General features: G+C 37.2%; 1 protein-coding gene across 2 annotated transcripts; it reads right to left on the bottom strand.

Moving 5' to 3' along the window:
• Window positions 1-21,775: 21,775 nt before the first annotated feature.
• On the bottom strand, window positions 21,776-67,523 carry PTTG1IP2 (uncharacterized LOC102899435). Of its 2 annotated transcripts, NM_001387865.1 has the most exon segments (7): window positions 21,776-21,812; window positions 43,352-43,418; window positions 45,274-45,336; window positions 48,810-48,878; window positions 50,157-50,250; window positions 58,633-58,679; window positions 66,678-66,970. In NM_001387865.1, coding segments are annotated over 6 exon segments (435 nt in total). In that variant the 5' UTR covers window positions 66,826-66,970; the 3' UTR covers window positions 21,776-21,812; window positions 43,352-43,404.
• Between the last annotated feature and the right edge of the window lie 4,566 nt (window positions 67,524-72,089).

Raw genomic sequence — 72,089 nt, 5'->3', positions numbered from 1 at the left:
GGATAAAATTTTGAAGCTATTTCAGGTCAGAAAATAAAGATAAACAAAACACATAAGGGGATCACACATTGGTGAAAAGCACTCAAGGAAAAGAATTGAAAATCCATCATTTTCTAAGAAGAATCTACCGTATGTTATAGTTGAATATGTAAGTTAAAATAAGTCTGCAGCTATGTTTAGCAAAATTCAGAAGAGTCATGGCAACAATAGTTTTCCCTGATTAGATAACACTTAAACTGCCATTCATCACCAACATTGAATAACTGACCATTGGTAGAATTAGTAGGATCAGTGGATCAATGGTTATAACAGAGGCAAAATGCAGTTATTTATATTATTTTAAGCTCCTCAAGTTTTCAAAAACCGAGATATCACTTAACTAGAGGGAAATGCATAGATCCTATATGTACAATTCCATCAATTTTGACAAAACTCACACGAGGGATAAAATGTTCTGTCATGGCAGAAAGTTCTCTCAGCCCATCCCCAGTCATTCCCCACCACCTCCACCCCCAAGCAACCACTGATCTGATTTCTGTAACCGCAGATTAGTTTTGCCAGTTTTTGAACTTCATGTAAGTGAAATCATATAGTAGCTACTCTTTTGAGTCTGGTTTCTTTTACTAGAGCATCATGCTGTGAGACTCCTCTTTGTTGTTGTATCAATAGTTAGTCCCATTTTATTGCTGAGTTGTATTCCACTCTATGAATATATCCCAGTTGGTTTACCCATTCTGTTTATGGATACCTGCGATGGTTTGAATCTAGAACTACTAGGAATCAAGAGTCTATGAACATTTGCATATAGGTGTCTGTATAGTCATCCTTTCATTTTCACTGCAGTGTATATGTAGGAGTGGGATCACCGAATGTACGGTAACTATATGCTTAACTTTATAAGAAACTGCCGAACAATTTCCCAGAGTAGTCATATCATCTTATACATGCACTAGCAAACTATAAGAGAGTTTAGGGATTTTATTCTCCTTATTTTTAGCCATTCTAGTGGGTGTGCAGTATCTCGCTGTGGTTTCAAATTACATGAGAAGGGTGTCTGGGTGGCTCAGTCGGTTAAGCGTCTGACTTTTGCTCAGGTCATGATCTCGCAGCTCGTGAGTGTGAGCCCCACATTGGGCTCTGTGCTGACAGCTCAGAGCCTGGAGCCTGCTTTGGATTCTATGTCTCCATCTCTCTCTGCCCCTCCCAGCTTGTGCTCTGTCTCTCTCAAAAATAAACATTAAAAAAATTAAAATAATATAAAAAATAAATAAAATAAAATTATATGAGAACTTGATGTCCAGCATCTTTCCAGCCCTGATTGGCCATTTATGAATATTTTTTATGAAGTGTCTATTCAAATCTTTTTGCCTTTTTAAATATTTTATTTTATTTTATTTTATTTTATTGAGAGAGCATGTGGGTGGGAAGAGGGCCAGAGGGAGAGAGAGAGAATCTTAAACAGGCTCCATGCTCAGCACGGAGCCCAACACAGGGTTTGATTCCACGACCCTAGGATCATGACCTGAGCTGAAATCAGGAGTTGGATGCTCAACCAACTGAGCCACCCAGGCGCCCCTTCACCTATTTTTAAGATTGGGTTTTAAAAATTATTATTAAGTTGTAGCTATTCTTTACACATTTTGAGTGCAAGGGTTTGGTTGGATGTATGTGTTGCAAATATATTCTCCCAGTCTGTGGCTTGTCTATTCATTCTCTTAACAGTGTCTTTTGAAAGTGTTTAACTTTAATGAACACTGATTTACCAATTCTTGTTTGCTTTTGCCAGTTAGTGCTTTCTGTGCTTTCCTCAGTAAATCATTGCCTATGCCAAGATTGCAAAGGTATTTTCCTATGATTTCTTCTAGAAGCTTTACAGTTTTCACTTTTATGTGTAGGTTTATAATCCATCTCGAATTAATTTTTGTATATGGCGTGAGGTGTAAGTTGACCTTCATTTTCTTCCCTACTGAGTATCTATTTGTTACCTCATTGCCTGATGAAATAACTTTGTTCAAGTTTAATTTCACTGAAATTATGTCAAGAAGCAGGAAACTTTTGCAAGATACTGAAAAAAGGAAATGAGGAATAAAAAAGGGCACTTGGTTCATACTTGAGTCATTCTTTGTACTCATAGAGCAAACACGCACAAATGATCACTAATGTTTTTTTTTAATACAGCCATCGCACATATGAATTTCTGACAGTTGGATCTATATCCTGAATGAGTGAACAAAAGTATTTTATGGGGAAAGTGTTCTCTACCTGCAGCACAACTTTAGCTTTTTTTTTTTTTTGAAACCCTGCAGCATCTATTTCACTATGTGCCTCCGAAGGCAAGTAAATTTGTGGGAGGAGGGGAGTGGCGATTAGAGACTTTCAGTGAACCTTTTGCCTATGCAAAGGGAAAGCCAAAATCTCTTCTAGACTGGAGTTTCAACGACTCCAAGGAGCTAGACTCCAAATGAGACCCACAAGGTGGAGTGGGCTTTGCACTGGGACAAGAGAAGAAAACTAGATTTTTCTGTCTTTGTGCTCTGGGTAGGTGGTAATTTGGAAGAGACATAAACATGGCACAGAAGGCAGGGGTCGATGGTGAGGGCAGGTGAAGTGCTTTCAGGAACACATTAAGGAATAGAATCAAAGGTCAGGATATTCCTTGGGAAAGGTGTAGTTATGAATTCCTGAAGCACTTGTGTCTAGTGGCTGGTTTTCTTCAAGTGTTTCCATTCCATAGATCCCCAAGTCTTTGCCAAAGTTATAGTTAATTCTTGCTTTGGGAAATTAAGACAGGGGTTATATTTCAGCTTGGAGTGAAATTGAAAAGTGTAGGGAGAAGCAATCTCAAAAAGGCAGACTGTGAAAAGCCTAATAAATCAACTGAAAAACTTTGCAAGCAGAATACAAACCACAGACAGAACACCACGTGTTTGGTTCACATGTAACATACCAATTCATGTGAAGCACTGTGTCTTTATTGTTAGGATTTCTATGTTTTCAAGAAGGAAATTTACATCTAGGAGAGGGTTAATTATTGAGGCAAAAAGTAGGGCCACAAACATGATTTGACCTTTTTTTAAACTGGTTTGAAAGGTGAAAGCTATGTAAAGTTATGACAGTAATTCTACAGCACAACAGCTGTATTCAATGGGGTGAACCTTAAATTGTCTTACACAAGACCATCTAAATGAGTGCTTTCATGCTTCTTGACCTTTAATGTTCATCCCCAAACTAATATAATGTTATATGTCAGTTATACCTCAATAAAAAAAGCTTTAATGTTCATATAAATAATCTGAGAATTTTATAAAAATGTAGATTCTGATTTGGTAGTACTAGGATGGGACCTAAGAGTCTGTATTTTCAACAAGACCAAAGTAGTGGTTCTCAAAGTATGGTCCCAAGATCAGCAGCATCAGTACCATTTGGGATGTGGTTCGAATGCAGACTCTCAGGTCCCACTTCAGAATTACTGTATTGGAAGCTCCAGAGATGGGATCCAACAATCTGTGACTTAACAGGCCCTCCATGTGATTCTGATGCACATTCAAGTTGGAGAGCCACTGCTCCAGAGTTGCACTGTTGATATCCACTAGTCACAAGTATAAATTTGAAATGTATACAATTAAATAAAAGTTCAATTCTTCAGAAGCACTAGCCACATTTAAAATACTCACTAGCCACATGGGACTAATGGCTACCCTATTGAACAAAGAAGACAGACAAAGGGGACATTTCCATCATTGCAACAAGAAGTTCTATTGGACAGTGCAGAGTACTATTTGCAATCCTGGCTTCACACTGGAATCACACAGTGAGATTTTTTTTTAAGTATCATCGCCTGGACTCACACCAGAACAATTGAGTCAGAATCTCTGGGGGTGGGATCTTAATCCTGAAGTAAGTAATTATAAATACTGCAAAGAAGGAAGAGGTATGATATGAAGTGTGTTGTGTGTTTTAGGAACTGACACACAGTTCCTAAAAGGAACTAGGATTCCTAGAGGAATCTAGGGGGCAGGAAAAATCTCCCTGGACAAAGGACATTTAAGTAGAGAATGATGAATAGGAGTTTTTTTTTTTAGAACAGGAAGGATGAGAAGTTTCCCAAACAGAACGATATGTCCAAAAGCTCATAAGCAAAAGAGATTATATTGAGTTCCAGGAACTGAATGAAGCTCAGAATGGTTAGAGTGTGTGGTAGCACAGGAGATAGGTTTCAGAGGTTGCTGGAGATGAGATCTCGCTAGGCTTTATAAAGTAAACTTATATCCCATTTTCCCAGATAGTCTCAGTTTACATACCTGTTCCTTCATAATTATTAATATTACTCCCTTTCACTCTCCAAAGTGCCCCACTTGGATGATAAATTAAGTGGTCACATTACCTATATGTTGTGACATTAAAATCTGACTTTATCCTAAGGGCAATAGGAAGACATTGAGGAATTTAAAGCAGGGAATTGACTCTTTTAAAGTGTTTTGAAACAATGCCTTAGACCGCAGAGAGAACAATGAATTGGAAAGCAGTTGAAAGGCTGCCATAATTATCCAGGCAAGAGATAATGGTGTCCTGGCCATGGCTGTGGTGTTGCAAATGTAAAGAAGTGGACAAAATTGTAAACTATTAAGAAAAGAGAAAGGTAACAAATGAGTATATGGACAGATGGAAGTCAAGTTGACTACTTTTCTAGTTTGGATAAAAATGGTCAAATGGTAATATCACTTGATTTGGTAGAAGGAAAAAAAAGGAAGAATGGGGGTGATACTTAATGACAAGTTTAGTTCTGTATTTGCTGAGAGGAGCTGTTGGATATATGTGTTTGGAGCAAAGGAAGTACCTGGGGATATCAATTTGGGATTCATTAGGAAATAAGATTGCCAAGTGGAGTGTATAGAGTGAGAAGGGCAGACAGCCTGGGGCTGAGCCCTGAGAAGCACAAGCTTTTAGGACAGAGTAAAAGAGCCTACAAAAGAGGCTGAAATGGAATGTTTGAAAAGACAGGAGGAAAACCAGAGAGTTTTGTATAATTGTTAGGAAAGAAGGCAGATATTTTTCTGAGAATGAGGTGTACTGAATGTCAAGCAAAAAAAAGGTATGAAAATTACATGGGAGACATAGGGGAGAGAAGTTTCTGTGGAATTTGTGGGGCTGAAGACTACATTGCAGTGGAATGAATAGGGGGTAAAAGGAGTGGAAAGAAAATGAAAGGAAGGGAAATTCAGCACATGCAGATAAGTCAAGAAATTTGGCTCTAGGGGCACCTGGGTGGCTCAGTTGGTTAAGTGTCTGACTTTGGCTCAAGTCATGTAAGTGTCACAGTTTGTAAGTTAGAGCCCTGCATCAGGCTCTGTGCTGACAGCTCAAAGCCTGGAGCCTGCTTCAGATTTTGTGTCTTCCTCTCTCTCTCTCTCTGCTCCTCCCCTGCTCATGCTATGTCTCTCTCTTTCTCAAAAAAAATAAATAAAAACATTTTTAGAAAAGAGAAATTTTGGCTCTAAAAAGTATGAAGAAATACAGCTGTAGCTATAAGGGAAATTGGAATTGAAAATTTTCTTTAAAAAAAAACATTTTTGGGGCGCCTGGGTGGCGCAGTCGGTTGAGCGTCCGACTTCAGCCAGGTCACGATCTCGCGGTCCGTGAGTTCGAGCCCCACGTCAGGCTCTGGGCTGATGGCTCGGAGCCTGGAGCCTGTTTCCGATTCTGTGCCTCCCTATCTCTCTGCCCCTCCCCCGTTCATGCTCTGTCTCTCTCTGTCCCAAAAATAAATAAAAAACGTTAAAAAAAAAAAAAACATTTTTCTCTGTACATGTAATTGCTATTTAGAAGGAGGGGATAGAGAGAGAAGGTTTGAAGATGTGGACAAGAGAAGCAGGTGAGAAGGATTCAGAGCATAGATGAAAGCTGTATGGTTATCTATTGCTACATAATAAATTACTCTCAAATTTAGCAGTGTAAAACAGCAAATACTTACTATCTCACAGTTCCTGTATGTCAGAAACCAGGGTAATGTTTAACTTGGAGAACGGCTCAAGGTCTCTCATGGAGTTGCTGTGAGGATATTTACTTGTACTGTGGTCTCATCTGATGACTCAACAGTGGAGAAAGGGAGAGATCTGTTTCTAAACTTGCTTATGTGGTTTTTGTGAGCATTCACTTCCTCCACAGACTCTTGGACTAAGAGTCTCTGTTCCTTGCAGGCTGTCAGCCAGAGACCTCCCTAGGCACATGAACCTCTCCATAAGGCAGCTCACAACATAGCAGCTGGCTTCCTTCAGGGTCAATAAGTGAGAGAGCAAGAGAGAACTAGTGAATACCCCAAACAGAAGTCAGAACATTTTTAACAATAAGTGACATTCTGTTACTTTCACTGTATTCTATTTGTTGGAGTAAGTCACTTATGTCTTTGGAGGGATACCACAAGGGCATGAATATCAATAAGTGGAGATCCTTGGGAGCCACCTCCAGACCACCTGCCACAGAATGATTACCTTTAAGCAGAAGAGGGAGATTTCTTCTATGGTAATAGAAAGAAAGGGGAAAGAAATGGATCTAGATTCATTTTGTATAACTACAGTGAGAATGGAGAGAGTGCTTTACAGATGGCTTGTATTTTCCATGCCAAGTAAGCTATACAGTCTTTTCCTGAGAGTAAATAAAGACTTGGAGTTTTGGTAGTAGAGAAGGTTAAAAAAGTCATTGTTGAAAATAAGAGAAAGAAGTGAATTCGGAAACAGAAGATTGACAGGGAATGCTGTCAGCCCAGCTGAAGTGGGTACCTACAAATTTACAGTGAAATCAATCTGCCTAATAGGGTGATTTTTCTCCAGCAGCACCTAGTAATAGGCAAAGGGAAGTGCTCCATTGCTACTTTCTGATGATTGCCTGCTTTCTCTTAGGGGGACGTGGAAGGCATAAAAAAATTGCTGAGGCTGATACCAAAATTTATATAACCATAAAATGGACAAAATAGCTGCCAGTTTCAGAGTCTAAAAAAGGAACAAGTCACACAGAATTTCATTTGCCACAAAATTCAGAGACAGGTTAGCACAGAATAGGCCAGGCTGGAAAGTTATGTGCCATAAAAGTCTGTTTATCTGCCTTCAGTGGAATTCATGCTTGCTGAAGATAGTTAAACTCATCAGCCACAGAAGAGTGTTAGAAGTTTGTCATTGATTATTTTGGAAAAGATTGACTTATGAAAATCCCCCAAAATGAATTTTTGAGGTAATAGGTCCACCTGTTTACCTTCTAGATGAAATCTAATTAAAGCTCTATTCTAATGCTTTCGTTTCTCGTATATAAAACTCAGCTCTATCCCAAGAATGAAACACTTCCCCAGATGAAAAGCTTGGTTTCAGGGAGTGTGTATTACCCTTTTGCTGTTAGTTCTCAGGCAAGTGACTGAATCATATGTCAGCTGCCTGGATGTGCTTGGCCACTGAAGTGGATGGAAAGCTCTGAGAAAAACCAACATACAGAGTACTGTCTCCCACCCTTGTGTGTATGTGTTGTTGGATTGAGAAAGTGAAAATGTTTGGGCTCCATAGTCTGACATCACTCAGCCTTGCCTCACCTCTTCTGTTATATTTAAGTACCTAGTGAACAAGGGACACCCAAAGACTAGAACATAAAAAGGCAATCTAAAGCAAAAGGAGATAAAATTTTGTTCCTCTGGAGAAAGCTTAAAGTGAAGACACTAATGTGGAGAAGATAAGCAGTTGGATTTCTCTATAGTTGAGATTTTCTCAGTCTGAAGGACAGGGAAACAAAGTAGTTTAGCATTAGAGAATGGTTGACACCTTGGTCATGATAGGGTAGGACACAAAGGCAGGAGTGACGGAGAGTCATGGAAGAGAATAGAATTGTGGCTGGATGGATGGTGTTGATAAAGCAAATGAGAGGTGTTAAAAGTCACTGAACAATGGGCTAGAAGGGGAAGCAGTTGTAGCCCTAAAACTGGCTTTGAATTCATAATCTCTGGGAGTTCTAGACTGTTATCCTGGTAAAATGGGCTGTGTCTACTTAACTGCTATGCATGACATGGATTATATGAGAGAAGACTTTACAAATTCCTGTGCTTTTGCTGACAATTAATTCACATTTTTTTCCCTGTAGAATGGGGACTCCTAACTACCTTTTAAGAGGAATACAACAGCCAAAATAGTCCTGGATGATCACTAGACTTGCCAATTGAGAGAGCTTAAATTATATAACAGGTGAAATCCTTCCTGACACAAGATTGCCCTTCAAACAATATATTCCTTCCAAATACCTTCTCCTTACAATGAAAGGAATATCAATAAGTGGAGAAAACTCAGAAAATTCATTTATCCATTCATTCAGTGAAAACATAGTGAGCTTTGATGGCTTTGTTGGGGTCACAGGCATACAACAATGAATATGACAGATAATGTGTCTGTTTTTGTGGGCCCTGCTTTCTAGTGAGGGAGACTGTTAAGTAAAAAGCATCAAAATTTGAGTTAAGGAAAAAATGAGCAAGGCAATGAGATGGAGAATGACTGCTGGGGCTGGGGGTGGGGAATGGAGCATTCCATTCCTCATGAGTAGATAAGGTGCTCAGAGAAGGGCCTCTTAGAGGAGGTAACATTTGAGCTGAGATCTGAATACTGAGAAGGGGTCAGTCAGGAGCTGGGAGAAGGGCATGTTAAGCAAAAGTAATAACTGCCAAGCCCTTAAGGTGGAAGAATGTTAGCCTATGCTAGGAATTGTCCAAAGCCCAGTGGGACTGGAGTTGAATGAGCCAAGCAAAGAGCCATCAGAGATCAAGTCATAACAGATGACAAAGGCAGGACCATGAAGGACCTTGCAGACTGTGGGAAGGGTTGGGATTTTGTTCCAGGTGCAACGGAATACCATATTGAGATTTTAAGCAAGGGAGACACATGGTTTGGTTCACATTCTTAAAAGATGACTTTGGGGGCGCCTGGGTGGCGCAGTCGGTTAAGCGTCCGACTTCAGCCAGGTCACGATCTCGCGGTCCGTGAGTTCGAGCCCCGCGTCAGGCTCTGGGCTGATGGCTCAGAGCCTGGAGCCTGTTTCCGATTCTGTGTCTCCCTCTCTCTCTGCCCCTCCCCCGTTCATGCTCTGTCTCTCTCTGTCCCAAAAATAAATAAACGTTGAAAAAAAAAATTTTTTTTTTAAATAAAAAAAAAAGATGACTTTGGTTGTTCAGTGAGCAATGAATAAGGAGGAGTATGAGGAAATATAAAAAGAAAGTCAAATCAAATATGCTTCCAAAATTGTAATTCTAATGTAGATACAATTTTGGGTCTACTTCTTTCATCCTATATCATAAGGACACAACCGTGTCATTAAAAGTCATTTGAAATAATTTTTTAAATGAATGCATGAAAGTCTTGTCTGTGCCTTACCTTAGTCTATTTCCCCTATTATTGGAAATTAACTTATTCCTAGTTTTATCTGTTTTAACTATGACAACCATAATTACTATATTCTTATTTAATCTTTGGCTACATTTTCCACTTCATTAGGATCCATTCCTAAATGTGGAATGAGACTACAGAATCAAAAGACATGAGTGCTGGGTTGTTCTATTGTCCACTTGGTTACGCTGGGAACTATATCACCCAGAATTCCTTACCCTGCACACTTAGAGGCAGAATTGACCAAACGAAGAACTTGTGAAGTTTGGGCAACAGAAGTGAGGCAGCAGCTTGGCTTACTCTCTGTAAGCCATTTATCCATTTATCCATTCATTGTTGTCAGAAACTTAGATGCTTGGCAGGTTCCAGATTGTCCCCAATCTTCTCCTGGCACCTTGGCACCCAGCCCTTCTTCCTGTCCCTTGGCCTTGTAGATGGACAGTGGCCTGAGATCAGCCACCCTATAGCTGGGGATCCTCATAGGTAATGGCCTCCCAGAGATATCCCCACAAATCCCCTTTGGCATGTCTACATCAGTTTCTCTGATTTGCTCTGCCTTGCCCACCCACCCCAGTGCTTAAGTATTGGTTAGTGACTCCTTTTTTGATTCTCAAACACCCATCTGGGCTGTCCCCACAACTTACAGCTCTATTCACATAATGAATCCCATTTTCTGTAACCCTCATCATAGTTCTACCTGCCTACTGGTTCTACTAGTACAATTTATGAGTATTTTGATGGTTCTTGTTGCATATTGTCACCTTGCTTTCCTGAAAACTCATAAGCAGTTTTAGGCCCACCAGAAGTTTGTGAAAATGCTATCTCATCACTCTTTCAACAGTATTGATGCTTCAAGTCACTTTCAATTTTATGAGGAAAGGTTGGTATCTAGTATCTAGTTTTAATTTGTTTCTCTTCGATTACTGATGAAGTTGAACTATTTTTTTCTGTGATACATTAATACTTCCTGCCCCACCTTTTTTTTAATTGGGGACCATTACCACGTTTGTAAAGATTTTTGAAAACTTTGAGAAAACTTTGTAGCAATTATATTCACACTTCTTTCTTTCTGTCCATCTTTTCATTTGTTGGTACTTCCTGCCTAAATTCTTTCATAGGTCGTAAGGTTGTCACTGGGTATGGTGGTGATGGTGGTGGTGGTGGTGGTGTGTGTGTGTATTTAGTTTTTGGGTTTTTTTTTTTGTTCTGAGAAAGAGATAGAGTGAGTGTGAGAATAGGGGAGAGGGGAAGAGGGAGAGAGAATCTTAAGCAGGTTCCACACTCAGTGCAACGCCTGACACAGGGCTTCATCCCACAGTCGTGGGATCGTGACCTGAGCTGAAATCAAGAGCTAGATGCTCAACTGACTGAGCCACCCAGGTGCCCTATGTGTTTAGTTTTGATATCATAGCTCAATGTGGTCAATTTATAAATCAGTAGACAGGTGAATCAGAGCTTTCAGATAGAAAACAACACAAATCAAATCTTCTGAACTCAAGGACAATGGAATTAATTATATGAAAACTCATAGAATTTATATAAATCTTTGGAGGTCTGGGCCTAGGTTCAATGAGAAGAATGCCAGTGCAGAAACAGGTAAATCCTATGGATGCTGGTTTCATTTGCACTCTGTTCAAGATTTAAATTCCCAGGAATTAGCTTTACATTGACCTAGCTTACATCAAGTACTGGCCCCCAGCTCCATCTGGTTGTAGAATAAAAGACTCTGGTGAAAAGAGCTTCCAAAAGTCCCCTTTCTCATCCATACTGGCAGAGAAGTGACCTTAATGTACAATTTACCAGGAGTATTTCCAAAGCAGAAGAAGTAATTTCCCAAAGGAAACTGGGTGCTGTTAAGAAGGGGGAATAGTTGCTGGGTAGCCAAAGCCCAAGTACCCATAAGCAAAATCTAGCTGTCTCAAGGACTTTTTCACTGATATTGATTGCAGAGTAAACAAATTTTGGAATCTCAGATTTCTTTTTACACAGAAGTATTTTATGAACTATCATTTAGAAACCTATCTAGGAAATAAAGTAAATGGATTTCCCTTTTAATTTATCATCTGAACTTTGTGGCTTTCAATGACCATTGGTAGATCAAAACTTTTGATTGAAATATTTTGCATGGTTCATTAATTTGAGCCCGACATTGGGCTCTATGCTGATGTTGCAGAACCTGCTTAGGATTCTGTCTCTCTTTCTCTCTGCCCCTCTCCTGCCTGTGCATGCACATTCTCTCTCTCCCCCCAAAATAATCTTTAAAAAATATTTTTAAAACTTTATGAAATATTTTGCATGCATTTATCATACCATATAGGAAAACCTCGTTGCTAAAAAAAAAAAAAAAAAACTATACAATCCTATGGTAACAATTTCTAATATGTGTGACACTTTTTCTAAAAGGACTATTTCTTTAAAAGGACATTTTACTAAAAAATAGAAGAGTTTAATAGGGTTAGCAAGCCCTGCCAATAACCTTCAGTGTCTTTTATACATTTCTCCTTAAAACAAAACAAAACAAAACAAAACAACAACACATACCTTCTTTTATGGTTACATAGTTAAAATATCAATGTATATCATCAGACAACTGTGAAGCTGGCCCTTTTCCAACTTGTAATTATGGCAATTACTTTCCAGTTGGAATGAGCAATAAAACCCAGTTTTCTCAATTGCTGGTTGAAAGCAAGTACTTGTTTGGCAGGTAAGTGGGCACTGTAAATAGGAAAGTCACTTTGAAAAGAAGCTAAAACCTGAATTTATAATTAATTTGGAATTTAAAAATAAAAGACTAAGAGGGTACTTCTATAACATGAAGAACTAGAATAAGGACTTAAAAAGCTCTGGAAACCCAGGCAGTTTCTTTCTCATTTGCTCCCTCTCTCTGGGCTTTGGTCTCTGGCTTCTACCTTTCTGTGCATCTCCATCTTTTTCCATCTCTTTCTTTACGCCAGCCTTGTCTGCTTCTGTGCATAGTGCCCCTTTCTCACTTACTACATTACATATAAAGTTATTGCCGATTTATGGCCTTTGTCCCCATTAATTGTCCCCTAATATCCTTCTGCTCTTTTATCACAGGGAATCGTGTTCTGGTGATGCCCACAGCTACTTCGATATGGACATTATTTTTTCAGCCTTCCTTGAAGCCCCTGGTGGATTTATGAATTTCTTTTGAGTAGAAATATTAAGTGTAACTTCCAGGTTGTGCCCTTAAAAGGAGTGTGCATTTCCCTTTCCTCCTTCCTACAGGTTGTGATGTGGTGATGTGGAGAAGATGGTGAGAACCAGAGGATCCCCACCCTGGGCCCAGAGAGGAAGCCAGTGGACAGCACAGTCGTCCACTAGGCCTGTTCTGTTCACGTCAGAACTCTAACATGGGAGAGAAATCTCCACCCTTTCTACTGGGAGGTTTCTTTGTCACAGAGGCTTAAACAGCGTTCTGAATGAAAGATGTCCTTCAAGAGTTGAACCTTTATGAGGGTAAAGCTGTTCCCAACCTTTTAAATAACTCCTATTAGGCACTCAAAAAAGTATTGGCTAAGTGTTCTTATGGGCTGCAGTGTCCTCCCACCCCTACCCCAAATTAGTATGTTGAAGTCCTAACCCTCCAGTAGTCCAGAATGGGACTTTATTTAGAAATAGGATATTAAAGAGATGATTAAGGCTGAGTGATGTCATTAGGATGGCCCTAATCCAATAGGGCTGGTGTCCTTATAAGAAGGGAAATATGGACACAAGCACAGAGGAAAGGCCATGCGAAGACACAGGGTAAAACACAGCCATCTATAAGCCAACGAGAGAGGCCTCTGAAGAAACCAGCCCCGCCAACACCCTGATTTAGGACTTCTGGCCTCCAGAGCTAGGCAACAATACATTTCTTATGTTTAAGCCCCCCAGTCTGTGCCACTTTGTAACAGCAGCTGTAGCAAACGGATGTTTAAATGATAAGGAGGCTTTTATGGAAGTTTGTTTTTGTTTTCTATTTTATTTTTAAAAATTTTTTAATGTTTATTTACTTTGAGAGAGACAGACAGAGAGTGAGCAGGGGAGGGGCAGAGAGAGAGGGAGACACAGAATCTGAAGGAGGCTCCAGGCTCCAACTGTCAGCACTGAGACTGACGTGGGGTTTGAACTCCTGAGCCGCGAGATCATGAACTGAGTCGAAGTCGGACGCTAAACCGACTGAGCCACTCAGGCACCCCTATTTTTTCTTTTAAATAAAAGAAGGTATGCGGGGGTGAATCAAAGTTAGAAAAAAAGGGCAGATTGAAAATATTTATTTTCTTGTTCTTATTCAAGGACAACTTCAATGTACGTGAGAATCACTGAAATAGAATGCATACAGACCATACAGACCATTAAAACCAAGAAGTAAAGTTCAATATTTTCAAGTTGCCTGATTGTTTGAGCCACTGTAGACTTTAGCAATTGACTAGAAATCTAATTATTGCTGAGAAATTCAGGGGAAAGATCTTTATTTTAAAATCCTATGAACATTGCAAATTACACCACAGCAAAAATGACTGCTTTAAATAGGACATTCTTGTACTTTCTTATTCAAGAGCAAATTCTTGTGTAAGTGACAATAATTGCAGAATTTCAGGATATACTCAGACCAAAACAAGTCACTCTTAATTTCTTTAGAGTTTAATGAGCTGAAAATCCATGACTACACACAAATTAGAAGACAAACTTTTATAAATCATACGTTTGTTAAGAATTTCCGTTTGAAATAGAAAAAAACTATTGGAGCTAGCCTAAAGAGGAAAAAAACCTATATTTTATTGGAGGTCTACAGGGAATTTCTCTGAGCTAATAGGCAAGAACTGGGGGGGGGGGCCTCAGGTGAGAGTAGAACTAGCAACTGAGAGCTGTGAAGAGTCTTGGCCATCACTCTTGCTTTGTGTGTGCAAGTCTCTCTTTGCTCTTTCATCTTGATCTCTCATCTATGCTCCTTTGCTCATCAATTTTATTCCTTCTCCTGGTCCCTTCCCTTACATGGCCAATGGTGAATGGGGTGGTGGTAAGGCATGTGTACAAATAGAGCAGACACATCCTCCATCTATGGGAACAGGGGACATTGTCTCTTAGATAGCTAGGGATTAGTTGTAGTTGTGCTAAAATCCTGAAAAGTTTATGTTATTATAACCACTTTTAAAAATCTACATTCATGACCCTATGCTCAACATTTTCTTGGTTAAAAAAATTCATACATTTCATTGGGGCATAGTTTCATAGGGAAAATAGGGATGCATCAACTGAAACTATAAAGTACTGTATTTTATTTCCTTCCTTCCTTCTTTCCTTCCATGTATTATCATGTAGTGTACCATATGACCTCAAGAAGTTCATTTCTAGGGTTTAGAGTCTCTGCTAGGGGGCCAGAATTCTGGGCTGACCATTTATTAACTGGTACTAACATCAGATAGGTCATTGGACATGGGAACTAGGAAACAAAATTGTTTGTACACAAATATACATCTTCTTAAATTGTGAATTAAACCTGTCAATAAACAGAAGAACAAGTTTTCAGAGAAGGAGTACTTATTTCCTTTCTACCTTTCTACCTGTAGGTATGAGGCAGACTGGTACCTAGGCATGGAACCCCTGCCCCACCAGGGTATAGTGTTGGGGGTAGGGGAACTCTCTTATTTGCAGAGATTGGTTAGATCAAGGTTAATCCCACAGTCTTAGGAAGCAGAGCAACTCAGACATGAGTCATTGACACAAGACCATCAAGAAATCTATCAGACATGATTCTTTCAGTTGGCAAGTAACAGAAACCTCATCCCAAATTGGTTTCAGCAAAAACCAAATGAATCAGCTCAGAAAATGGACACTGCCAGGAAAGGGTTGGCTTTAGGTGTGGTTTATATGGAGTCTCATATGATATAACCATAACCTTGTTATCTCCATCTCTTGGTTTGGCTTGTTATTCTTTGTCATGTTGTTTTTATTCTAAGACAGGTCCTACCCTCATGGTTGTAAGATGGTTTCCTGCATATAAGTGCTACCCTTAGATCCAGACAATAGGATCCCCTCCCCTGGACCTTGCACTATAGACAGCTCTTCTCTGACTCTCCTCCAGCCATGCTCCTCCCATGGTGCAAAGAGCCTTTGGAGCCAAAGGCATGTACTTCTGTAGAATCTTCTCATATCCCTTGAGGCCACAAGAATTCTCTGCCAAAAATCTCCCAGCTAATTCTCAGCCCTATGTGGGCCTCTGCCTAGAGTCTATCCACCTAAGGGTGAACTAAATGTGCCAATTTGCACACCTTTATGTCCAAGAGTTAGTTGTTTCCAGAGGATGTGTATAGGATTCAGATGAACAGGCTGAAGTGTTCATATATGGCTTCTTAGTCCTCTTGTGGTACAGAAATGAGGTAGGAGTGAGATAAGGAGATAAGCCAAAGTATGTGTGATCTTTTCATGTTCCAAATTAGAAATCTAGGTCTAAAAATCTGAACCTGAACTTACAGGTCATTTTGAAAATAATTCATTCAGACAGGATAAAAGAATAATTTGTATTTAACATTGTGCTTGATTTTATAATCTTTACATTATTTAGGCACATAGTTCTATGTTTAGAACACAGATCTCTATTTGTTCTATTGTTCTGTGACCTGCAAATATTAAGATCAAACTTGCTTCACTTACAACCTTTCAGGTTTAAATTTAACCAAAGGAGAAAAATAGCAACTATCCTACGACTTCCAGAGGAAATCCTACCAGTTTTTCTGCTTGGGTCATTTGAGGTCACATTCCTACCCCTGAACCGATCAGCTATCTAGGGTCTCAAACTCCAACCCCACAGGGCTTAGAACAGAGGCCCACCCTGTCTATTTGACTAAAATAGGTGAAGGGTGAATCTCAAACTAAATTTAGGACTGCTTCTTAAAGGAGGAAGATGTTTAAGCCAGGAGACCAGCCATAATACTGGAAAACACTGTCTGGTGATCAGTTCTAGGATATTGAGGACTGGTTTTATAGGATGGCCTGGCAAGACCTGTTTGATCCTAGGAAGAGAGGCATTACTAATAGGTTAGGAAGGTGAGAAAGCAAACAGGACAAGTGAGGCAGAAGCTGCTGTATCCATGGACAAGCCAGTCAGGGGAAAGAGGAAAGGAGAAAGAATGTCCTAGCTCAGGAAAGGCCAAGCATCCAAAGCACAGCAGAGACTCCAGGCTTGTCAAAAAGAGATGTTTGAGGGAACAGCTCAGGAGTTCAGGTCTGGTATGATGAGCTAACTCTGCAAAGCTTGCAGACAGTCTGCAGAATTTATGATTAGACAGAATTATGGGTGGAATTATGCCTGTGAATCGAAGGAATCCTTTGAAAAGACAAAGGAGAGGAAATGAGGCAGGGGGATGGAAATGGTCTGGCTTCCCCTATCATTACTTTCAATGAGAAGACTCTGGTCAGAGAAAAGCTGGTGGTTCAACAGTGATATTTGCAATGTTAGAACCATTATGACCAACACAGAGTTTGAACATTTTTTAAAAAGCATCATGTGAGAGTATTATCAGTTTTAAGATTCCCAAATCATGTTTACATTTGCTCTGCAATAATTCATAATATTCTAAGCCAGGTAGCTTTTATTAATAGGCAAAAGCATTCAATGTACAGTACTATCATTATATAGATGGGGAACTAAGGTACAATTTAAGCCACCAATTGCAGGATTTACTACCAACCCCTTCCTACCACTATCTCTATCCCTTGCTTCTATGGGTTTCTATGATGATGTCTACATTTCAATTGGCTTAATTGTCTGCTATAACACTTTAACTCTTGTATAAAATAAAAGCATAGTACCTTGTATATTACAGGGACTCATTAAATATTTGATTTCTATGGAAGAAAGTAAACTAGCCTTTGCTAATTTCCTATTTCATATCATTATTCATAGAAATTTGAGCCTGGAAAAATATTTCAAGAGTACTCTTATCCATCTTTTCCATCTTTTCTAGACAGAGGAGAATCCCATCTCAGAGGTTAACTGCCTTATGCAGGCCTTTCAACCACAGGTGTTGGACTAATGGGAACATCCCAAGACATGAAAATCACCACTTCTTTGCCTACACATATGGCATGCTTCGGAGGGATTAATACTTAAAAACTTTATTTTCAATCATAACTTGCAAACATTGATAGTTGTTTTTGAAAACAGAAAAAAAAAATTCCATTGGGGAAAATGTTTATTTTTCAGGAATTCTCATAGTGGGTTAGGCTTTGCATTTCATTTAGCTTAAAACCCTATTTGATGCAAAATCCTTTTTTCTTTTGCCTTGAAAATAATAGTAAGTTATTGAAAGGTCAGGCAATTCTGAAATGTGAACAAACTCAGACCAAGAGAAAATGGCTTTGAAACACTAGATACAAGTTAACAGGTAGTAGCAACAACACTGCAGAAAGCAAAAGAGGTAGAATGGTCCCTGTGACCTCCTGGTGCAAAAGACAAATCCATTTCATCTCATTTATGTGGAAATTCAAAATCGTAAAGTCAGGGTAGCATGAAAATCACCAAGTTACATAAGACTAATATGAAGGTATAATGAATGGCCCAAAGAAAAGTGAGTGAGGTGAGACGGCCTGGCTTGGCCCATCTCTTTTTTTATATTGTGATCAATATAATAACAGGAAAGTTGGGAATGCCTGCCTAAGCTCTGCTATTCAGCACTTACTTGAGTTTCTTACCAATTATTTCTTCGATCATGTCAATACTGAGCACATATCAGCTTTTGATATTTGGAATGTTTGGAAATCTTTTAATAGCTTGGCCCTAGGCAACTTCTAAAACTCATGTTTCTAGAAATACGTTGAAAAAAAAAGTCAGAGTTCACTGAGGTTTGCATTCTCTGGGTTATATATTTTCACCAGCAAGAAGTGTTGAGTAACTTTAGTGAAATGGTTTATAGATTGTGAGAACCATGGGATGATAATAGAGCTGAAGGTCCCAGAAGGATCAAGTCAAAAATTCATCTTCCTCATTTTATAGTTGAGAAAACTGAGGCCCGCATCCATCTTCAAGATCATTTGGCTGGTTAGTAGCAACCCCAGGCTGGACCATTTAGTGGCTCAATGACATCATCAAGGACCTAGGTTCTTTCCAATGTTCAGGTTTGCTCTTCTCTAAGTATCAACTTTTTCCAGACTTGTTTGCCTCATGATACGAAAGTAGTGGAAGCAGCTCTGGGAATCACATCTAGATATAATATTGCCCAGCTGAAAAAGAGGAAGCTGTCTTTTTTGTGTCCTATGTAAGAGTAAGAAACCCTTTCCTAGAAACTTCCAGTAGATTTCTCATTTCTAATTGGTCAGAACTGGGTCATGTGTCCTTTCTAAAGCAATTATTGGCAATGAAGGTAAGAATGCCCTAGACCAGTTAGGATTTACTCTCTAGGGCTGGGCATTGGAGCAGCCTCTCTTGAGCAAATGGCCACATAAAGGACAGCTATTCGAACAAAATCGGTTATTTTAACATATATTTATAGGGAAATAGATACTGAATAGGCAACCAGTAGAATCATCTACACTCTGCAAGTAGCTCAGAGCCTCAAGTAACAGCTGAAGATAATTGAAAATGATTTATTTTAGAAACCTACAGAGAATTTCTTTGCTATTTCTTGCTCTACTATGCCTATTTTTTTTTCTTCTTTCCTATCTGCCTTACTACTTTCTCCCTCCTTCTGCTTCTCCTGAACTGGCTATGAATCAAAATTAGTCTACACCACTTTGATGGCCTACTGTGTGTAAAGCATCATATTAATGTAACAATCTTTGAGGAGTGTTTATTAAAATGCTATAAGCCATATTACTTAAAAGCCAGTTTATTATTTTTTATTAATCAGTTTCTAACTAAATTGCTACTTAATATCAAAGATTTGTTTGTTTCTTTCTTTTTATCCTGGTAATAAAAAAATCTTCCACAGAGAAAAGATTTCCACTGAGTTGCTGGCACCAAAATACATAAAAATCCCCTTCAATGCATGGATTTTTTTTCATTGTATCTCAATATATTACTATCTTCTACTGGTCATTTCATTCCATAATCAAAATTACATTCTCCACTAGAAGGTCTTTTGTTTCCTTAAAATCCACTATAGCTTCTTGTCCCAAAGACCATATTGGTACCACTGAACTAACTGAAAAGGATCAGTTGCTTTGTGTCCCAAAACTTGCTGGAATATTGAAATGAGTATTATTCTTTAGCTCTGAAGGAGTCTAATGTGAATAATCATGAATTTATGACATAAATTTATGAGATGATCATAAACAAGATGATTATTTTTTAACATAATAATCCTTCATTAAAGATAGGCCAGTTCTTTCACATACATTTTTCAGGAAAGAAAAAACTAGCTAAGTCTCCATAGAAATATTTACCATTTTTATGCCTTTTTGTAGATTGTTTCTAAATCTTAGTTTTCTTTTTGTTAGAATTAAAAAAATAAAAATACAAAGGATAGGGTCATCCTATAATTTACTGCCCAACTGGAGTATTTCTTGCATGTTTTTCTTCAGGGAATCTTTCAGGCTTTCTTGGGGGGAAGATTTGTTTTTTTTTTTAATTTTTTAAATGTTTGTTTTTAAGAGAGAGAGAGAGACAGAGTGCAAGCAGGGGAGGGGCAGAGAGAGAGGGAGACACAAAATCCAAAACAGGCTCCAGGCTCTGAGCTGTCAGCACAGAGCCCAGTGTGGAGCTCAAATTCATGAACCATGAGATCATGACCTGAGCTGAAGTCAGACGCTTAACTGACTGAGCCACCCAGGTGCCCCAAGGGGGGAGAAGATGTTTTGATTGAAGTATAACATATATGAAGAAAAGTACACATAATTGTAAGTGAATTGTCACAAACTGAATAAATCTATGAAACCAATATCCAAGTTAAAAATCTATGAAATCAGCATCCAGATTAAGAAAGAATATTACCAACATTCAAGCTGAAATACCTTTGAGAGTGAAAGGTGGCATTTTTTTAAATGTGTAATTGACGTATAATTGATACATAATAAACTTCACCTATTGTACAGTTTGGTAAGTTTTGACATATACTTGTGAAATTATTGCCACAGTCAAGATAATAAACATCTTCAAAAGTCCTTGTGCCACTTTGTAATCTCTCCTTTCATCTCCCTTTTCTAACCCCAGGCAACCACTGATCTCATTTTGATCACAAGTTTGCTTTTTTAAACTTTTATATAAACAGAATCATATACTATGTCCTTTTTTGTTTGACTTCTTTTACAAAGAGATTCTTACATGTTTTGTGAATCAATAGTTTCTTCCTATTTGTTTCTGAGTAGTGTTCCACCGTATGGCTATACTATAATTTGTCTATTCTCTTATTGATGAACATTTGGGTTTCCAGTTTGGAGTTATTACAAATAAAACTCCTATGAACATTCATGCAGAAGTATTGGTATCGGCATATGTATTCATTTTTCATATGTAAACATCTAGGCATAAAATGGCTGGGTGATATGGTAGGTGTGTTTAAGTTTTTAAGAAACTATCAGATAATTTTCCAAAGTAGTCACACCATTTTATATTCTTTACAGCAATGTATTAAAAGTATAGTTTCTCTACATCTTCATATTCAGCAACAATTGGTATGATCAGTGTTTATAATTTGAGCCATTCTAGTGAGTGTGTCATGGCATCTCATTTTGGCTTTAATTTGCATTCTCCTAATGACTAACGATGGTGAACATGTTTTCATGTGCTTATTGAGGGAGTTCTACTCTTATTTACCCCAAGACAGCAGGTATAAAGTAGAACAGTCCTGGGAAAATTGGGATATATGGTGACCTAAACAAACAGAAATGAAAGATTTATTTGCAGATATTGCAATTATCTTACATTTTTGGACTAAATACCACTTGATCCTAACATACATGATATACCACATTAACAAAATGAAGGGTAAAAATCATATGATCATTTCAATAGATGCAGAAAAGCACTTGACAAAATTCAATATCCACTCATGATTAAAAAAAAAAACTCTTTCAGAAAACCAGATATAGAAGGAATGTACCTCAACATAATAAAGGCTGTATATAATAAACCCACAGCTAACATCATGTTCAACAATGATAAGTCAAAAGATTTTCCTCTAAGATCAGGAACAACACAAGGATATCTCCTTTTGCCACTTAAAAATTTTTTTTTCATGTTTATTTATTTTTGAGACAGGGAGAGACAGAGCATGAACAGGGCAGGGTCAGAGAGAGGGAGACACAGAATCTGAAACAGGCTCCACGCTCTGAGCTGTCAGCACAGAGCCCGACGCGGGGCTGGAACTCACGGACCGCAAAATCATGACCCGAGCCGAAGACTGCCGCTTAACCGACTGAGCCACCCAGGCGCCCCCGCCACTTTTAATCAACATGGTACTGGAAGGCCTAGACAGAGAAATCAGGCAAAAAGGAGAAAAAAAAAGTAAAAATAAAGAAAGAAAAGGCATCCAAATTGGAAAGGAATCTATTTATTGATGACATCAGATTATATATATAGAAAACCCTAAAGACTCTACCAAAAACTGTTAGAACTAATAAATGAATTCAGTAAAGTTGCAGGATACAAAAACAATACTTAAAAATCAGTTGCATTTCTACATACTAATAAACTATCAGAAAGGAAAATTAAGAACAATGCATTGACAATCGTACCATAAAGAATAAAATACTTATGATTTAACCAAGGAGGTGAAAGGCTTACAGACTAAAAACTATAAAAAACTGATGAAAGAAACTGAAAACACAAATAAATTGAAAACTACTGCAAGCTCATGTTTTGGAAGAATTAATATGGTTAAAATGCTTGTACTACCCAGGCTTAGTTGTTAAGCATCTGACTTCAGCTCAGGTCTTGATATCACAGTTTGTGAGCTCGAGCCCCGCTTCAGGTGAGCTCAAGCCCTGCTTTGGGTAAAACATGAGCCCCACCTCGTGTGATCCTGCTTCTCTCTGTCTCTCCTCTCACTCTCTCTTTATTTCTGCCCTTTCCTCACTTGCACCCTCTCTCTCTCTCTCTCAAAAAAAAAAAAAAAATGCTTGTACCAACCAATGTACAGATTCAGTGCAATTCCTATCAAAATCCTAATGACATTTTTCACCAAATAGAACAAACAATCCTAAAATTTGTATGAAACCATAAAAGACTGAATAGCCAAAGCAATCTTGAGAAAGAACAAAGCTGGAGGCATCATACTTCCTGATTTCAACATATATTACAAGCTTTAGTCATCAAAACAGTATGGCACTGCCATTAAAATAGACATATAGATCAATGGAACAGAATAGAGAGCCCAGAAATAAATCCACACATATATGGCCAATTAATTCATGACAAAGTAGCCATGAATATAGAGTGGGGGAAGGATAGTTTCTTCAACAAATGGTGTTGGGAAAACTGGACAGCCACATGCAAAAGAACGAAAGTGGACCCTTATCTTACACCATTCACAACAATCAATTCAAAATGGCTTAAAGATGTGAATGTAAGACCTGAAACCATAAAACTCCTAGAAGACATAGGTGGTAAACTCCTTGAGTTTTCTCTTGGTGATGATTTTTTTTTTAATTTGACACCAAAAGCAAAGGCAACAAAAGCAAAATTTAAAAAGTGGAACCACATTAAACTAAAAAGCTTCCATACAACAAAAGAAATCATTAACAAAAAGAAAATGCAACTTGCAGAATGGGATAAAATAATTGCAAATAATATATCCAATAAGGAGTTAATATCTAAAACACATAAAGAATTCACACAATTCAATAGCAAAAAATGAACAATCCAATAATAAATGAGCAGAAGAACTCAATATACATTTTCCCAAAGAAGACAAATGGCCAACTGGTAAATGAAAAGGTGCTTGGCATTATAAATTATCAGGGATATACAAATCAAAACCACAGTGAAATATCACCTTGCACCTGTTAAAATGACTATTATCAAAAAGACAGGAGATAATAAGGATGACCCTTTATGCACTGTTACTAGGAATGTTAATGTGCAGCCATTATGGAAAACAGTATGAAGCTTCCTCAAAAAACTAAAATACAGAACGACCATATGATCCAGCAATTCCACTTCTGGGTATTTGAAGAAAATGAAATCACTACATCAAAAGACATCTGCACTCCCATGTTCACTGAAGCATTATTTACAATAGCCAAGACATGGGAGCAACTTAAGTGTTCACAGACAGATGAATAGATAAATAAAATGTAGTGTACATATATAGTACAACACTATCCAACCATAAAAAAGAAGGAAATCCTGCCACTTGCAACAACATGGATGGACCTTAAGGGCATTATGTTAAGTGAAGTCAGACTGAGAAAGACAAATTCTGTATGATCTTACTTACATGAGGAATCTAAAAAACTGAACTCACAAGCACAGAGGGCAGATTGGTAGTTCCCAGAATCGGGAAGTGGAAAGGGGGCAAAACAGGTGGAGGTACTCAAAAGGTAGAAACTTCCAGTTATAAAATAAATAAGTTCTGGGTATCTAATTTACAGCATGGTGACTATAGTTGACAATACTATACTCCACATTTGAAAGTTGCTAAGAAAGTAGACCTTAAAAGTTTTCATCACAAGAAAAATAAATTGTAACTATATAAGGTGACAGATGTTAATTACATTTATTGTGGCAATTGTTTTACAATACATACATATATCAAATCATTATGTTGTATATGAAATGTAATACAAGGTCATAAGTCAATTATATCTCAATAAAACTGAAGGGAAAAAAAAGAAAAGTGAAAGAGGTAATGGGAGAGGAATATGGGGAAAGAAGAAAAAAGTCTCTTGGGTTATAAGATTGTGACAATGCTTTGTTATCATAAAGTTACACACAATTTTATCTTTGTTATTACATAAGTTAATAATAATAATTAAATTGTTTAATTTTCTCCCAAAGGAGAAGAATGGCAAAAATTATATTCTTGATTAAGGGATCTGAATGTCACTATTTTTATAAAAGTTAGCAAAATGCTATGTTTAAATTTGTTTAACGTTTTTTTTTTATTTATTTTTGAGACAGAGAGAGACAGAGCATGAACAGGGGAGGGTCAGAGAGAGGGAGACACAGAATCTGAAACAGGCTCCACGCTCTGAGCTGTCAGCACAGAGCCCGACGCGGGGCTCGAACTCATGGACCACGAGATCATGACCTGAGCTGAAGTCGGCCGCTTAACTGACTGAGCCACCCAGGCGCCCCCAAAATGCTATGTTTAAAATGTATATTTTAAAATCCAGGATATTAGGTAATATTTTTATATGCAGAGCTGTTATTGAAATTATTCTGAACAACCTATAATACTTTGTACATAGTAGGGTCTCAAATGTTTGTTAGGAACAAACACTAGGATTAAACATTAGCCTTCCTAATGGCTTTGGTATTTGATTTCCAGATGATTTCCAGATGACACATATTATTATATACATTTACATATAAATATATATCAACTGGCATATACAGTAACACTTCAAAAAGTACATACTAAATAGTATAATATAGTAACCATCTCATAACATTGTACTTAATGTGGCTCAGTTTCACAGACCAGTGTCAATCGTTCTTTATCCTAAAGCAATTCTAGCCTTTCTTTTTTCTTTAGTGCAACAAAGCAAATGTGTAAGATTATAGAATGCTGAGGCCTCTTTTGGAGAAACTTTGCCAGGCATCTTTGAGGAGACAATTGGAGAGAATGAGAGACATTTGATTAAGCATTTTGAACTATAGGTGTTTTGTTCTTCTGCACTTCTTGTAATAGAGAGAGAGAGAGAGAGAGAGAGCGAACAAGCCATACTGGCAATTGCAGATGTTTATAAATACTCAGATTTTTTTTGGTTACAATTATCTTTTCAAGTGAAATAACCGCTACCTATAGGGTAGAGCAGTAAGTTTATGCAGGAGAACATGAAAATATCCTATTAAATTAGTTAGAATCTATATCTACAGGGCATGATATTTGGGCAGTATGTGATATTTTTATATGCAGTGTTGTTATTGAAATGATTCTGAATAACCCAGAATGCTTTGTACATAGTAGTATCAAATGTTGTTAGGATTAAATACTAAGATTAAAAACATTAGCCTTCCTAATGGCTTTAGTATTTGATTTCCAGATGACTAGAAGACTGCCTTTAATGTAATCATATGTGCTTTGAGATTTTCACAGTGATGAACAAAGAAAACATTTGAGCTGAAAGTCACTGGAAGTGGTTTGAACCATAAAAAATGGTAATAAAAAGTAAACCTATCCTTAACTTGACAACCAAGCATGAATTTTTCTGGTTTTCTGTTGTATAGTTGAGAAAGCATCTCCTCCAGAATTGCTCAGTTTCAATGACAGAAAGTTTTTTCTAACACAAAAACCTCTTTCTTATATGACTTTAAAAAAATTTAAATAAAATTTTTTAGCTATAATGTCAGAGAGAAGCAGCTTTCTATGAGACAAAAGTTGTGTCCTTCCAAGCTTAGCTCCACTTATTAAAACCAGATGATTTGGGGCAATTCATTCGGCTGTGGTGAGCTTGCTTTTCAAAAGCTGGTTTTTATCTATACAGTCCGGGCACTAGTACCTGTTTATCTCAAAGGATTCATTTAGAAAATGAGAAAACCACCCCTTCCTTGAAGAAATCTGTCAGAATCACAAATAATTTAGGGTCAGGGCTGAATTAAGACTAGGTCTCCAAGTCTAAAACTGGGTCTCCTCTTCCAAACATAACACTAAATCTCATGAGGTAAGACAAAGAAGTTTGGATAATTAGTATGAAATTTCAGTTCACAGCTGGTTAAATTGATCTTTCTTGATCCCTCTCCAGATTGTAGCTTCCTAAGCTGAAAACCACACAAAGTTCCAGATTGATGACTCTCTCTCTCTCTCTGAATCTAGGCACCTTTTCTAAATTCACTTCTCTCACTTTGTCCAAAGCCAATATTTCTTGGAGTCCTCTTGACTCATCATTACCTATGCAAATCAAGAGTTTTCTGAAATTCGACTAAGCTAAGAAGATGCCTCTCCAGTAAGAATCAAACAGGACGTTACAAAGGGGAGAGTAAGGTTTTTGGCCAGAATAATGCCAGATGGGGGGAAGACCCTTAGGAAGAATTAATCAGATTCAATGTCAATTTATATGCTGTTCACTTTAAACCCCACTATGGATATAGTTAGGTCAGAATTATAAATGAAAATCATTGAAACCCTCAGTGCTTCCTGGGCCGCTGGTACTTCCAAATCACTGCATTCTTTCAAAATAATCACCATGGAAAACTCAAAGCTTTTTTCAATTGCTGACACCATTTTGGATTTTTCTTTACAAACTGCTATCGTAAGTTAGTTTGGGTCCCCTCTTTTTCTCCTTGGTTTTTCATTTTTCCTCTCCTGTGCACACAAGTTATTTACAGTGTAAACCTGACTTTGACCAAAAATGGGTTATCTGCAACAATCAGTTACCTGTTCATCACATATGGCTCTGAATGCCTTTCTGCCTTTTCAAAAACAAATTCTTGGTTCCCATTTCTCAGCTATCTTCCAAGAGTGATGGCCTGCCACTACTGAAGATATACTTTAAATGTTTTACAGACTTTTAAGGATATTTCAAAGGAAGAGGTCCAAAGACATTTTAAGTAATATCAGTAGCACTGAAATAAGTGAGTAATTTCCAAGAGTGAATACTCTCAATGGAGAAAATTAATTTCGGTACTTAACTTTAATGTTTGTTAAAAGAGGAGTCAAGGGGCACCTGGGTGGCTCAGTCAGTTGAGCTTCCAACTTCAGCTCAGGTCATGATCTCACAGTCTGTGAGTTCGAGCCCTGCGTCAGGCTCTGTGCTGACAGCTCAGAGCCTGGAGTCTGCTTCAGATTCTGTGTCTCCCTCTCTCTCTGTCCCTCTCCTGTTCATGTTCTGTCTCTCTCTGTCTCAAAAATAAATAAACATTAAAAAAATAAAAGAGGAGTCAAAAAAATCAGTCAAATTAAATTTTTGTTATACTTTATATATGGATACACACTATGCATGCACATGTATGTATATAATCCTAGAACCTCTTGCATACATTTATTTATCAATTTATTTTTATTTTATTTTATTTTATTTTATTTTATTTTATTTTATTTTATTTCTAGAGAGAGAGATCACACAAGTGGGGTGGAGGAGCAGAGGGAGAAAGAGAGAGAGAGAGAGAGAGAGAGAGAGAGAGAGAGAGAGAGAGAGAAAATCTTAAGCAGGCTCCATGCTCAGTGCAGAGCTCGAACCAGGGCTTAATCCCAGGACCCTGGGATCATGACCTGAGCCAAAATCAAGAGTCTGATGCTCAACCAACTGAGTTACCCAAGCGCCCCATGACCTCTTCCATACTTTTAAAGGAAAAGTTAAAATTGAAAAACAGCAGAAGAAAAGCCAGCATGTAAAATGCCATGGGAGGGAATACCCGCTGAGAAAATATAAATAGAAAAGAGATCTGACAGACTTCCTTCATAATTTTACCCAGTAAATCAGTGATGGAAATAAAAAGGTTGTAAAAAAGCAATAGCATTTCAATATTTTTTAACATATTTAAAGGCTCCGACTCAATAGTAAACCTGTTAGGAATATGAAAACCTAGAAAAACCCTTTGTTTTTTCAACAATCAACTTCAATATGCATTTTATTCCATTACTTTACTTGTTGGTTTTAATTAGCAAAGTGTTAGGAGTAAGTTTTAACTTTATCAACTTTAAATTTTATGTCTTATTGATATACTTGGAAAGACTGCATTTATGTTTCATCTAGGTGTTTCATTTGTTACATGCCACTGAAAATTCAGTAATCATAAACGCAAAACCTTTTACTCCTAAAGCACATACACAGGGTCTTTTTAATAATTCAGAGAGTTTTCTATAATGATGAAGTCATACTGATGAGCTCAATAGAAAAATTCTAATACTATTAAATATAACTTAAATAATTCACTGTAGAAGCCAGGCATAATGGAGCAAGAAAAATAAATTCCAAGTGCTCAAAATATTTTGCTTTTTCTCATGCCAAGGCATATTTCTTAAATCATAGTGACAATTTTTCCTGTCTTTTGTTGGAGTACATGACAGCTATTCATATACTGGAGCAGGTGCCAAAGATAAATGCTTCCCTATTAAAGTCAAGAATGTCAGCATTCTGTGTGCAATGATGGGCAGCCCTCTATCGTTTTTGCATAAGATATCTCCTGGGAAACCTACCACCAGACCTTATTACTACACTATCAACTTACTCTCAGCTCAAACTGTTATTCTTCAAAGACAGTCAGCTGAGTTGCACTTTACTTTTTTAGATTCCCTGATAGATGATGAAAGAAAAAAGTCAAACAGAGCACAAGAGAACAAGGTTATTTATAATTCTATTTACCACCAAAGAAATAAAAAATCACTAGTCCTTTACATACAGTATTTTATGATATATCAATAATCATTCAATGTGATTATATAAAGTGAGAAAAAAATGAAAAAAGTCGGTAAATAATTTTTGTAAATATAGAATTATGGTAGATTCAGAATTAATTAATTAGAGCCAGTAAGGAAGAAATTAATTGAAAATTCTATTGTGATTACAATAAATAAATAAAACATGGCTTAATATTTTTTTATTTCTTTTGGTGTCTATTTATAAAAGTCCTTTTTCAGGTGGTTATAAATCAAGAGCCATACTCAGGTTGTGTAATTAAAGAATAATTTTGTTTTTCACTATTGGAGGTGACATGACATTCTACAGAAAATAACAGTACACACTGAACTGTTTTGAACTAAGAAGTGAAACTGAAGTTATGGTGAAAGGAGAAAAAGATGAAACTCCCCCAAAGACATTGATTAATGAGATTTTGAAAGGTTTGTGAAAATGGCCATATGTAGAGTAACACAAAATGGATAGTTTTAACATTCTGAAAATCAGCATGCTTTGCAGATATGAATCTTTTTAATAAAAAAGATATAGTTAAACCTGGCAATTTATAAACAGTAAAACAAGTACACCTTCTGGTTATTCTTCCAAATTTTTCTATATATAAACATATCACCTTTACTTAGAATTAGAAGAATAAAGCTTCAGTCTGTAACAAGTTTAATAAAACTTGAATTTCCTGGGCCCCATTTGTCTGTTCACCTGAGTACCAGTACTGCATTTACAACTAAAGAATGAGACTGAGGGGCGACTGGGTGGCTCAGTCGGTTGAGCGTCCGACTTTGGCTCAGGTCATGATCTCGCAGTTCGTGACTTTGAGCCCCACGTGGGGCTCTGTGCTGACAGCTCAGAGCCTGGAGCCTGCTTCAGATTCTGTGTCCCCTTCTCTCTCCGCCCCACCCCTGCTTGTGTTCTGTCTCTCTCTGCCTTTCAAAAATGAATATACATAAAAAATTTAAAAACAAAAAGAATGAGCCTGAATGGGTTCACATTACATGATAAACCCTGAGAAAGCCTAAAAACATATCACTAAAAACATATCACTAAAAAAATTCATAAAGGGAAATTGAGAGTTCTACAGGAGTATATTCCTTTCACAGTGAGGTTCAATATCCACCCTAGGGTGTGTGTGTATTTGTGTGTATTATAGTAATTAATATATGTTAATATATAATATTATATATATTTGTGTGTGTGTGTATATATATATGTGTGTGTATATATATATATGACTATATTCCTTTCACAGTGAGGTTTAATATCCACCCTAGGTGTGTGTGTGTGTATTATATTAGTTAATATACATTAATATAATATATAATATTATATATTTGTGTGTGTGTGTGTATATATATATATACATATATATATATGTATATACATATATATATATATGTATATATATATATATGAAATCTTGCTATTGCAACAACATGGGTAAACCTGGAGGTTACTATGCTAAGGGAATAAGTCTGCCAGAGAAAGACAAATACTATATTATCTCATTTATAAATGGGGTCTGAAAAAAAAAGCCAAACTCACAGAAACAGAGAGTAAAACGGTGGTTACCAGGCTAGTTAGTGGGTGAGTGGGGAGAAAGAAGATGGTCATAGGGTACAATCCTTCAATCATAATATGAATAAATTCTGGAGATGCAATGTATAGCATGGTGAATATAGTAAATAATACTGTATTTAATATTTCACACTTGAACTTTGTTATAAGAGTAGTCTTAAACATTCTCATCACACACATATACAAAGGTAACTGTGAGGTTGATGGATGTATTAAGTAACCTGATTGTGGTAATCACTTAACAGCGTATACCTATATCAAATCGTCACTTTGAGTATATTCAATTTTACTAGTCACTTGTTCCTCAATAAAGTAGAGGACAATAAAAGAAGGATAAACTCCAGGAGATGAACTGAAGTGGAAATGTACGGGACATTCTATCTCCTGAGACAGACAGGAGAGAGCCTCAATTGACTAGATGGACTATTACCTCATAGGGAAAAAACAGAGGAAGTTCTTGGATTTTGGTGGAACAAGACAGATTTCTTATTTCTGTATTGCTATTTCAGATTTTTTAAATGTTTATTTATTTATCTTGAGAGAGAGTGCAAGTGGGGGAAGGACAGAGAAAGAGAGAGAGAGAGAGAGACAGAGAGAGAGAGAGAATCCCAAGCAGGCTCCACAACGTCAGCGCAGAGCCCAATGGGGATTGAACTCATGAAGCGTGAGATCATGACCTGAGCCAAAGTCAAAAGTCGGACACTTAACCAACTGAGTCACTCAGGTACCCCAACTATTTCAGTTCTTTAATCAAAGTCAAAATTTCTGCCTAGCATAGAAATAAATCTTTGATCCAGTGCAAGATCTATCTTGCAGGATGTTACAGTCACCTCAACTTAGACAAATTTTGACTTCCCCTAGCTCAAGTAATGCCAGACTTGATATCTTGGGAGGAAATGGCTAAATATATAATCAAGCTTTATTCACCCCCATTATGACAATAGATCATTTTCTTCATAATTTTTGGTATCAGATGATCCTCCCTCCCCTGTCAAATTTAACTTAAGTCATATTAGTTTTATATCAAAGAAATGCAAATATCAACAATATTTTAGCAACAATATCAAATATAAGTTTATGCTTTATTTTCCAAATTTTGCCTAATAGGTAGAAGTTTAAAAAAAAAGTTGCTGAAGCACATTTATTAATTAATGTATGAAAAAACTACTGAATTTTAATGAAGAAACTACCTGGTATTGAAAAAAGCCTGGCATAATTTTATTTAAAAATCCTCTAGTATTTTCCTTAAGTTGTTAAGAGTCTTCATCTCTTTTATTTTAAAGTATCTATAGCATTAAAAATATATTGTCATTAATCCACTCAAAATTTCATCACCACAGATTCTAACAATACAATCATTACTTCAGATTTGCTATTATAGGGAATATTTCAAATAGTGGAACAGTTATAGTAATAAATATAAACAAAATTAGAATTAGAGTGTTTATTGTCTGGTAACACTGATTAGAAAATAGTAATGTCATACATAATCCTAGAGTATAGCCTCCAATCCTTATGCCATTTATAATTTTATGTTGTGTGCTTGAACAGCCTATATTTTACCACTTTATGTTCAAAGGAAAGAACAGTAAGATTGTAAAACTACCTAGGAAGGAGATTATTTAAAAGTTTTAAAAAAAGTTATAAATTAACCATAAAATCTTATCTCAAGAGATTTTTCAACTCTTATGATCTCAAATTACTGAACAAGTCATAATGTAAAAGTAATGAAATACTCTACAAAAATGTTCAATAGAATTTAAAATTCTAACTTAAGGGAATTCGAAAGTTCATTTTCAAAGAGGCTGTAGGGATGATTAAAATCCTGAAGGAAGCCTGAAAGAAAAAGGACACGGTCATTATTGAAAATGTAATACAATGTTAACTCTCAAGTTTCATGTTTAGACTAGAAAGCTTAAGTTCAAGGCCTTTACACCAATTTTTATAAAACTGTAATGTTTTCCAACTCATGGTCCATCTATTGAAAAGCTGTACATGGCTAACAATGATTATCAGCTCAAGTTAGTCACACACACAGGGCTAAATTGGAAATGAAAGGCTTCTTCAATTACCAAAACTAACATAAATGACTTATTTCCTTCTGCTGACATGAAAGGAAAAGACTTAAATGTTTGTGAAGGATAGCATTTATGCACCCTGCACTAAGGTCAGAGAGCTCACTCGGCACAAATATTCCCTGAAAAGGTTCAGCTCGGCAGAAAAGAAACCATCTATTCCAAAAGGTCACCACGTCAGCTTGACTTTTTGTCTGCTATGAGAAAATACTGTCAAAGTTGGTTACCGTATGGCAGCAGCTGTTCTATTGGACGACACCTTCCAAAAGAGAACAGTTTCTTATATGCACCAGTGCAACTCCACGACTTCAGACTATTCCTGGTCTTCTCTGACACCATTCTTAGTCACAATCCCATGGCTTTACTCTTCCATCTCAAATACCTACTCCCCTACATTAATGTAGGCTTAAACCCAGCTGAAAGTCACACGCTGTCAGTCAGGTCCTTCTAACTGCCCATGATCCCAGCCTCCGTCTCCAGCTCAATCCCTTGCTCACTCCAGCCATGCTGAACTTTCTCCAACAGCCCAAGCTCCGTCTCATCCGAGGCTCCACCTGGTAACGTTGCTTCCCCTTACTTTGTTCCTACCTGACTCCCTGTCATATTTTGGTCTTTGCTTAAATTCCACTCCCATAAAGAGGCCCTTCCTATTTGTCTTAGGCCAGGTTCCTCACTTTTTCTTCCCCCAATTTCAGTCCCATCTTTTCTACTCAGCAGTATCACAGTGTTTAATTATATTCCTTTGCTCCTCACTTTGTTTTGTATCTAGGCTGGGATCGTTGTCTTTCTTTCCCCCACTCCCCAGCTTTCCTGAGATATAATTGGCATATAACACTATGTAAATTTAAGGGGTGCATTGTGTTGATTTGATACTTACATATTGCAAAATGATTACCACCATAGTCTTAGCTAACCCCTCCATCACCTCACATAATTACCATTTCTTTTTTGTGTCAGTTCTACTCTCTTATCAACTCTCAAGTATATAATACAGTATTATTAGCTACAATCACCATGCCATACATTGGATCCTCAGAACTTCATCATTCTTTTAACTGAAAGTTTGTACACTTTGACCAACATCTCCCCTTTCCCTCCCAATATTGTCCATTTTATATACAACGTATCTCCAATCCCTGGCACACAGCAAAATGCAATAAATGCTTATTCAATCCTACCTTGCCCTGTTTTCTAACTCTTTGGTTCTTATCAGAATCAGCTAAGCGAAATGAGCTTATCATTCACTCAATTGTATTTCTATTATTTGAGTTAACATGTATACCTACTATATGGCAGAAACTGTAAGGTGCTACTGTACAGCTATTATTTACTTAGTGTTTATTTATGCCAGGCACTGCTATACATACTTTATATAGATGTTATCTCATTGTATCACAATCATATAAACAAGCAACTATTTTATCCCTATTTTAAAGATAAGGAAATTGAGACATAGAGAGGTTTTAATGTGCCCAAAACATCCTAAGCAGAAAGTGATAGAGCTGAGATTTCCACCATTCGATATGTAACAGAAGAAAGGGAAAAGGAAAGTGAGATGGAAATTCAAGGGGAAAAGGTAACATCTGCTTAAGAGAGACCAGGAAAATTTGAATGAAGGTGGCATTAAGGTGAGATTTGAAAAAAAAATTAGAGTTTCCATAAATAAATACCAGGAATTCATGCAAGAGGCCCTTATCAGAAAGAAAATAGTGAGAACAAAGATATAGGGAAAAGAGATATCAAGTTTGTACAAGAAATAGATACAGTGAAGTTTTTACATGCCACCCCATCTCTTGAGCCCAAATAGAGAGGAGTCCTTCCCTTATCACTGAGAATTTATCTGTGGTCAAAAAGAAATAAAAATATAATCAAGATTTTAAAATAATACTTTGGACCTATTCTCTAAGTTTTTGGTAATCTTCCCCAGTTCAGTATCTATATCTGGTGGCTATTTTTTCAGCAACTGGATTTTAAGTTTTTTGATAGTAGGCACCACGTCTTACATTTTTTCAGAAGGGTTATGAAAGCTGACTCTTGAAAATATCAGTGGACAAGAGGAAAAGTCAGAGAAGACTAGAGAGAGTATAGGCACTGCACATAAGTGATATCAATGGTATAGTGATAAAACATCATCCTTGTGTTCAAGGGGTTTATATTCTGACACAAAGATGAAATGATTGGTGTAAAGTCTACAAAGGGCTAGAGTACTAGAATTCTGCAAAGCAAAATCATTTTAAAATTAATTCTAGTAGGTATTTAAATTATAATGGTATTTTCCAAGAGTGATAATACACACAGCATTTTCAAGACTGAGAACAGCACATTTCAGGAATAAAAGGTACAGCATAATAGAGTCAATGGTACTGTAACAGCATTGTATGATGATAGATGGAGGCTACACTTGCGTTGAGCATAGCACAATGTACAGAGTTGTCAAATCACTACATTGTACACCTGAAACCATTGCAACATTGTATGTCAACTATACTTCAATAAAAACGTTTTAATTAAGAAAGAAATAAAATAAATTAATCTATTCTGTATTTGGGTTATTAAAAAATAAAGTTAACCTAATGAGTCATAAAAAAAAAACAGTAAATTTCTTTGATAAGGAGTACTTGTAAATGTTTCTCTGCATCAATTAGTCACATGAGCAGTGGAGAGTCTCATCTAAAACTTTATTAATGTGGTTACCATAAATTCCCCTCAGTGAATAATTCAACTCAGCATTTGCTTTTTATGTTCCCTGCCTGTGGCCTTCTATAATCAAAGTTCTTGACTGGAGAAATTTAAATAACTTTTTTCCTCTTACAGTAAAAAGCAATTACTTTCAATTCCCTTTACATATTCCCACCATATTCCCATTAGAACATTTATCTAAAGTCCCAAACAACCGAATACACACAGACACACACAGGCACACACCCATACTTAACACTTGTATTAGGGAGGAAAGGGCTGAGTTGAAGATGTGTGATCATTCTCCCTTATATATCCTGTTGAATGCACAAAAATGTTTTTGCATTTCATTCGTTCACTCTAGTGAGCCCAACATCCAACTTCATTTTACAAGTCTTGACACTGGAAAACTGTACTACAAAACCATGTGGAGTCATTTGCCTTTTTTTTTTTTAAGTTACGATAAACAGGGTTCTGATAACCATGGAAATCTAGAGTTTTCATGATACCTTAGAAAGCATCTGATCAAGGGAAGACCAACTTAGACACAGTATTCCCTATCCTTTCCAAAGTGTAGATATTGCTACTAGATCCCAGCGTTCTTTCCCACTGGGTCTGGGCATTGCTCAGATTCCTCCTCCACATGATGCTCCAGACAACCTCTATCCTGTAAGATAAACCATTTATTGTGCATGACCGTTCTCAAAGGATAGACAATGTGTCCTGCAATTTAAGGCATTTTAGAAAGCTATAATCTATTTTCAGCTACCATAGTGCCTAATATTTAGCAAAGTGCTCCTTAGTATCCTGAAACATCTTAATAGTATAAACGCATCATTGCAGTTTACAAAACAGACTATGTGTATGGGCAACTTTTGCCTGTGCCATGCATATGGCACACTCCTGAGGGCCTTGATCCTACACCTCAGCATTACTGTATCCTGGCTCACTCACTCTGTGGGTTGCTCCTCCATCTTCTTGCCACACCCTAGATCAAGGCCATCCTGGAGGATCCATCCTTTCCCTTCTTTTCTCACACTCCACAGTGACTCTCACCCAAACCCATGGCTTCATCCTCATTTAGTTCTCTAGCTCAAATTTCCCACACTCAGACCCATGCTCCAAACTCTTTTTTTTTTTTTTTAGTTTTATTTACTTAAGTAATCTCTACACCCAATGTGGAGCTTGAACTCATGACCCCGAGATCACACCCAATGTGGAGCTTGAACTCATGACCCTGAGATCAAGAGTCTCATGGTCCTCTGACTGAGCCAGCCAGGCATGCTCCACCCACCCCCCTCGCCCCAAGCTCCCAACTCTTGATTGGAGTTCCTACATGCGTGTCTTGTGACTACCACAAATTCCACATGAAAACTTCATCCTTCTCACCAAAACTTGTTTGTCCTTCCTCCTGTTTCCCCTCTTTATATTAATAGCATCATTATCTTCCAATCATCCAAGCTGGAAACCTTGGAGTCTCCTTCAAATCCTCTTTCTCACTCTCCACTTCCAAATAATGACTAGGACTTATGAATTCTAATCTGAAATGCCATTCAAATCTGTCCCCTCCTCCAAATTTCCACCATCCTTGTTTAAGCTTTCATCTGTGCCCACTTTTATGCCTGGCACTTTTCTGATATCTGGTCGTCTTGCCTGAATCTCTTCTCTCTAAGCCATCCATCCATCCCATCTCCCCATTCCTCCACTAATACCATCAAGGTATGTTTCCTTACAAATTTGATTATTATTCCCCACCTCCACTACAAAGTGCCTCTACATTCTTTCAAAGTAAAGTCAATGTCTCCTACTACCTTTAAAATAAAGCGCAAATTCCTACGTGTGGATTCCAGGGTTCTCCACAAATAAAGATGAGGTGCCTTTCTCAACGAAGTGTTGTGATTTAAAGTTCAGACTCTGGGGCCAGATTGCCCAGCTTTGTGATATTATGCAGGACTACTGCACACACCAGTGCAGGCTGAAGATCCCAGGGGAGGCATCTGGCTGAGGGATGAAGGGTGAACAGGAATAGAATACACTGCTCACCAAGCTGTGTCTCAGCCCAGGACCACTACAGTTGCAGAGGAAGTGTATCATTCTCTATTTCCCATAAAGGCAACATAGGGTTCCATTTCCTTATCTTTTATAGATAAGGTGGTGCTAATACTAAGATATCTTATGGGCTTGCTGTGAAGATTCAATGAATTAACACATGTAAATCTCTTAGAACAATGCCAGGTACATGGTAAGTGCCCAATAAGGGTCAGCTATTAATCCTACACCTTCCCTGTTCCTTATACTTTAAATAAATTGCAGGATTTACTATTTTACTCACATATAATCTGTGCTTTTTCACCTTCATGGGTTTCATTGCTCATTTTGCTTTCTCCTCCAAAAATTCTCTCCCCTAACAACTCCGATCTCTGCCTGTAGATATGCTGTCCATCCCCAAACTCAGCTGAGCTGCCACAATGGCCACCGTTTAGTACTACTTGATGCTGCAAACACAGGTTCTCTAGACTTTAACTCAACTTTCAGGCACCTATGGGATGGAGCCTAATATATTCTATACTATGGATATATAATAGGAGCCTATATATAATAGGAGCCTATATATAATAGGAGCCTAATATATTCTATACTATGGAAATTTATACTCATCTCAAGGTCTTATATTCCTTGAAAATTTTTAAAGTGTCTTAAGTTACCTGTAAGGTTCCTTTATATATTTCCAAGTGCCTAAGGAACTATACCGACATAATAGGTCCGTTACATGCAATAATAGAACCATTTATTGAGTACCTACTATGTGCCAGGTACTATTAAAAGGTGCTTTACATACAGTATTTAAGTTACTTCTCATACAACTTTTAAAGTGTTATCATTTCCCTTTTATATAGGAAGACTTAGTATTTAACTAATTTGCTAAGTATTAAATAGCTAACAAGTGATGGGCAGAGAGTAGAACCCAGAAACTTGCTGGTTTAGGGACTGTACTCTTTCTACTTCATGGTGGTATTTTGTTTGGCTCCTTCTCTTGATCTGGAGCTACCATTTATTGATTATATATTATATTTCAGGAGCTTTTCCTATGTTATGGTTATTATGTACCTTCATACATGGTTATTATTATTCCTATATGCATAAGGAAATCAAAACTCAGAGATGTTAAGCTATTTACCTTAGATCTCACAGTTAACGAATTCGATACAACTATTTTTTTTAATTTATTTTTAATGTTTATTTTTGGGAGAGAGAGAGACAGAGCACAAGCAGGGGAGGGGCAGAGAGAGAGAAAGAGGGAGACATATAATCCCAAGCAGGCTCCAGGCTCTGAGCTGTCAGCACAGAACCCGACATAAGACTGCAACCCATGAACCGTGAGATCATGACCTGAGCCAAAGTCGGATGCTTGACCAACTGAGCCACCCAGGTACCCCCAGATGCAACTTTTAAAAATGGTTCCATGACTCCCCTGTCCACCCCCTCAAAAAAAAAAGGCACTTGTCATATTTTAGGAGGAGTCCCTTGAGAAAAAAATACTATTGCCTTTATTATTATTGTTATTACTATCATATTTTACTTGTCACAAGGTTTAATTTATATGGTTCTACTTCATTGAGACATCCTTTTGATAGAACCATCACTGTATACACTTATAGACAAAAAATATTCCTGACTTATATTTTGTCAATTTTTGTCTTTATGTATTGACTACATAATCCTACTTATTATAAATAACTTGGCAAAAAAAATGCTGTACCTCCAAGGATTTGATGGAGTTTTACATTGAAATGATCGCGATATAAGATAAAAGTTATTGATATAAAATGACTGTTTATATAAATAACACGAGGTCAGGAATATATTGAAGGATCTATATTTAGTATGTGTCATTATTAGTTTCACCAGATCATTACGTTTTGCCTGGTACTTTTGTTGTTTTCCAGCTACTTCGAAGGTCAAGATAAAATACTACATCTAAAGAAACAAGTAGCTACAAATACCAAAATGAATCTGAAATAAATGCACAGAGAGAAGAGAAAGCAAAGGAAAAGTACAGGATTAGAATTAGCCATTAGATGGGCGCCTGGGTGGCTCAGTAGGTTAAGTGTCCAACTTCCAGTTTCAGCTCAGGTCATGATCTCACAGTTTCATGGGTTCAAGCCCCACATCAGTCTCTGTGCTGACACTGCAGAGCTTGGTTGGGATTCTCTCTGTCCCTGTCTCTCTGCCCCTCCCCCACTCATGCCGTCTCTGTCTCTTTCAAAATAAATAAATAAACTTAAAAAAAAAGAATTAGCCATTAGATTTTAAAGGAATACAGAAATATAATTTTGAAAAAACAAATTAAGGGATGGAGATTTTACTAGAAATTGCCTGACTTATTTTTGAGAAAATAATAATACCAAATTAACGTGTATGCAGTAACTACTAACATAATTAAAAGATACTTAAAATATAGATATTATTTAATGTTACATGACTTGAATATCATTATTCAATTTTGCCAGTGCTCACTATTTGGGAAAATCCTATCCGTTTTGAGGAGAAAAAAAGTGCAAGTGAACGTTGAAAATTAATAAAAACAAAGTCTTCCTTAGCAAAGAAATAACTCCAGAAGAATATCCCTCCATTATAAAAGTACTAGTTTCTAGAGCTCCTGGAGGATTCTGAGTAAAACTAGACACACTTGCAATGCATTATAAATGTGTAATTACCATTTAAATGGAGGGAGAAAAACTGGTGAGTGAAAGGAGAAAAAGGCATTTTCTTACAGCCAACCAGACGCTGGCATTTCAGGCAATGATCATCTGATCTACAGAGTCAGGTTAACAAAGCTATTGTCATTCTGCCACTCACCCTCAGCCTTTTAACTGTCGCTCTCCCCCACCAGAAGGAAACACAGGTTACATCTTTCTCCTTGATTATCAGTCACAATTTGCTCACTGGGCCCTGGTATGCCTAATAAAAAGACAGCTAAGAGACCTAAAGACTTCTCTTGATTCTCCCTTTGTAATTACTTGGGCACCCAAATTACAAGAGTGAATGAAATTCTGAAGCAAATCCCTACTGGCCGTACAATCAGAACAATTGTTAGGATCCTCTCCTCTCACCTACAGTCCAACAAAGGCTTTTCTTACTAACGTCCTTGTTTGCAGAATTGGCCAGGCAGCAACTTAGATGTGAAAAAACACTGCCTTATTCCAAAAAGGGATTGAACATGTAGATATCAAAACTCTGGAAAACTGTCAAATGTGTTTTTACTGGATAGCTGCAAAATAAAGTATAAGAGGGTAAAAGATTTGTCAAAAGTCACACAAATTAAGTGGAAAGACCCCATTCCCTGTCACATGAATATTCCAGAAGTTGAATCCCTTCCTTTGGGTTGCTGCCACATTTCTTACCATGAGATTAGCTACTTCTTATGATGTGTTTGTCAAAACCCATTCGGATTTATCAGGGTGGCACATGTTGGTTGGATTAATCATTGCTTCTATTTAAAAAAACTGATTATTTCTGAAGTAAGCATATAAATGTGAAGCATGAAAAACCTAGTAAATCATGAAGTGAAAGGCTGTGCATACATGATCAACCACGTGACAAAAGTGATAGGATTAATGTTACATATGGCTACTTTATTCTAGCTTTCTCTTTGTATATTCTTTTGCCTATTTGGTATCTTTAAAAAAATTATCACAAAGCAGTGTAACAACTTAGGCAAACACTGGTTAGCCCTTCAGTGGTCTTTTTTTGCCATCTAAATCAGAGTTCCACAAACTATGGCTCAGACCAAATCTGGCCCTCTGCATGTTTTTGTAAATAAGATATTATTGAAACACAGTTAAGTACATTCACTTATGTATTGTCTATGGCTGATTTTTCACAATGACCACAAAGCTGAGTAGACGATAAGGCCTCGAAAGCCTAAAGCATTTACTATCTGGCCCTTTATAGAAAATGTTCGCCATTCTGTGATCTGAACTGTTCCTTCTCTTAGTGTTCTAGAAGAAAATTTTACTCTCTGGCCACAGTCTAGTCCATCACTCTCTGTCCCTTTAGATATGCTTACTTCTACTTCCCCAAGATATCCCGTTTTTCAATTACCTTCTTTTTCTAATAAACCTACTATTATCAATTTATATATCTTTCCATTTCACTGTCACAACATAATTTCATTCCAAAATTTATTTAACCTGAAAATACAGTTGGTCACATTGACTCAGTCTGTGCACTGGGTCAAATCATCATCATCATCATCATCACCATCACCATCAATTCAATAACAATGGAAAGATAGAATTTAAAGAAATTTAAGTACTTACTTAAATTATAAAGAAAGTACTAAAGTGATGAAGGAGGATTTTAAGGAGCAGCTGAACATTTCACAGTTCTATCTTCCCAGCGTCACTATTCTTAGTACTCTCCCAAATCAATGACAGCTACTGTGGTAGATGCTAGGGTGCACTGCCTGACTTCCCTTTCGGGATCAAGGCACTCATTCTTCCAGCTGCCAGGCACGTTTGTTCTCTCTCTCTCTCAAAATTAATAAATAAACTTTTTTAAAAAGCCTGTTTTTGGAGAGCATCCCACATCTAATGATGGTTGATATAGCGGTTTGGGCTCCTTTGCCTCAATTAGGGAGGCCATCCAGGTTCCAGAGCTCAACTATTCTCCCTGCCCAAGTCGGCTTCTCTCCATCTTACAAGTGTTGTTCCCACAAGCATTCCCCCAATAAATCTCTGCAGGCCAATCTTTGCCTCAAAGCCTATTCAGCAGGGAACCCATTTAAGACAGCTGCTTTCTTCAAAGGCTTTCTCACCCACTTCTCATCACCCAGACGAAAGCTCCCCCAGTCCCAGTCTTTCTTGCTCTTTATGTCTCTCTCCTCATAGTTCTGTGTCCTACCAAGGCTGGTCAATTCCTTTTCCCTCAATAGAGCTCACCATCTTTTCTTTAAATTTGCTAACAAGATATGAAAAAGAATCTGTAAATAGTTCTATAATTTGTGCTAGTCTGTTTTAATGTCTAACATAATGTCTAATGCTGCCATATAGAAGGCAGTTTTGGACTGGAATATCAGTCCTAAGTGTTTGAATGTTTCACTGTTTTATTTTTAACAGAATATCTAACCAAAAAGCATTAAAAATTGTGTCTTTTACATTACACATTTAAAAGTCTTTATATAATAATTAAAGCGACAACTGTATAATGAAAGCTCTTCTGCAATAATTTTGCCCCTGCACTGGCATTTTGATTCAAAATGAAATGCTCTGGTACAAAAGTTGGACAACAGGGCAGCATAAGAAGACACAAAATATTTTTAAACAATCCTAATATCATCAAGTTCCTCTTTGGTGAGTCTGCTTCTGGAAGGAAGGAAGGAAGGAAGGAAGGAAGGAAGGAAGGAAGGAAGGAAGGAAGGAAGGAAGGAAGGAAGTGGGGAGGGAAGGAAGGAAAGAAGGAAGAAAAAGAGAAAAAAAGAAAGAAGGAAGAAAGATGGGGGGCGGGGAGTGAGAGGAAGGGAAAACCAAACTGAAAGAAAATCAAGAGGAAATCATTTGTAAATTCATGAATTACTTTGCAAGCAGTACACACACACACAAAGCCAAATTAGTAACTCCTTTCATCTAAATGCAAGTCCCTAGCTGTTCATCATCCAGCAAGATAGAGATGTTGATAAGAGGGTCCTAGCACTGGATGAGGGTTTGGGCATAATGACCTTTGTATGCTGAGATGTAAGGGCTATGATTCTGTGACTATGCTAGTAACATTGGTAGTAACAGCATTGAGGAAAATTCTAAAAATTTTATGTGTAAAATCTCATTTTGTCCTCAGAGCTACCCAATGATTTGTCACTACGATTAAATAATATTAACAAATGAGTAAACTAAAGCACAGACAGATTAAGTTAGTTGTCCAATATGACATACTTAGTAAACAAAACCCAGATTTCAACTAAGTCGGCCTGAATGAGGAGCTATCATATCTCCTTTATCTGCTGCCTTATATTACATGTTTTCAGGCACTGGAAATCATTTACATTTTACAGATTTGGTTTCTACCTACTTTCTTAATAACTCTGATTACATTTCTTAAAAGTTGCTTAATAGGAGGAAGGAAAGGCCATGCAGACAATGCATACAATATAATTTGGAACCTTACCATTGAAGAAACTCCCTCTTTCTCTCTCTGGAAGATCTGTCTTTTTCAGTTATCTATTCATCATATTCTATGAAAAAAGAAAATCAATTTACCTTTTCAAAGTCTTTCTAAAAAGTCAGGGATGACTTACCTAACTTATAAAATGCTAAACACAAAATATTTATAAATAACAATATGATTCCTACTATAAGATCTTAATATTACTGTGATTTTAACATTTAGGGCTCACAGAGTCTTAAGGCATTTACCAACTTCGGTATGAATTTAACAGAGGAAAAGTTCCAATATTAGGTGATGACCACAAGACTAGTTGTCTCCAGTGACAGAAAACCTGTGGATGTTTAATGAATCCATAACCTCAGCAAATCATCTTCTGAATTCACTTTCTAGAGAAGTATAGAAACAAGGACCAAGAGGGGTGATATTACCACCACTCCTGGAAAATAACTGTGGTTGAGGAGCATCATGGTCAAATAACAGAGAGTGTATAATTTTTTTTTTTTTTACAGATTCCTTACTTTCCTACTCCACAAATCAGAAGTCTGTTTATTCTATGTCTCAAATAAATGCTCCTAAGACTACCACATGCAAATAGATTGGTTACCAGTAACCTCCCAATTTGTAAATCCAAAAGACAACCATGAATTTCTCTCCCTCCATATTCAGACCCTCCTTTTTTGATCTCTATAACATCACTGTCTCCCATTTTTCCATCTTCAATTCCTTTTGATGAATCCTGTCTCCTTTACTCAATCCCTTTAATGCAGGCATTCCCCCTGGGTTTGCAGATTATTCACTTGGGTGAAAAATAATCCTGTCTTGTGAATTTGATTACATTGTATTTCCTACAATGAATCTAGTGTAACTAATTGTTCTCAATCTGTGAATAGATAACTGTTTCTACCAAAACAAATAAATTCCCAACCTTGTGCTCTTTTCAGAGCATTTCTCCTAGCCCAGTTTGCTGTGAAGTTTTAAATGGAGGGAGAAAAAAAATGAAACACAGAACTATTCTCTGCAGTCCTCTGGTTTGATTTCAATCCCAGGAAGCAGCAATCACTCTGCACTCCAGCTCCCCAACTCAAATGGCTTTTTGGAACAGCTTACAATCCTGTTACCACCAACACAATTTCAACATAAGAAGCTCCAGAAATTGGCAATGGAGTATGAATGTGCTTGACATTTCCTCCTTACCCTTACAAGGTTTACCTTGCTTCTGGTTCAGATTTAGTATTAAGTCCTGGAGGGCCAAAACAGCACACTAACCTGGATGCCTCTCACCCAAGTTATTTGTAATGGTAATTATAAAGCACTTTGTAGGACTGTTTCTTCAGTCATATTCTGATCTAAAAATTTTTATAGTCCTACTACCCAGGTGAAAAGGGGTGCGAAGTGTACAGTTCTGATTTCAGTTGGGGTTCTAGGACCCAGGCCTGGGTAGCAGGAGAGTAGGAGGACCTGCCAAGGAGCTGTGCATGATGAGTTGATGGCGGTCAAGACTGGAGTTCTGTTAAGTAAGGGAAAGTTTAAAGAATCAAGCTGAGAAGAGTGGATAGAGGGTCAGTCAACTAGGTGAGATGAAGTAAATTAATGTGGGGAGTGCTTCCAAGGATTCCTCAAGGCAAAAGTCATCTGCTGTTGAGCTGCTTTTGTGGAGTGGGAGACGGGGTAATTGAGAAAGCTATAAATACCCAATATGGGTTGGAAATTTTTACCTCTCTCTAGCAACATTGTGGTTTTAGCCATCTTAGATGAACTGTTGAGGTTATAAAAATGTGTCTTAGAAATTAGAACAAAGAAATCTGCTGCCATGTTTCGCACTCATACTTTAATTTTGATGCCTGGAATAAGTAAGAGCAAGACTCCTAATTTTGGGTTACTGAGAGTCTGGGACATCCCATCAGATAAATGAAAACACTTGCCAGCAGCTATAGTCCCACGGTGAATATAAACTGTGTGTGATCTTCCAGCAATGCAGACCGGAGCTCTGTTCAAAACGATTAACTTAGAATTAATTAGGTTTATGCTCAGAATAGTTAAGGTTATAATTGAAATTGCAGTGGACCTTTGAACAACGTGCAGGTTTGGGATGCTAACCGCATGATTGAAAATTCATGTATAACTTTTGACTCCCCCAAAACTTAACTACTAATAGATGACTATTGATAAGAATCCATACTGATAACATAAACAGTGGATTAACACAAATTTTTTATGTTATATGTATTATACACTGGATTCTAACAATAAAGTCAGCTAAAAAAATGTAATTGAGAAAATCATAAGGAAGAGAAGATACACTTATAGTACTACACTGTACTGATTGAAAAAAATCTTCACATAAGTGGACTCACATAGTTCAAACCTGTGTTGTTTAAGGGTCGACTGTATTTCATTTCATTAGACTGCACTCAATGCAATTTTTTATTACCATTGCTTTATTAACTTAAATGTTCCCTTTATTTATCCACCAGGAGAATTTTAGTGTTTGATTAAGGACAACACAATTAAAATACGTGAAATATCAATGAAAATATCAATAAGTTAGCAGCAGAATTAACAATTGCTTGCTTACTTGTCTGTGTCCCCTTAGTAGGATATAAGCTCCACGAAAGTGAGGGTTTAATCTTTCCTAGTGACAACAACACTGCCTAGAGCATAATAGATACTTAATAAATATTTGCTGAAATAAATGAGAGTCAAGGAGGCACTGAGTACATTAGTAGTTAAATGTTTATATTCTCCAACATTTGGAACTTTTAAAAGTGCTTCAACTTTTAAATCATATCTGCTGAATAACAAGAATATTAGATCAAATAGAGTAATCAATATTTTAATGCTCCATTAGTCATTCAAAGGTATTTTTTAAATGAAAGATGGATGTTTCTGGAATGCAACCAGGATCTTTGGATTATGAAGTGCAATAAGTCCTTAATAAGACAAATTCCTCTAACAGAATACAGTGTTCATTGAATTAACAAGGTCTAGGAGATCTCTAAAAGACACTGAAAAAGAAGCGATGGTGAGTGAATAGCAGAGCTAACCAGAACTGACTATAATTGTTGAACCATATTTGCAGAGAGGCTTCTAAGTTTTCTTTTTAAACTGTATACAAAAGAAGCCTCAGTGATATATATTGGCTCAGGTCCCTACTCTCTGGTGGGAATAATTTGCCACTTTACTCAGCGCTATACAAAAAAAGTGATAACACTTTTAAGACCCCAGGATCCTGGGGAGAAAATATAAAAAGGAAAAGAACAATATATTTGCCACAGACTCTTAAGCACACATGTAATATACCCTATTGGTTATTCCTTCTGGATATGTTTTTGTCCCAGGGGTAAAAAAATAAGAAATCATCTTCCATCTTTTGTTAAGTTTATTTAATTTTTTGAGAGAGAGAGGAGAGAGAGGGATAAAGCACTGGGGTGGGGGGGGGGGGTGGGGGCACACAGACACACAGACGGAGAGAGAGAATCTCAAGCAGGCTCCACACTGCCAGCGCAGAGCCCAACGTGGGGCTCAAACTCATGAACTGTGAGATTATGACCTCAGTGGAAACCAAGAGTTGGATGCTTAACCACTGAGCCACCCACACGCCCCATCTTCCATCTTATCTTTTATTCCTGTTTCTTAATAAGGAAAAGACATAAAGCCTCAAAGTCAAAATATATGAAGCCCTAGACAAAGTAGAGGCCTCAGGTAAGCAAACAAAACATTTGGCTAACCCTTATCTTTTTATGAGCATGTTTTCCTTACAGATGAACCTATTACTCTGCACCTACCTTGTTTATGGGCCTTTCTATCTTGTCTATGGGTCCTTCTTGGAAAAGGTGTACACTACAAGGAAAGAAAATAATAGCATGCCAGGCTAATGGAGAATGAACAAAAAAATTTTGGCATGTATGGACTATGGAAACACTTTCTATACCTTCTGTATACCTTTCTATACCTCCTTTTGAAAAAGTTGCTTGAGGATATACTCCAGTAAAAGGGAAAAAAAGAATCTTAAAAAGAGGAAGATACAGGATCTAAAAAATTCTTTTAACTCAGTAGAGCAGTAAAAAGAAACTAATGTTTATAATTAGAACAAGAACTCAGAAGACTTTTAGAAGCGTGTCTATAAATTAAAAAGGAGGGGCACCTGAGTAGCTCAGTCAGTAGAGCATCTGACTTCAGCTTAGGTCATGAAATTGTGGTTCATGAGTTCGAGCTCTGCGTCAGTCTCTGTGCTGACAGCTCAGAGCCTGAAGCCTGCTTTGGATTCTGTGTCTCCCTCTCCCTCTGTTCCTCCCTTTGCTCACACTTGGTCTCTGTGTCTCTCAAAAATAAATAAAGATTTAAAAAAAATTTTTAAGATAAAAAAGGAGAATAATTTTCCAAATACTAAGATGAATGATCACAATGATGGGAATAAATATGCATGTCTGTCCTTGACAGGAAATAATGAAGGTAATTAAAAATCCTAGAAAATGCAGAAGCTATATAAGAAAGTCACATTGTAAACATGAAACAATATGAAATATAGCATGGTTTTTTAGAAATGGAGAGTAAGGAAGATAATCTATTTGATCTAGACACTAGATAATTCTCTTTCAAGTAATACAGGTTAGTGACATAGAATCACATTTCCTATTTCCACTTTGGTCTTTACTAAACAATATTCATACAATCCTGATATGTTTTATTATTTGTATTAGTCTTAAATTTTTATATTCAAACTATAGAATATACATTTCAAAATATAAAGATAAATTACAGAAGTAAATATTATATACTTGATAAGGTCAAATGAGTGAGAAAGCTTATAGAGTTTAGGAGATGGAGGAGAAGATACATAGAAGTACAGCGTTCCACATTTTCTTATTTAAATAACAGAGGAAGAATTGATGGATATAGAAATAGAGCACTAACTAGAACTCAAAGTAATGAAGTCAATCAAGTTGAAATGATAACCAACAGAAGAAATGCTAGCAATCTTAACAGCTAATAATGAAAAACTGTAGTTAAAATTCAAAAATAACAAAATGATAATACCCTCTAAGAACAAAATAACATCAGAAAAATAGGATAGTGCAAGATAAATTTTCAGCTTTCATGCTGGGGAGTCCATAGATTAACAGCTGAAGTTAATAAAAGGAGTCATAACCACATTGTTCAAATACAGGAAGTAATCAAAAGAACTACATTAGAATCATACTAGAAGGATTGCTTCTGTGCGGGAGGTGTCAGAGGCAGACAAGGGATGGGAAAGATGAACTTTCCTTTTCATTTCATAATTTTCTGTTACCTCCTGAGTGTTTTTTTTCTTATCATATATATGTTATTTTTTATTACATAAAAAAGGTTAAACATTTCCTGATAACTAGCTTAGCATTCTCTTCAGTGATATTATCCCCGAGTGCATTCTTACTAAAAATAAAATGAACATATTCCTGCAGGTAATAGTGATAGGTGCAATAATACCAAATGAGCCCTGTAATTAATATTATGACAAATAGAAGCATCAGGAATCCAAATATGTCAACTGAAATGTATGAAATGAAATATATTTTAAGTTAACAGAAGAGCAATAATTTCTTATATTTTTATCTTTTCTAGTATCATACAGTTTGATTCTTAGATACAAATTAACAAGTTATTGAAAATGATATACATCACATACTCCAATAAAACTACTTTAACACCACAATCACCAACATTAGAAAATTATCTGAGCTGCTAAAGGAGCTAGCATTCAAAGTCTTTCATCTCCGAATTAGTGAACTATTAGGACACTGACATTTTTTTCTGTATTTTGTCTCTAAACTCATTTCAGGCAGCATCTCAACAGAAAATAGCAGATGCCTTAGGCTGCTGTTTTGGTAAAGATGCATGTAGATAGCAGGGGAAGTTTTGTTGTTTGAGTTCAGGAGTTCCTTATCAAAGAGACAACAAATGTTTGCTGAGAAAGCAGACTTCTAGCATTTATAAATTCCACCTCTCCCCGCCCCCCCCCCCACATGATCATAGTGTATACTTGTAAAATGCAACTATAAGGGCAGAACATGAAATAGAAACGAGACTTCCCATTGATACTAAATATATGAACTATAACTTGTTTATAAGCTCTTTGCTACAATCAGTTATGATTTAAATATACCTGATAGCACCTGAAGAAAAATAAATAGGGACTTGAGGGCAAAATTCATGTTTTTTTCACTTCAGTTAAGAAACAAACATAAATTCTATTTTGGGTTTTCTCACATAGTTAGGGTTTACCTGGAAAGCTTTCCATTTGGCCTTTTCTGAAAAGCCCTTAAAAGGTTCTAGTGCATTTCCCTGCTTCGGTAAGTACCATATAACAAACACAAAACACAACATTACAGATATAAAGATGATTAAAATTTGTTAAGTCCTAGGGAGTCACTGTTCTGAATGGCAATTCTCAGTATAGAATATATTAGTTGAAGAAATGTAAGTTATAGTAATGGTACTGGGCCCAATATGTCCTCACCCCAAGACCATATAAGAAACTCCTGGAGTTTCTAAAACAACATAAGAATACAAACTTCCCTTCACTGGGTAATGATTGTCATACCTTAAAGTATGTTAGAGCTGAAATTTAAAGTTTCTAATAATTGGTATGGTAAGGTACCCACCAATCAGAATGAATGGTGTATCCAGGGAAGCACCAATAAAAAGATTTGCTATATTTTTAATAAGGCAAATGTAATAATTTATAATCCTCTAAATGTAGTTAAATACAGTATTTGCAAGTTAACTGAAAAAAAAGTACATAAAAATTCAAACATGGATAACTCACTTCTATAGTTTAACCAATACACAGAAATGAATCGACACCCAAAATATGGAAAACACATTTTTTTGCAAGCCCTTTCTTCACTGCACCAAAAACACTGTATTTGGAAAGAAAACAAAATAAAAGCAACATCCAAGTGTAATAACTACAATTCCAATAAGTTTTTAGTACTAGTTCCATTAGTATTCCATAAATAACAGCTATCATAATTACCATCACCATCATTATTCTTTTAATTATTATTATTATCATTATTGGAAATAGATGCTGTTGATGATCTCCCCTTTACCAGGCCCATGCATTCACACCGACGATGCAATGAATTTTGGATGCTAATGGCTCAAAATGCTCTTCTCCTTGAATTGTACTTGGTGGATGGGGACCTTGTTGCCTGTGAGGTTACATCCACCTCTGCCAAGAACTGACAGATACATGGGGTTCCAATCAGTGGGCGTCCTTGTCTCAAGGCAGAGACAACTCTGTTATGTGATTTTTTGCCCCAGGGTTGTCCATGATGCAGGCCAAGTATAGACTTTAGCAGAGACCACATCTTCTCTTGGCTCTTGTTCCTTACTTGCCCTGAGTCCCTTACTCCATAGAATTTTGCTAAAGAGGAGCCATTCAAGAAATCACATGTATCTGAATCCCTTTCTCAGGCTCTATATTTAGAGAACTAAACCTGAGACATTATTTCACAAAGTAGTAATAACGACTTCAGTAGATAGGGTTTGTTTGGTTCCTCTCTTCCCTCTCTCTCTCTCTCTCTCCTCCCTCCAATACTTGCTCCCATTCCCCTAAGTTTCTATAGCACTTACTCTGGGGATTACATGTGGGCTTTGTGGGGCTGTCAACCAGCCATGCTTCATGACCGTCTCCCTTCTGCTCATTATCCCTTCTGCTCATTATCTGCTTATGTTCAGATAATCACATGGAAAATAGGAAAAGTGAATTCTAAGTCCCTTGTTGAAGTAAGCAAAAGGAAGGTACAAAGGCGGAAACCATTGTGGGAGATAAGACTAGATAGACTCTTGAAGAGTAAAAAAATGAAGACAGGGCGGTAAAAATGGCTGTCATGTAAATAGGGCCTACTATGTGACAGGCACCAATCTAAGCTCTTTATATATATTAACTCATTTCATCCTTATGATAACCCTGTAAGTTAGGAAAAATTATGCCCACTTTATAAATGAGGACAGTAAGGCACAGAACAATCAAACGACTTACATAAGGTCACACACCTAGTAAACAGGGGGAGCTTGGATTCTAGCCTAATCAGTCTGGTTCTGTGCTGGTAACCAATCCTGAAAGACTGATCCCAGGCCCCTCCCAATCACTTCTTGTTGAGCATCCTGAGAACAGCAGCCATAATGACTCACTCCAACATAACGAACCACCCCTCAGACACTACCTGAGAACAGGAGGTATATATCAAAGGCCAGCTATTCTTTCATGTTAACCAACACCAAAGGTCAAATGGAGCCAGTTAGGTTGAATGGGTTCTGTCCTCTTGGACTGTTGCTTAAAGACTAGAACTGCAAAGTTAAAGCCTAGATTCAAGGGTTGTAGCCCACAGACTTCAAAGTCAAAGCCTAGATTCATGGGTTGTAGCCCACAGACTTCTAACCTTGGTTAACAGTTCTAAGAGTCTCTAGTAATCAAATCCATGCCATTTTACAGTAGGTCTTTATGGGAGATAAATTGCCAGAAAAACCTGACCCTATCAGACAGGACCTTGTGGTTACTCAGTACTAAGCTGATTCCCAGGCCCCAGGAACTAAGTCCACATCAGGTGAGCTCCTAAAGCAGTACAGTCTCCAGAAGAGACACTCTTTCCTGTGCCTCTCTCTGATGGAGGCTCAGAGAACAATGGAAAAGGGAACTCGTCCACAGGTCAAGCCTAGGGCAGCCAGATTGGTGACCAATAACTCACTGCTTGGCCAGGGAAACTCAGTAGAACATTTGCACATCATGTACACAGCTCTGAGATTCCAGAAGATCTGGAGGGTAATAACTGACAATGACTTTCGGTAAGTAAAATTTTAGTTTGGGGTTATTTGCATTATTTTGCCAGGAGCATTTTTTAAAATGTGGATATGGGTCTTAAAAAGTAAAAAGGTGAAGTATAGTAGACTAAAGTAGTTTTTGGGTGGTTTGGTGGTTTTTTTTTGTTTTTGTTTTTGTTTTTGTTTTACTGTTTTGATCAGCTCGTGTCACCATCCTTGTCCTCCTGGCAACTAGATCTTCTCTCTTTTGTAGCCATCTTTCCTCAGGTCTATGTGGGTCTGCAGATGTCAATCAGCATCTATACTACCACTTCTATACTACTGGAGTAATCTGACCCAGGCAGTGGTATTCAGGGTAGCTTATCTCACTGGCCCAGTAACTAGTGCTGGAGTGGACATTAGATCCAAATAAAGCATCTATACTACCACTTCTATACTACTGGAGTCATCTGACCCAGGCAGTGGTATTCAGGGTAGCTTATCTCACTGGCCCAGTAACTAGTGCTGGAGTGGACATTAGATCCAAATAAAGCCAATTAGAATCTCCTGTGACGTTGTATACAGACATTGGAAGGGATCTGCTAGGAACCAGGCTCTTTCCGAGCTATATGGAAAATGTCCACTTTTGCCATAGGACAAAATGAAGCCAAAACTTTGAGGGAAGCAGAGCTAAAAGATGAGAAGAGAGGAAATGGGAATAAAATCCCTGGAGATTTAGCTGTGCGTGATGCCAAGGCTACTCCTGGACTTCCCAATTTTATGAGTCAGTAAAGTCAGTTTGAATTGGGTTTCTGTTTATTAAATTAGTTAGAGTTGGGCCTCTATAACTTACCACAAAAAGATTTAACAAATACCTTAACTAAAACTAAAAAATCTTCAAAGAGTCTTCACACGATCCAGAGGAAGAACATAATATATTCAACATCCTTAAATTGGTAATGCATAAGTTAGGATAAATTACATGGATTTTTTTATAGCCATGAAAATGACCCACATAAATACAAAGCCATGCCAACCAGACTCTCAAGAGAGTGACAACTGAGAAGTCAGCTAAAAGACTTTAAAATGATGGTGAAGAGTGCTCCATTGGAAAACTAGAGTATTCTTTTTAGAGTAGAATTCTATTCTAATAAGCTTATATGGACATGAAAATTGACATTTTTATAAGAAAATATCATTAAAATAAAAACAAATGCAGAAAGGAGAGGATACATAACGTTTAGTGGTTTGTTAACATTGTGTAAACCAAACAATTTAATATTATACTTACAAAAATTATTAAATGAGCTTAATGTGCAAAGGGAGATTTTAAAGTAGTGGACATTGGGGGTGCCTAGGTGGCTCTGTCGGTTAAGTGTCTGACTTCGGCTCAAGCCATGATCTCATGATTTGTGGGTTCGAGCCCTGCGTCGGGATCTGTGCTGACAGCTCAGAGCCTGGAGCTTGCTTGGGATTCTATGTCTCCCTCTCTCTCTCTCTGCCTCTCCCCTGCTTGCACTTTGTCTGTCTCTCTCTCAAAAATAAATAAAATACTAAAAAAAAAAAAAGAATAGGGGGTGGGAGAATTAAAAAAAAGTTATAAAGAAAGAAAGAGAAAAAAAGAAAGAAAAAAGAAAAGAAAGAAAGAAAGAAAGAAAAAAGAAAGAAAGAAAGAAAGAAAGAAAGAAAGAAAGAAAGAAAGAAAGAAAGAAGTGGACATTGGGAGGATCAAAAGAGCATTTACTCATTATTTATGGGCAAATACCAAATTCAGGAGAGGTTATGTGGATATATAAAGCACTGAATTTGCTTTCTAGAGAGTGACAATTTAATTAGCAGGTATAATATGTACACTTTACAAAAAACAAAATCTCTAAGTGGAAGAATAATATAATTTCAAAAGGAATGGAACAGATATAAAACGTAATAGAAGTTCAGAAGAGAAAGTATTGATGTCTAGTTGCAATAACTAGATAAGATTTCTTCCAGGGAGGAGGCAGAATTTGGTCTGAGCCTTGAGGAGAAGGTAAAATCTGCACAGCAAAGAACAGGGTCTTTGGCTCAAGTCATGATCCCAGGGTTGTGGGATTGAGCGCTGCATCTAGCTCCATGCTGAGCCTAGAGCCTGCTTAAGATTCTCTCTCTCTCTCTCTCTCTCTCTCTCTCTCTCTCTCTCTCTCTCTCTCATTCTCTCTCTCTCTTGCTCTCAAAACAAAACAAAACAAAACAAAACAAAACAAAAATGCTTAGGTGTATGAGGACAGACCAGGAAGATGAGTTGAAATAGAGAGGTAAGAAAACACAAAAGAAGGTTTGGCTTTGTTTTTTCCATTGTGTCTGTACTCAGAAAGAAAGGAACCAATGCAAAGAAATAGACTGAATTTGTCATAGAGGGAGCAAGAAAATGAGAAAGGTTCTCAGTTTGTGAATGTGCATGTATTTTCAAGTATGATGCATGAATGGAGGTAAAGACTAAGAAATTATCCTTGGTACTGAGAACCGACTTCTTAAGGGGGAAAAGAGCATAAGAGAAAAGATTTTGTTTGTTCAGAAAATGAGAGAACTTGAACCTGACAGATGGCCTTAAATTTCTCAAAAAAAAAAAAATTCGACCTCTAGATGGATGGTCATGCCAAGAGCAGATAAGGGAAATGGTTGCCTTGGAAAATAATCCATGAAACTGGTTCTCCACATTTTGTTTTTCAGCTGACTCTTGACAGGTGATATCCATGTGTTCATTGGCATATCCAGATTTGGATCCATGACCCTATCTACCTCTCCTACTCTAAGCCCTAATACACTCACACATGTAGGCACCACACACAATTTTTCAGAAAAATAATATCAAAGTAGGCATTTTTGAGGGATGTGAGCTATGGCATTTATAAGTGCATTTCACAAGCAAGTAAGTTAATGGTCATTTCTTATGAACTGTGCAGTAGATAAGGTAGTATATGAAAGATTCAAAAAAACCCATTGGGTTTGCTGTAGCTTTATTTATTTCTGTCCCAAGCAATAATCCATATCAAGATGAAATGAAAGAAAAAGATGTGATTATGGAGAAAACCTAGAACCTACTCAACTGCAAAAACTCAGTTTTCTAAATTGTCATTAGCAAAAAAAAAAAAAATACTTATGACAAGTTTTGTCATTGTGACACCATGATTGAAAAGTATCATTCTAAGGATTCAACAGGACATATGATTCTCAAGAGCAATGACAGCCAGGTGAGAGTTAGCACTAAGTTTCTTAGCATGGTTTTTGAAATTTTATTTCTAATGAAGAAAAGTTATCAACACAAATATAATGTTTTTCATATGCTGTGTTTATGAGCTATGTGTTGGGAGTAGTACTGAAAATGAGTTACTTTTTATGGACTTGTTTTTGGTAAGAACGTTTTCTAACTCTAAAAAGGCTAGTCATATACTACTGAATCACAAGGAAATGTTTCAGATAGAATCTGAGGAAGATTCCCTTACAGTTAAGAAAAATAAGCATATCATTTATCATTAAAACTGGAATCTTTTGGGGAATGTAAAGGAGTTGGTATAATAATTTCACCAAATTAAAAGTGATGAGCACCACCATAAAATAGGACAGTCCTAGGCAAAGGACATCTGTTCCAGTTCCTCACAGTGCAAGAACTAAGATGTTCTTGGTTGCTTCATGAATTGCCATTTATAAATTCTGGCACTCCCTCTCAGAGCATGGGAGGTGGCAGACACTGTCCCTGAAAGTCTGGGAGAGGGGAGGGGATCTTTTTCCAAAAGATGACACCCCAAGTCTTTGTTGATCTTATGAAATTATCCCTTAGCTCACTTCTATGAGGTACTGGGAATATATTAAAAATTACACTCAAATAATCATATCCCCAGGATTGCCATAATGGCTTCTGTCTGTAAACATTTCAAGATAAAATTCTGTATCTTGTTACATTATAGAGTATATTAAATATGACTTAAATACCTTCTAATGGTTCGAGTGTTAAATCAATAGTTATCAAAAACTGTCATGTTCTGGGAAATGTGTGAGGTTGTTAGAGACACAAAGATGAGTAAAACATGCACTCTATCCTCAGGGAACTGAGAATGGGAGAAAGGTAAATATGCAAAAAGTTTATATGATATGAGTTGCAATTCAAAAATGTACATGTTCAAGTTCCCAAAATACAGAAATACAGGAGAATTTAAGAGGAAGGGGAAAATGGATAAGAATGAGTAACAATGACAGAAATTTTATCAGTTTGGGGAGTAAAGTTTGCACCCAGAGGCTCTATTTTTGTCTATAAAATTAAGAGAAAAACTCATCTGTTGATAATGAGTGAATGTGAGATAACATTGGAACGCTAAGGATGGTAACAAAGTTTTGGAATTGCTGCTGTGGGAAATTTTAGGAAATGTTGGTAACCAAAGGCAAGAAATGGGTAGCACTGAAGCTCAGGTGAGACCAGAAGCTGTGAATGTGTAGCTGCACTAATGCAGACTTTGATGTAATATGCTCCAGCAACAATAGGCTAATAATGCAGAGCAAATGAAAAGCCAGACCATAGGACTAATCAGGGAATGTAGATTCAACACAGTTACAGATGAGAAGGCAAGGGCATTAATGTAGTAGTGGTTTTTTCAACCTCCAGTGGAATAAAACAACGGGTACAGGCAAGGATCATCAAGGCTGCTAACACCACAAAATGTTCAACAAACTTATTTGCTTTCTAATGAAAATCTTCAGCATGAGATATTCCTGCCAAAAAATTAAACTGAAGCTGATCAAGCCTCGATATCTAATTACTAGTTTACAATAACAAAAAATAGGGTAAAGGAGAACATGATAAAGCACATTTTGGGGATGTGACCAGCAAAATCTGGATTGTGGGAAATGTAATAGAACAAACAATTGAGTTTCTACAATAAGTTGCTATAAGAAAAAAGAGGGAGAAGGGACATATAGATAAAAAGAGATTTAAGGACTATATCAGCCAACTGCAATGTATAGACTTCATTCAAATGAACTTTAAAATTGAACTTTAAAAAATTATGAAATAAGAGAAATGTGATTATTTTCCTGGATGCTTGATGATATTAAGAAGTTATTCATTTTTAGGTATAATAATAGATTTGTGATACTTTAAGCAAAGCATCTATTCTATATATACATATAAACACACACACACACACACACACACACACACACACACACACACACTAAGAGCAAGAGCCAGAGAAGGAGAGAGAGGGAAAAGGGCAGTGAGAAATACTTGCAAGTAAAATGATATGGTATCCAGATCCTTATTTGTTTCAAAATAATCCATTTTGACAGGGAGAGGGGGAGAGGACATACATGAAATAAGATTGGCCAAGATGGATCTTGTGGATCAGTTTTATCATACCATTTTCTTTGCTTTCATATGTCTGAAAATTTCCATTGTAACATGCAAAAAAATGTAGAAGAGTATTTCATTCAAGTAAACAGCCATGAGAATTCACAGGAAGGAATTCATAAGAGAGGGCCAATAAGCTGAGGGAAAAATGAGAGATTAAAGGACTAGAGGGCAGTGCTGCTGAGGCCAAAATGTACAGTGTCAGGGGAATGAGAATGTAAGAGGCATTGTATGTTGTGCAAGGTTCAGGGTATGGCCATGGAAGTGACTTCTCAATGCACAGAGCTGAGGAAGTCAGGAGCTGGAGAAACCAAGTGTGTCTGGACCTTCACCAAGTTTGGAAAGCACATAAGGTGATGTCAGGAATTGGGTGGAGAAGTCCATGAGCCAGGGGCCCAGGGCCCCGTTAGATGAAGGAGTGACCTTGATGAAGAAGGGGAACAGGTGCATTGGAATGGTGCATTGGAATGGTGCATCCAGATCACCATTACAGATACCAGTTACTACAGTATGCCCTTTTCTAATTAGTGATTTCATGTCTCTCTGTCTTTGGGGTTAACTGCCGGTTCTCCAATACAGGTTATGGTAGAATAGTGTTGCGAGAGTTGCTGCAAAGCTCTCTGCAACACCATTTCCCTAATTTCTTATGGCATTTCTGCTTTTTTCCAAATCTGAAGTGAAGAATAATGATGTCAGCTGCCTAATCATCAGAGAAAGGACTTTACATTGTGGTTAAGGAACAGTGTCTCATCCTTTCTAGTTTAGGGGAAATAGAGTAGCAAGGATTTTCACTGCTTCTCAAAGGGCTTATCTTTTCCTTGACTTACAAAAATTTCTTCTCAAAGTCGGTATAATCTTTTCAAACAAAAACTGTTTTGTTTTTAAGCATAATTTTCTAGAAGGAAGTACATGTTTCTACTAAATTATGTCCATTATTTATTTCCAGATCCTCAAAGAATGGCTTGAAATGCTAAAATACATCTTAATAACTGCTATTAGTCATTCCTATTATAAAAATATTGTATAAAATAAAGTTTAACATATCTTTTAGATTACAACTATATATAGTATGACTTTATAATATTCCCAAGACAATTTCCCCATATATAACTTAACTTACTTTTTTATCTTCTGTGCACAATTGACAATTTTTCTTTACAGCACATGCTATAAAAAATTAAGGTCAAAAATGTAAATGCAAAGACTCTTTGTGGCTTAGTTTTATATAAAAATGCATTTCATTTAGTCATTTCTCTTTCATGGCATACTCATCCACACCCCAGTGTTTTATTTCATGATTTTCATATATCTAGACACTTTCCCCATTGGTACTGTTTAAATCCTAATTCTTTCTTACGTTCTATCATTGCTTGGAAGAACATGAAATGGCATCATCCAACTTCGATTAGCCAAGTAAGTTCTAAAAAATAACTTCCAAAAAACAGTAAGAACTTAAATTGGCAATATCACTGCATATTTACAACATCACACTCTAAATACCTCTTTTAGTAATTCCTTTGTTAATCAGCATGGTTTTACCAAGATATTCCTGGCTAACTAGTCCATTCAATACTAAAAAACTTAATTCTCCATCTTGTGCCACAACGTTTTAAAAACTTCCCCCAGATGAAGATTTTCATTCTTCTTGTTTCATGACAAAATAATATAACTTATATTTGAAAGTTCTAGAATAAAAACTATAAGTCTGAAAAAAAATTTTGATGTCTCTTTTTCTTACTCCAACATCTCTGTAAAGTAAGTAGAGTCTGGAATTAATACCTCACCTTTCATGTGATACGATAATAATAAAGTCACTCTATTACTTTGGGGGCAGGGTTCATAAGCTCAATTTCAAACTGTTTGACTGGATACAGATCTCATTTGGCTGGGAAAAGAATTACAATAGATTTTCAAATTAAGTATTACTTCCCCCTACCCAAAAGTATCCCTGGAGTCCCAGGGGAAGTTGAGTAAAAGGCAAGGTAGATGAGAAAGATTCTACTGCTTCAGCTATGTTGGGGACAGGTGCTTTCAGGCTTACTTCAGGAGGCAGGAGCAGGGAAACAAAAGGCATATGTCTTAGCCACCATTCTCCAAATTCTACTCACTTCCCACGCTTTTTTTTCTGCAGCTAAAGTTTTTTAGAAGAATTTTAGATTTACAGAAAAATTTCAAAGAATATACAGAAAGTTCCTGTATGCCTCTTACTGTTTCCCCCATGGCTAACATCTTACATTGTCATGGTACGTTTATCAAAACTAAGAAACCAACACCAATACATTACTTTTAACTAAACTCCAAATTTTACTAGGATTTCATTGGTTTTTAAAGTTTTTTTAATGTTTATTTTTGAGAGAGAGGGAGAGTGTGTGAACAAGGGGGGTTGTAGAGTGAGATGGAGACACAGACTCCGAAGAAGGCTCTGGCCCCTGAGCTGTCAGCACAGAGCCTGATGTTGGGCTGGAACTCACAGACCGTGAGATCATGACCCGATCTGAAGTCGGACACTTAACCAACTGAGCCACCCAGGTGCACCACATTGGTTTTTATACTAGTGTTCTTTTTCTTTTCCAAGATCTAGGATCCCACATTGCATTTGATCATCATGTCTCCTCTAGTCTGTGACAGCTTCTCAGCCTTTCCTTGTTTTTCATGACCCTGACAGTTTTGAACCTTGTTGGCCAAATATTTTGTAGGATGTCCCTCAATTTGAATTTGTCTGATTTTTTTTATCATAATTAGACTGAAAACATGGGTTTGGGGGAAGAATAGTGCAAAGGTGAAGTTGCCTTATCACATTACATCAGCATGTACATGATATCAAAATGGTTTTTATGTAGCTTTTTTATATTTATATACATTAGAGAAAGTTGAAGACACAGGACTGCTGCTAGCACTAGTTGAAGGCAGGGCATCCTTGTGTAAACTAGGAAAAGGTGCATCTCTGAAAGAAAAGGCTAGAAAAATGCAAAACCTTTCTGAGCAGCCACAGCCAGGAATCAATCCAGCTAAATGGGAAACATAAATTGGCTTTCACTCTAAGATCATATGGAATCCTTATTAAGCAATTTATAAACATAAATGCTTACTTGTGAGCATTTATAACCAGTCTTCACAATCCTGAAAGATTTGAAATCCTGGAATCCTGAAAGCCACTTTATTGATGAAGAAACTGACTTCAGAAAAGTCAAATAACATATTCAAGTTCACCTGCTAATAATGACAGAGTGTGGATTTGAGCTCTTTGACTGCCAGCACCTCTCCTTTCTCCTGGGAAATATAACCCATCTTTCCTTTGCAGGACTGCTCCTTCTTAGCATTATACACATGGTATAATTGGTGACTGCCCTCTCCTACCCAAACTCCATGGTCCCAGCCAGTTATCTAAGGCTGTACACCTGAAACAAACTGAGCTAATCCCAGACCACACTCACTGGTCCAGGGAGAGGAAATATGACCAAGTCAGGCCAATGAGAATCTTCCACTGATGATTTATAAATTAAAACTTGAGGGTTAAGAAGTGGCAGGGAGCCACTTTCTCTTTGTTTGGTAAGCTGAGAAGATGGAGCTGCCAGTGACCATGAAAGATGTACTGAGGAAGAAGCTAATAGGACAAAATAAAATTGATAAGCAGAGGAAAGGAGAGAAAACAGAAGGAGAAATAAGGAGCTGATGGTGATTCATTTCTCAGGTCCCATGCATTCCTACTCTTGATTCACTTATGTTTCTCTTATAGGTAAAATCTTGGTTTCTTACACTGCACCCAGAAACATTCCAGTTAATATAAAGTCCACATATTTGTTTCTTTCCACTAAGTCCTGATGTTTCCCTTCTTTTCATCCCTTCTACCTATCTTTTTTCCAAAATTAAAACAATTATCTTTATGTAGTTATAAAAGTGATACATGTTCAATATAAGAAATATGTACACATTAAGAACACACTGAAATTCCACCATTAAGAAAAACTCTGATTGTTCATCTTAAGCAAATTATTTTCATGATCCCCAACTTAAATTTTGCCATCATTCTGAATGACTCCGCCATGAAATCTTAAACTCCCATATCTTATTCTCTGCTTAGAATCTTCTTTTCCTCTCTTACTTGCATTTTGACCTTACTCAGAACTTCACTTTCCCTGACCTTTCCATTGTTTTCCAAATCTGTTTGTCTTTCATGGACTCTTTTCATTTTCTTTAGCCTGACCCTAAGTCAGTGAATGACCTGATGTGGTCCTTCTCAGAAATTTAGATTAAACATTTGCATAACTAACCTTATCTATAGTCTTTGTAGCCCTTATTGGAGAACCAATGAGGACCAGCTAACCTACATGATCATGTTTTACATGAAGCAATAGGTTCTTTCTTTCACTCTATTCCTGAAGAAAGAGGTACTTGCTCTTTACACAGCCAGATACCAGATTCTTCCCTTACCCTAAAGGCTTAATTTTTGTATATCTATATTCTATCTAGTCAATTCCATCCTCTTGATTACATTTTTTTTCACAACTTCTGCAGCATCATTGTCTTCTAGTTCTCCCGGAACATCTCTGACCATTCTTTTTGAATTTCCTTGACTGGTTCAACTTCCTCTCATCAATGTCTAAAATGTTGCTATTCCACAAAGTTCCATCTTTGGTCCTCTTCTCCCATGAGTGATCTCAATTTGAAACACCTAGGGATGCCAGGCATCAACATATATTATGCCAGATATCAAAACAGGATCTTTCTGGTTTGACTGATATTGCAATGAGTTAATAAATTAATAATTTAAAAAATAAAACAATTAATCAGACAAGTTGATTCTAATGTTTATCTGGAAGGGGAATTGTTTTAAGAACAGCTAAGAGGGAAAAAAAAACCAATGGGGACAGATCACAAGGTTTTATATATTATAATTCTCTATACTATATCCTTATATTTTATATACTTGATCTGTTGATTTCTGATATAGGCATGCAAAGTGATCCCATGTGGTTTGTAATTTGTCAAATGCTCTTTTTATTTCTATCAACTTTTGCTGTATATACTTCAAAACTTGATAATAAAGCTTCGTATGTCATCTTCATGTACTGTGCTATAATATGAGCACAAAATATTACTTCTACTTAAAAGATTTACTTATATTCTATTTTATCTAATATTAATATTGCTATACTTGCTTTCTTTTTCAGTAGCATTTTTCAAAGGTTTATTTTATTCCATAAATTTATTCTTTGTGCCTTTATTTCCTCTAATGGTTTTGAAGTCACACTTCTTGTTTCTACTTATATGTAAATTATTATTTTAAAAAATTTGAGAGATATATTTTATATGCCTCTTTTTAATCTGCCTAGTCAGGATCTACATTCTCTACATCTACAAGAGCCTAATATGCTTTTGATTTTTTCCTTTTCCTCCCCATACCACTTCCCAGGTAGATGTCAACTGGAATGCTAATTACTATTAACTGCTTATCACTTATTATTAAATTATTTTTATATTTAAATTGCTGTTGACTTTCTATCAATCATTTAGAATTGACTCAAAGTTATTGGTTTCTTTATTTACTACTCTTTCTTGAATTCTACATTTCCCTTTGGCTCATTTGCATTTTGCTAAATAATATCTTTTTGAGTGTGTATTTCAGAGGGTCTGTGAGTGATAGTAATCACTCTGAGTACATGACATAGAAAACTTAGTACTGGGAATTGGGTGTACAGGTGATGGAAGAAACTGAGGAGTCTGCCAGGGGAAAGACAGTGAAACCTCACTTCCTCCCAGATACCAGCACCCCCTAGGCTAGAGGAAGAGGAAGAAGACAGTTAACAGAGCCCAAAAGAATATTATACTTTAGAGTATAAATGATAAATATTCCTGGTATGTTCACCATTAGCAGAAATATATGGGTACTTACAGAAATAAGGAGAAAGCCTGGAAACCTTGCCTCATATTCAAATTATTTAACCTTCAATGTATTCCCTCAGAGAAATCTGCCTTTTTATCTCATTCTCAGATATTTACTTTGAGACCAGTTTCACGGAATCTATTTCTTAATTTGGTGGTTCCCCAGCTCAGAGCACTTGTAGGGAAGTTTTCATTTGTTCCTTATGTTTTATTCTAGGGGAAATTATTCTTATTCTGCATGCTATCATACTCCTTAATTTCATTATTTGTTTTGTTAGCTAAGCAGTGTTTCCATAGTTGCTCGGTTGTCTGTTTTCATCTTACTAATGCTTGGTTAGCTGTGTTCAGATATTCTATGTGTGCTGATATGGTGTAGGTGATACCTTGACCACCTTCCAACTATCCTTGAGATATTTTTCTGAGAAACTACAGTTTTATGGTATTTTTATGTTCTATTCATTCTGTTGTTCTCAGTACCTGACAAAGGGAAAGAACTCAGGTGAGGCTGTGCCAGACTTTGTTAGAATATCTGGGTTCTACACTCTCTTCTGAGGTTTTATCATTTTCCTTTGCCAGGATTCTAGCTAATTGGAGGTATTTCCCATTTCCATAAAGGGGACTGTAGATCTGCCCTGAAATTGAGCTTGCTGCCCAGGGACAGATGTTTTTATCAGAGACAGATGCGTTGTTCAGTTTTTATTTTTCCCTTATTTCTCCTCTGCAACGATTTCCTTTGTTATTCTTCAGAACAGAGTGAAGTATAGGAAACATACTCAGTTTGCATCTCTCTAGTTCCAGGAGTATTCATGGAAATTCTTGGAACTTAGTCACCAGTTCTTCTAAAGGGTGATAGTGGTATTTGGAGTATTGTCATGCTATACTATTCTATTTTCTCTTTTTTTACATTTTTATTTTTTTAATTTTTGTTATTTTTTAAATGTTTATTTATTTATTTTGAGAGACAGAGAGAGAGAGAGACAGAGAGGGAGAGAGACAGCAGTGGAGGGGCAGAGAGAGAAAAAGGGGGAGAGAGAGAATTCCAAGTAGGCTCCGTACCATCAGCACAGAGCCTGACATGGGGCTCTAACCCAGAAACCATGAGATCATGACCTGAGCTGAAATCAAGAGTTGGATGCTTAACCAACTGAACCACCCAGGCGCTCTATTTTTAAGAGAGAGAGCCCCTGAACACACAATCAGAGGAGGTACAGAGAGACAGGGAGAAAAAGAATCCCAGGCAGGTTCCACACTGTCAGCACAGAGACCGATGCAGGGCTCAGGAATGATGAGATCATGACCTGAGCTGAAATCAAGAGTCTGACACTTAATCAACTAAGCCACCCAGTTGCCCCTATGCTATTCTATTCTGTTGTAGAATCTTTGATTTTTCCTTGGTTGCCACATGTTTTTAGACTATGTTCCTTAGTTGTTTGGTTGCTTCTGGTGAAAGAATTTGTCTATATTTTGGTGTGATTTTTCATTCATTCATTAGATATTGGGGGAAAAGATTCCTAACCCAAAATTCCAAGTACAACTGTAACTTCTTAGCAAATTGCTAATTGAGCTCTCAAATCTAAGTGAACATTAGGGTTAAAAGCTCTGGGGATCAAAGCAACATGCTTTGGAGTAGGTCTCAGTTGTGGGTTCATTCACAAAGTCCTGTGGGAAAGGCCTATTCACTCAGAGTGCTAGGAAGGATGGAGGTGGGGATCTCAGTGAGGGGTTAGAATCAGTTTCTGTTTTGGAGCTGAAGGAATCAAGATGTCTAAGAAACCATATCCTTGTTAGATGGGAAGGTTGAATACAAGCACAAAAGGGAAATGCCTCAGGCTAGGAAGCAAACATTCAGGGGAGGCCCAGGACAGATTGAACCAAGCTTTCCTTCACAAAGGAAAGCCTTTTCTTCAGAAACCTTGAACAGGGTTGTTCAGCCCTAGAAGTGAACTAACTAGAATCAGAAACTTCAGTCTTTGGAGACCAGACTATGTTATCTGTAATTCTTGATTTGTTTTTGTTCACTTTCTTTTTGTTCTTCATCAGCATTTAAATAAAGTCTTTTGAAAAAGTCCAGTATGACTCCAGTTTGCTAGGGAACTAAAGGAAGGCTTTGTTTCCATGCTTGGCCTATGTTTTCAGGCACTGTTTGTGGGGAGAACATGGTGGGAATAGAACACTGTTCCTCTTGGAATATGTATGGAGATGACCAAGAAGTCAAAAGAGAAAAATCTATGGGAAAGACGAAATCAAAAGAAACAAACTAGGCCTTTTGATTCAGCCTCTCCCTACTCCCCATCATCTCAAAGGGGGAGTCTCATTTCAGAGACTCAAAGCTGAGAGCTTTGGGTTTGGTTTTAGTAAGGAAGACTGATTCCCTTACAGATATTAACATTCTTTTAGACTCCAGAAACCAGACAGCTGTAATCCTTACAGTTTTTATACAAATGGCAATCTTGGCTTTACAGGACATTTTCCAAATAATTCAAATCCTAATTCACCCCTTATTCTCTCTATACAATTTCAATTTAGGATACTAAAAACCTTATTTCCAGGTTCATGAATTCAACTCAGCATGAATTTTAACATCAAAATTTCTTCAGTTGGGAAATCCCAGGGAAATCTTCAAGGGAAATCTTCAGACCAAAGTAAGTCTTTCTTGAGACACAAATTAAGCAGGGGCACCTGGATGGCTCAGGCAGTTAAGCATGCAACTTCAGCTCAGGTCATGATCTTGTGGTTTGTGGGTTTGAGCCCTACATTGGACTCTGTGCTGACAGCTCAGAGCCTGGAGCCTGCTTCGGATTCTGTGTCTCCCTCTCTGTCTTCCCCTCCCCTGCTCATGCTCTGTCTCTTTCTCTCAAAGATAAACAAACATTTAAAAAAAGACACAAATTAAGCAGTTTATTAATTAAAACCTTAAAAAACCAAGAAAGACTAGCTATGGCTATTCAGCAGAGTCTGATTAGAGCAAAACCCAACAGCTTATTCACAGCATAAACATGTGCTATAGGTCACACAAAAAGGGAGGGTGGAGGGGCCACATGCTTTCCCAATATTTTAAACTGTTTTAATCCAGTCTTCACATTTCTGATAAAGCAAATCAATATGAGTCCAATTAAACTGGATTTCACCAAAAATATCAAGGGCTTTTAAAAATATCTTCCTGCCAACACTAAATGAAACTTTAAAGATGAAAATTTCAGCCTGCCATGGTGGCACAACCAAAAGGAAATATGGTGGCAGGGGTGTGTGTAGAGATCAACCCCTCAGCTCGGGATGGCTCACCATCATCCAGAGATTTTGGTCTCTGCTTGCCCCTCTGTCTGGAGATTTGGGAAAAGTGATTCTCTGAGAAGCTGATAAGCAGCTGAATGAGAAAGAGGGAGAGGAAAACTGGCAAGAGGATTTGGCCCCATGCCCGCGGCCAGCACATCACTCCTCCAGCCTGGGTTCAGCCAGTTCTAGGCCAGTCAGACCTTGGTGGGCTTGGACAGGCACCCCCATCAGGGACTATGACCCAACAAAATCATAGTACCTTGAGAGGCAGCCCCTTCTGATCCCTTGACCCTAGCATGATTCGCAGAACCTTAGAACTTGTAGTGTTCTGGCCAGAATGCAGAATGTTGGTAATACAATCCTGGTTTGTCCTGGGCTCAGGCTTCCTAGGGCCCTGACCAGTAGGTAAAGTTCTCCCACTGGACTTGATAGAGACCTGCTACCCCAGTACTTTTGGAGCAAGGCCTGGATTCTAATGCCTACCTATAGCATGGAAAGCAATTATACCTTTCTGTGCTCTTTTCCTCAGATATAAATGAATGTATCGTGCACCCCATCCATTTGGGGTCATTGTGCTATAGATAAGGGGTGAAGCTCATAGCTTTGTACATCCTTTATTTTCTGCTTGACTAGTCCCTGAACCTATGGCATGCTCTAATGTAGTTTCCCAAAGCATGGTGTATTTTAAGTGGCATGCAGATGATGAGTATCTTTTACTTTCAGAGTTGTCAATTTACTTTTAATGTGTATTGGAAAATTGTAACTAGTAAGTACAGTGATATCATGGCAATAACATAAACTTTTCTTTTAAAATATATCTATGTTAGGGGCACCTGGGTGACTCAGTCGGTTAAGTGTCCGACTTCGACTCAGGTCAATCTCGCGGTTTGTGGGTTGGAGCCCCACGTGGGGTTCTGTGCTGACAGCTCGGAGACTAGAGCCTGCTTCAGATTCTGTGTCTCTCCATCTCTCGGCCCCTCCCCTGCTCATGCTCTGTGCCTCTCTGTCTCTCAATAACAAGTAAACATTAAAAAAATTTTTTTTAATATAGATATGTTAAAATGTCGAGTTTCAGGGGTACCTGGGTGGCTCAGTCGGTTAAGCATCTGATTCTTGATTTTGACTCAGGCCATAATCACACAGTCATGAGATCAAGCCCAGCATCAGGCTCCACATGGAGCGTGGGGCCTGCTTAAGATTCTCTCTTTCTCCCTCTGCCTATCTGCCCTGCTCTTTCTCTCTCAAAATAAATAAATAAACAAACATTTTTTTAATGTCAAGTTCCAGAAATAGAAATCATGCAAAATTTAAAGGATATGACAAAATTGTTTATGTGGTTTCAGAATGACTGAAATTTGAGGAATATTGCCCCAGTGAGGGGGATGGAGGAGAGGATGGGGAATGGAAATTGTCCTTCACTGGGGCCTACCTTGTTTAGTTTTTCAAAAATGGAGGGGTCCCAGCACTGCACATTCCTGGCATATTGATCTAAACTGCACCCTGAGGACTATGATCTCATACTGATTATAAAGATGGAGATGGGCAAGAGTGTGCAGAGTTGAGGCTTTTTCCTTGCCTATCTGCAATGGAGAGGACAGACCGAGGATTATTAGCTATAATACGAAAAGTGTTCTTATAGACTGACAAGGATGAAAAAGAAGAAAAACAATAGGAAAATGGACCAAAGATGTAAAGATTCTATCTATAGAAAAGCAAACCCAAGCGTCCCATGAATGTGTGAAAAAATATGCTAGAACTAGGAAATTGTAAATTGAAGTAATAATTAGCTAGCACTTTGTATCCATCAGGTTGGCAAAAATATTAAAACAAAGCTAACCAACATTGTTGGTGATGATGTGGGAGAAAAGTACCATTTTATACTTTTGGTGGAACTGTGAGTTGTTATAATGTCTTTGGATAGCAACCTGGCAACAACAGTTAAAATTAAAAATACATACATTTTTTACGTGCATGTTTTTGTTTGGGAATCTGCCCTCCACTGCTGCTCAGTTCTCATGGTACGAGTGGGGCCCCAATATCTATCTTGTAATTGGGTGAAACCTAGACCCCAAAAAAAATCATAACATGGTATTTCCCTGGCTATAATGAGGTGGGTGGGCATACGGCCCAAGCTAACCCAATCCAAATCAATCTTAGGGCTTTTGCTAGAAATGTTAGGACAAAGATGCTTATCTTCATCTGGATTCAAACTTGAAAGGATTTAATCCCTATAGCTGCTAAAAGTCATCTTGAGATCATGTAGCATATGGCTGTGAAAATAGTTCAGTTTAGAGCATAAGTGACTTGATGGCCTCTGCTATTATCCCTCAGATTCCTCCATCATATACATACCTAAGTCATGCTTCCTACAGGCTGGTCTTAGTCAAAACTAAACGTGCTAAGAATGCTAATGCAGAATGCCTTTAGTGGAAAATTTTGGTTTGAGTACTTCCCATCAATCTGACTGGAACTTCTTTAGAACTAGGCTGTACTCTGAAACTCTTCCAAACAAATCTTCACTCCTTCCCCTCTCTTTTACAGGATACATCCTTGTATCGCCATTTAAGATTCTCTACACCTTCACTAGCTCCCTCTCCTTTATCTTTCCCAAATGTTTCCCCAATAAACCTCCTGCACTTCTAATCCCATCTTGGCAGCTGATCCTTGAAGAACACAAACTAATACAAATACTACTAGAAGTGTTCTAAGAAAACAAATGGTAAGATAAAGCTTTGAAACTGGTTCAGTTACTATCCAATAGATAAAAAAGATGCCATCTTGAGTAGTATGTGGAGCATGAATAGTTTCTGAAAGGAGATGACAGCCGAATTGTTAAAAAAAAATTCACGGGTGGTAAAATATTTTCCATTTAGGAAAATGAACTGATGGAGAGGAATATCCTGGCAGGTGTAATGATTCAATCATTTGAAATATATGGGGGAGTGGACCCCTACAAGGACGGCAGAATGGATTGGTTATAGAGTTGTATTGATGCCCTGCAGAGGGGGATAATGAGAAACCAGGGGCCACTGACTATCAGTTAAAGACTAAGTGGGAAAGGCAGAGGACCTCTTTGGTAGCCTTTATCCTCTATCCTGGGAATTGACACAACTAAGCAGCAGACTGAGGACCAGATAGTGACAGAGTTCCAGAGATATTTATGTGTCCAGCCGGGCAGGTCTCATGCTAAGGCCAGAATTCTTGCTTGGAAAACTTGGTTGAAACATGGCTTCTGTGTTTAAGTACCACTACCTGGCTTCTACTACTTTGGAAACCTCATTAATCCCACGGATATTAATGAGCCCAATTCTGTGACTGACTCTACTGTCAGTTTTGGTTTATAGAAGAGAGACACTGAACTTCTTAGTGATGCCGTTCCCTTTTTACCACCACATTCCTGATGGCATTCATAAACGGATGGATGCTCCAGAGGATGTGATGCTGACTCTGCAGGTGCCCCTGAAATCTCAGAGCTTGTGGAAGTGGACTCGCCATATGCTAGAAAATAAGATGTTTCAAGAAGTGTCCTCATAGGAGCTCCCCATGCCCCTTCTCCTGGCTGATACGCCAAAAACTAGAGTTAAATCTCAGTACAATCTAGATGAGGACATGCTGGGCAAGATAACAGAGAGAAAAAATTATATTCCATAGTATAATTAGTTTGTATTGGCAGGAGTCAATGACTACCACTGAAAATGAATTTTGAAGATGCTTGATCAAGGGGCTGGAATGTTAAACTGGGCTTTCATAGGACATGGGATTTAATACCCTGGCAAGACCCCAGAGGAAGGGGCAAACTCATTATTAGGGTGACTTTTAGAAGCCTGAAGAAAGTGATGGCCAATCTTGAGGAAAAGGGGTAATGCCTGAGTTGCCTACACAGGAGGTAGAGGAAGGAATAAAACCACTGAGAGAATTGGGGTTACTGAAGTAGATATATTTATTATGTGAGGTCATAAAAACCACTAGATGATTATGTTCCAGGAGAGGGTCCAGAGAAAACATCAAAGCCATCAGGAACATGCTGCTAAAAAGGGCACCAGTGTCACTAAGTAGTTCAGTGATGGTGACCATCAATTTAATATAGACTGTTATGTAAAAACCGAATGGTAATCGTAAATCAAAAACCAGTAACAGATATGCCAAAAATAAAAAGAAAGGAATCCAAGTGTATCACTAAAGAAAGCCAACTAATCATGAGAGAAGAGAGCAAGAGAATAAAGGAACAGAGATGAACTACAAAAACAACCATAAAACAAGTAACAAAATGGCAATAAATATCTACCTACCAATAAATAAATATCTACCTATCAATTAACACCCCAGTTACATTAATAGACAGATCATCCAAACATAAAATGAATAAGGAAGGCTTTGAATGACACATTGGACCAGATCAATTTAACGAATATATTTAACATTCCATCCCAAATCATCAGAATACACATTCTATTCGAGTGCACATGGAATATTCTCCAGAATACATCACATGTTAGGCCATAAAACAAGTCTCAACAAATTCAAAAAGATCAAAGTCATTCCATGCATCTTTTCTGATGAAAACCCTATGAAACTAGAAATCAACCACAAGAAAAAATCTAGAAAGAACACAAGTACATGGAGGTTAGATAAAATGCCACTAAACAATGAATGGTTAATCAAGACAACAAATAGGAAATAAAAAAAAATACATGGAGACAAATGAAAATGAAAATACAATGGTCCAAAATCTTTAGGATACAGCAAAAGCTGTTATAAGGGGGAAGTTTAGAGCAATACAGGTCTACCTCAAAAAGCAAGAAAATTATCAAATAAACTAATCTTACACCTAAAGGGGCCAGAAAAACAAACAAAAACCAAAAATAGTGGAATAAAGGAAATAATAAAGATTAGAGCAGAATAAATGAAATAGAAACTAAAAAAAATAAATAAATCAATGAAACCAGGAGCTCGTTCTTTGAAAAGATCAACAAAATTGATATATTTTTAGCCAGATTCAGAAAGAAAGAAAGAAAGAAAGAAAGAAAGAAAGAAAGAAAGAAGAAAGAAAGTCAAACAAAATCAGAAATGAAAGAGGAGAAATAACAAGTGACATCCCAGAAATACAAAGGATTATAAGAGATTACTATAAATAATTATATGCCAACAAATTGGATAACCTAGAAGAAATGGATAAATTCCTAGAAACATATAACTTACCAAAACTGAGTTAGGAAGAAACAGAAAATATGAACAGACCTATTACCAGCAATGACATCAACTCAGTAATCAAAAAACTTCCAACAAACAAAAGCCCAGGACCAGATGGCTTCACAGGCAAATTCTACCAAACATTTAAAGAAGAGTTAGGGACACCTGGGTGGCTCAGTCAGTTAAGCCGCTGACTCTTGATTTTGGCTCAGGTCATGACCTCACAGTTTG

Source organism: Felis catus, chromosome A2, assembly GCF_018350175.1.
Source record: "Felis catus isolate Fca126 chromosome A2, F.catus_Fca126_mat1.0, whole genome shotgun sequence".
In the NCBI taxonomy this organism is placed as follows: Eukaryota; Metazoa; Chordata; class Mammalia; order Carnivora; family Felidae; genus Felis; species Felis catus.
Note: the sequence above shows the minus strand (reverse complement) of the source record. Positions and strands in the feature narration are given on the sequence as shown.

Coding starts and splice junctions, on each gene's coding strand:
- PTTG1IP2 (XM_045041213.1), bottom strand. CDS start 66,825: ATGTGCTGGCCGCGGGCATGGGGCCAAATCCTCTTGCCAGTTTTCCTC. Junction 50,251..58,632: donor TGTGCACAGAAGATAAAAAA/GTAAGTTAAGTT, acceptor TTCCAAATACAG/TGTTTTTGGTGCAGTGAAGA. Junction 48,879..50,156: donor GTATTGGTTAAACTATAGAA/GTGAGTTATCCA, acceptor CATACATTTCAG/TTGACATATTTGGATTCCTG.